Genomic DNA, 71,541 nt, shown 5'->3' on the forward strand with positions numbered 1-71,541 from the left:
CCCTTTCGCCCCCGAAATTCCCGAAACTCCGGCGAAATCAAGCGGCAATGTGTAAACTTTCAATAGGTTCGTTAAAATTTTATGATTTTACCGTGTCGGTTCGTCGTGTGTGTGCGTGTGTGTGAGTGTGTGATAAAAAAGACCACACACACACACATACTCATACATGGACAGCAACCGACAAACGTGTTGAAAATTGTTGAGCTACTTCCGCTTTACGGTTCCGATTCCTTCGTGTTGCCTTTGAAGTTGTCGACCATGCCTAAAATGTTCTTAGCTTCTTGTTTATTTATTGACACGATAAAAATGTACCACTTGTTTTTCAGTAGCTTCAGCAGCTATCAGGCAAACTTTTTAATGCGCTTTCATTTCGATTTATGGAATATTTATGAGTTTGCTTTATTAGTTATTTGGCTTAAATGAATCTTGAACCAGAAATCAGCGGAAGTGTTGAAGGTAACCGTAATATTCGGGAAGGTGTTACATATTTAGTTTTTAATTTGTAGAAAAAACATTTAATACAGAAATCACTTAAGAAGCTAATTAATTATTAGTATTATTTTAGATTTTTTAACAGAGTTCTCGTCACACATTCCATTTGTTTCACTTCATCGTTTAGCTGAGTTTTTTTCATAATTTAAAATGACAATTTTGAAAGTCCAAATCTGATATAATTTGAAATATATTTAATTAGGTTTGAGAATGGTAAATAATTCCCAAATCTACCACAATAATTGCTAAAAATATGTTAAAAAATAAATAATCTACAATAGCTCAAAAAAAGAATTCAAAGGAATTATCCATAAAATACAAAATAATATTCAAAATTAATTAATGAAATATAATTTAGATATTTATAAAATGTTTCTAACGGACCATGAAGGTGCTCGAAATGTTATGTAAATGAAATTTGAATCATACGAATGCCTTAAACACTTACTACTTAGTTGCTTTAGCTTTCTTAAAAATCTATTTGCATTTCCTGTTCATTTTTGCACATTCAACTCTTTATCTACCTTTATTCCTTCTCTCCACATCACTCTCTTTCGTTTACTCTTCGTCTCTAGTCCCTTAGTTCATATTTCTGTAATTTTGCAACTTTTTAAACTGCAGTGCAACTTGGCGACTGAGCTTTGACAGCTGCATCTTCATCCCGATCCAAGTTCTTTATCTTAGTGGAACATTCCCTGCCTCCGCACACTTTCACTCATGAGGAAGGGAAATGTGTTTAGCTGAAATCAAGTCAGCAGCTGATGTCATCCTCATGCACCTTGCAACAGGCAGGACTTTGGTTGTTTCCTCTTTTAAATGCAGTCAGTCAAGTTGGCAGCGAAAAAACTTGAGGCCAAGCAAAAGGTGTAACATGTCTGTGCTTGCAACATGCAACAGCAGCAAGTGTAGCAGAAGCAGCAGCTGTCAAAATGACAGTTGAAAAAACAAAGAGGCGTCAGCAGCTGAAAAGCCTTTAACTCAATGGGAGAGGGGCAAGAACGGGGAGCGGGTGTTGCAGCGGTCGGTACGCAACATTTGATAAACTTTTCACACACACACACACACACACACATGCATACATATACATAAGTCTTGCAACACTTGTCCGTGGCGCCTCCTTGCATGCAACTTTGTACATTTTTTTTTATTTTGAATTTTGCAACTGCCGGCGGCAAGAACAAGATGCAAGCACAGCCGGCTGCAAGTTTTACCAACTCCCAAAATAAACTCACCTCCTTCTCTACCACATTTGCCACCTTTTGCCACACTTGCCACAAGTCAACTTTTGACTAAACTAATTATATGCGCAAAGAAATCAAAGCTTGTGCTCTGCTCCTGAAAACACTTGAGAATTCATGCACATACACGCACACAAGTGGACCGTGGACCGTGGACCGTGGACCACGCCCACCCTTCGCCCATATTGTGGCACAGACGTTTGATGTGCGGCAACAAAAAGTCGATCGACAACAACAACAACAATTGAGCCTTGAACAATACAAACGTTTGCAAAATCAAAGGCGAATACGAAATTTCCCTTACGCTCCCCTTTGACCCCATCCCGTTCTACGCCTCTGCACAGTCCAGTTCACAGTCCTTGGGTCGCCACTTCACATTGGCGGCGGCTGTGAAAATTCTCAAGTGCTTTTCGCACGCATTTTCAATAAAATCTCTTTTATATTATATTTTTTTTTTTTTTGGCTCAAGTTCTTCAGTCTGTGTTCGTGATTGGTAAAGAATTGCTGCTGTTGTTGTTGTTGTTGTGTGTTGTTCGGTGGTTCACTTGGGTGGTTGCTTAGTCAGATGAAGCAGAAGCCATCTGTTATTCTAATGAGCTCAAATATCGCAAGTTCAGCTGAGATTAAAGCAACAATTGTAAAGCTTTCAATTGCTTCAATTGCGTCAATTGCTTCAATTGTGCCAAATGTTATTATAATCCATGAAAGCACAGACCTCCAGTTTTACTGATTATACAAATGGAACATTTTATTGTTAACACATATAATAAACTTTGGTGATATATGTGATATATGTGAACTAAGTTGCATACAAACGTATAATCATAATATATAATCGTACCTTAGGATTAATAAAGCCAACTGCAATAAGCAGTATAAATTGTGATCATCAAGAAAAAGCAATGTTTTTTTTTCCCCAAAGTGGAGTCTTATAGCCTATTTCCACGACAGCACATTCGGCACATTCGACTCAATATTCATCATTCGGGCCGAATGTGGACTTCATTTCAGCACAAAATCCGAATGTTCACTTTGGCTCATTCATAATGAATGTTAAGACTTTTTGCCATTCACCCCGGCGAATTTCAGTATTTTTTTTATCGAACACGCGATGTATATCGATAAAATCGTAAAAGAAAGCAATTAACACTTTAACCAGCTGTTTTGTTCAATAAATATAGGTTAGCATAAAATTTGCGCGAATTATAATTGCAAATAAAAATAAAAAGGTTCTTATTTTCAGCTTTTTATCATTTTTGCACAGAAATCGAACTGTTGATTTATTTCGCGTGAAAGAAAAATGTTTTAACAGTTTCACATTTGGTCGTGGAAAGCCAAAAATTTGACACATTCAAATGTGAGCAAATGTGTCAAATGTGAGTGGTCGTGGAAATACCCTATTACATAGTGTAAACTTAAAGTTATCGAATTTGATATTGGAAATCATAAATAATTTAAATTTCTTATCTGTAACAGACATCTACAACAATCGAATGATTTGTTTTCTATTCGCTTTAGGAGCACAAGATTTGCACGCATGAAATCTGCACTGCTTACAAAAGTATAAACTGTCATAGCAAGCAGTGCGTAGAATGTAAGCGATCGTTCAGCAGATTGTGGACTCTAAAAAAACATACAAACGTTACTTTTGAAAACTTGTTCGATTAACAGATGTAAACACTTTTGATGATTAACCCTGCAGCAATGCGAATTTATTTTGCCACCTGTTGTTGTTTGCCTCATTTTACTCGGTTCACACACCTCAAATTCAACGCACCTTCCTCTTTGTCTCCGAACTTAACACCAAATCAAGCATACAAATTTCCTAAGCTTACCACAAGACGAAAAGAGGCAAACGGAGGCAGCTTGCCAGCTTGCCACCGCACACAAAGTTGAAGCGAGCGACTTCCCGCGAGGCACACGCAACAACAACAAGAACAACAACAACAGTGCAAAGGACGATAAACAGGAGCTGGAACAGGAGCTGGAAGCCGTTACAAAGTAAAATAGCGAGCCAGTCAGCCAGGCAGCAAATGCGTCAACTTAATTAGCAGCGTCACGTTTATAGAACTGGAGGGAGGCAAAGCAACAAGGAAGAATAGGGGGGAGTTTTGCTGACTGCCTGGCATATTGTTGAATATTGTTTTTTTTTTTCCATTGTTGTTGTTGTTGTTGTCCATCCTCCTCCTCTGCTGTAAACGTGGCTCGCTTCGGTTTCGTGTTAATTGTTGCGCCTCACACAAAATTAATGAACTCAAGTTGTTTGTGTTGTTTTTATTTTGTGTGAAGCTTAGGGCTTTCTATTTCTATTTTTTTTTTTTTTTGTATTTTGCCGACAAATTCCTTAACGGAAATTGATACGCTTTATGTGGCAAGGTCTGGTGGGTGTGGCTGAACGCCGCTTGTCATTGCCTTGAATGACATAATCTAATTGAAAAGCCATTTAAGCGTGCTGCATGATAATTTTTTTTTTTTCCTTTTTCCCAGCCTCTTGCCGCTTGCCCCAGTTGGTGGCAAGAATGAAATGTGAGGCTGGCAGGCTCTTAACGTGATTTGAATTGATAATTTGCAACAATTAGGCAATCGCTATGAAATTTGTCAGTTTTGCCTCCAAAAATTTGGAGCATGTTTAATTGAATCGAATGAAGTTTGACAGTTGCCTCTGAGGAGGGTGGGGTAGATAGAGGTAGGCGGGGCTGTGGGGCAGCTTAAATTGACAGCCACTTGAAGTGACAGCCAAATGAGTTGAGTTAAGTTAGCCTTGCTCTGCTTCTTGCAAGCCAAGTCAACAAAATTACATACAAAATTCTCTTGTCTGTGAAGAACTTTTCGCTTTTACGTTCGCTACGTGAGCTGCAAAAGCGCCACCTGCCGGCCAATGGCTGCGTGACATACGATATTTGAGTTTTGGAGTTTCAAGCAGCTTTTAACTAGATTTTAGTTGCGCTCTTGCCCTTTGTACACCGTTGGATTGCATTGAAGACTACTTTCCACTGTCTCCCTTCTCTTCTCTCTCTACCACAATTCACAGCCACGGCAACTGTATGTATTTCATCTTGTATGAGGTGTTAATGCTTTGTAAAGTTTACACAATAACAACAACGACAATAAGAAGGACAACAACGAAAAAAGTTGAAGCATATCGTATGAGTGCGACTTGAGGAAAACAGTGAGGGAAAAGGAGAAAGATAACGGGGGGCCAGAGGGAGCAGAGCCTGATGACGAGGTTAGCACAAAAAAGCTCGTCGAGCTGCACAATAAAAAATGCCAACCACAAAGCATTTTTATGAGTTTCGTGTATGTGTCTGTTGCTCTTTTCCTTCTTGTCTTACCTTTCCCCTTCTTCTGCTTTCCACACCATTCTTGCGACTCTTTTTTTTTTTTACTCTCTTTTTGTTGTTGTTTAAGTGGCTTTTACTTAGTATGCCAAAAGTTTTTTCGGTGACTGTTGTTGTTGTCCATTTGCTTATATACGAGTCGAGTTGTTCTTTTGATAAGCTTTGGATTTTGGTTTTCGCTTCGTGCTGCATTTGTGGCAACTGCTTAAGAAGAAGAAGAAGAAGAAGAAGATGGCCACATTACTGCATAAAAGCTGAATCAATGATCGAAAGCTCTTGATTCGATACAAATAGAGCCTTAAGTTAATGATCATGTAAGTGTAAAAGCTGTTTAAGTCCGAAAAAAATAGCATAGCATTTAAAAAGCTCCTGAGGCAACGAGCCTGAGATTAAACTTTTTCAATAAATATTTTATTTAAAAAATTTGTTATGATAAAAAAGCTTTGTCATTAATTGAAAGCTCCTACATTGATTATAGGCCATTTCATTTGCTTGTTTCCAGGAATAAAAGCTATTCAATTAGTTAGGTGCAGGTAAAAATAGCTTGCAAGCTGATTATTTTTGGAAAAATCTGCTCGATTCAGAGGCAAATAATTTGTGTAGTAGCTTTCCAATTAATTGCGAAGCTTTTACCAGTTGGCAGCTTAAATTTGGGAATTACCGAAAGCTGCTTACGATAAAAGGTGATCAGAGCTGTTCAAAAAAGTAGTTATGCGATCGTATAAAGTTTTATCTGGAAGCTGCTGAAAGTTTCAGAGGCAGCTCAGTGAATAAAATCTTGGAAAAGCTTTAGCTGGGTAGTAGACTAAAGAAAATCTGTCAAAACTAAGGGTTTATTAAATATTACAGCTTTCATTGTTAATTCAGAGTTACTTAAGCACTTGCCAGGGATTTGCTTGGACATGTGAATGGCTCATTGAAAATGCAACATACATAAATAATGAAACATGACCAAAAAGCTTCTCACAAAAAAAAACACTTCTGGGAGAAATACTTTGTAAATAAGTTTATAAGAGAAAAAGCCACAATTTATTTAATATATATGTGTTTCGCATGAATCTAAAATGGACTCGGAAATGGAATTGGAGTTGGAAACCGTTTTGGAGCAGGAGTTGAAGAGGGAGAGTTGAAGCACACACACACACACACACACTTAAAATAGTTTTATTTCAATTAACAACAGAAATTCGATGAGTTTATTTGGTGTTGTTGCGTTTTATGCGAGACAAGATAAGAGCTATGGCGGCAGCAAGCATTTTATGCCTCGGTTTCGGTCTATGGTCCATTCAATGGACGCCCCTCTTCCCTCTTTCCGCTGCCCGCTCTCTCAAAGGATTGGGGTTTGCGTGTTTAACTGCTGCAGAGTTGCTCGAAATGGTTCTCTCTGTGTGTGAGTGTGTGTGTGTGTGTGTGTGATAATGTTGACAGATAATAAACTCGGAAAATTACAAAATTACAATCAACACACACACACAGAGAAAGAGAGAGAGGCACACACACACACTTGGCTAGAGGGACATTTGCAAAAATGTCACATGCATGGAACGCTTGCTAATGGCGGGCCATTGTCGTGCCCGTTTGCTCTGCCCCTTGCCCCAGTCACCCTTCCGCCGCTGGTCTCTCCCTCATTTTATAGCCACGGCTATGACTGCCCGGCTGACTGCGGGGCTTTTTGGCGTCATGGCGTACGTAAATTTGCCACCACAAAACTATTCAATTGAAAGTTATTTACGTTTATTGTTTCATTTCATTGCCAGTTGGCAAACATTTCAAACGCACCACTCCACACACACACACACACACACACACACACACGCACACATTGCAGACACAAATTGTGTTAGTATGTGTGAGCTTTTGAATTGTAACGCTGATCAGCATCTGTAAGTCGCAAGTCTTGAGAATGCGTGAGCTGCGTCCGTGTGAAAGCTCTGGCAAATCTCGTTGAAGAGAGCTTTAAGAGAGTGAGAGCGACTGAGACAATTGAGAGACGCCTTTGATTTATGGCCAAATGCCATTAGGCCCGGCCATTGCCCATCGATTAGCCACAGTTGGCAAAGCAATGCTCGAAATCTATACTTCCGTTGTTAATCATTGGCATCACTTAATGGCCCCTTCCGTTTTCCGACAGCAACCAAAAATGCAATGAACTAGACAAGGCACATCCAAGTGGGGCTGTGGTGGGGGGCAAAACAGCGAACACGCCCTTCAATTACAAATCTATGCGAGTCGAATCCTCATCGCGCTCCTCTGCTCTTCTGTTCGGCTGATAATCTGCTAAAGGACTTCCGCCCGGTGCGTGTGCTGCGTGCAAAAGAAGAATGTCGAGGAGAGAAAAGCAAAGCAAAAGAAAAAGAAAAGGAAAAACCTTTTGGCAGCAGGAAAAGCTGAATGGGCAAAGGGAAAGGGAAAGGGGCAAGGCTGTAACTGAAAACGCAATGATATACGGCCGTGAAATCGAATCGCGGTATGAGACGAGGTCCTTCACACACAGAGACACACACATGCACAGAGACACACACAGAGAGAGAGAGAGAGAGAGAGAGAGAGACAAAAGGCTTTAAGTGCTTGCTCCTGTCTTAGTCTCGAGTCTAGCTCTTTGCCTTTTGGCAACTTACTTCGACAAATTCAACAGACTTTCGTTGTTGTCCTTTGTGTGTTTGGATTTTGCATTCGCGTGGATTTTCTTGGCGCTGCAGTCCACAATTTATTGCGACGTTGTGCCGTGTTGCGTGTCCACAACCAGAACCCAGAACCCAAAACCCAGAACCCAGAACCATTGAAGACTTAAGGGGCACAGCGGGTTGCATGTCCTGCCGACTGACTGGTAAGGCTGCGTCGCCATTCTGGCCGTGTCCTGGCCATATCCTGGCCCTTCTTTGAGCCTGCATTTTTCGGGTAGGCGTTGGCATTGCGTTTTCGCCGGCCGTGTTGAAATTGACAGCAAAATAATTGGTTGATTATTTATGAGACAAACGAGCGAGACGACTCGACCAGTCTACTACCAGTCTACCAGCCATTTCAGCCATCCATTTAGCCCGGCCAAAGTTTGTTTAGGCCGCATTTAAATCAATGCCAAAGAAATGTTTATTATACAAGCGGTACAGCGCAACAGGAAGGCTCGCTGACTTTGGCAGAACCACAAAGTGCAAATGGCAGACGACGCCAACGATTATTACAGTTAATGCCAGGCAATAATGTGAGCATGGAGGACACAAGTCAAGCATCTGTTCTTTGAAAAGTTGTCGAATGGTAATTGTATTTCGAATTTGATATAAAAACGTTTTAAGCTCTTTGAAGTTGCTAATCTTGTTTGCCCAACATGTGAACATGGAAGACAAGGATATGCAAGTTAATGCAAGTTAAGTAAAATATTAAAAGTTGGCAATAAATTATTGACAGTTAATAATGTAAACATGAAGAAAGAAACTTTAGAAACACACTAGGTATGTATAAGGACATTTATTGGAAATTAATGTAACTATGGAGGAGTTGAAGCGGAGCAAGTTTTACTAATATAAATACAAAATTTCAAGAAATAGTCTAAAAATAGCTTTAAATATAAGATTTGATAAACTTATTGGAAGTCTCCCTTTGAGAAGAATAATTAAAACAATGCAAAAAAAAAAAAAAAAAAAAAAAAAAAAAAAAATTGTAAATATGGAGGAGTTGAAGGAGCAAGTTTTACTAATATAAATACAAAATTTCAAGAAGTACTCCTAGAAATTGCTTTAAATAAACGATTTGATAAAGTTATTGTTAGTCCCTTGAGAAGAATAATTAAAAGCAATGTAAAAAAAAAAAAAAAAAAAATGTAAATATGGAGGAGTTGAAGCGGAGCAAGTTTTACTAATATAAATACAAAATTTCAAGAAGTACTCCTAGAAATTGCTTTAAATAAACGATTTGATAAAGTTATTGTTAGTCTCCCTTGGAGAAGAATAATTAAAAGCAATGTAAAAAAAAAAAAAAAAAAAAATAGTAAATATGGAGGAGTTGAAGCGGAGCAAGTTTTACTAATATAAATACAAAATTTCAAGAAATAGTCCTAGAAATAGCTTTAAATAATAGCTTGGAGAAGAATAATTAAAAGCAATGTAAAAAAAAAAAAAAAAAAACAATAGTCTTCGATATAAAAAAGTTGTGATTAATACAATTATCAGTGTTGTCAATACCACTAAAAATTGTGTGAACATTATACTTGAAAGACTAACTTAAATAATTATAGGGACGAAACTAGTGATGAGGTCAATTGTTGGAGAGAGAGTCTATATAGGATTGCAGTAATGGCATATTCCAGTGGCATGTTCATTAGTTAAATAGAAACTATGCGTATGTGCAAAAGTCTTGGTATTGTTTAATCCCGGTAGAAGGGCTTCGGCTTTGTGGCCCTGTCAGGGGTGCAACGTGTGGCACCACCTGGCAGGCAGTTTTGTCTTTGATGTTGCACGATGCTTACAACTGATTGTTATCCAAATAGTTATTTAAGCAATTCAAATTGTGGTAATTAAAAATGGCCAGCAGGCCATGGACCGAACAGGGCAAAGAGAAGAGGTGTGGGGGGTAGTTATACCTAGACAATGGCTAAGGCAGGCACTTGACATATGGAGCTGGGGTCCTGGACATGAGTAAGCGTCAGTGCTTGGGCCCATGTCCTGCGGCTGGCTGTTATTATTTTTGTCACTGACAAAGCAAATCACCGAAAACCAACAAAAGCAAAACCCAACCCACTAAACCCCTAACCACACCTCTCCCTGCTCACAGCAGGGTAAGTACGAGAGAGGCGTAACAAACGACGTTGACACAATACGCCGTGCCGAGCCTAGAGGGCGCCTTTTGGAGGCCTACGGAGGCCAACTCCATAGCCATCTCCTGACCAGAACCAGAACCAGAAGCAGAAGCAGAACCAGCATCAGTGGCCTGGGCAATTTTCCTGTTGAATTATGAGGATATTTGTTTCGTCATGAAAGATTGGCCCCGTCCTGGCTCTGACTCCAACTCCGTCTCCAGCTCTGACTCCGACTCCAACTCCGACTCGACCCGAGTTCTGCCTGCATTCAACTCTTTCATTGTAATCCTTACTCAACGACCAACTGTGTGGTATTTGTTTTCCCTTTTTTTTTTTTTGTTGTTTTCTTCTTTGCTCTGTTCCTGTTTTTCGGATTTGTAGTGCGCCTTGTCAGGGAGTCCGAGGGGTAGGCTCGGCTGGGGTTTTCAATTTTGTGCCGCTGGCCGCAACAGAATCGTCAACTTTGCCTTCGTCTAGAGCTTACCAAATGCAGTGGACCTGGAACTGGAACTGGACCTGGGATGCAACTGAAATGCACTCGAAAACGTGGTGAGACTCCTCTCGGTTTAGGAGTTGCTAAAAGGGCAAAAGGGCAACAGGGACAGGCGGACTTGGGAAGAGAGATGAGAGAGTATCTGTAACTGTAACACATGAGTCTTAGCCGGTTCACGGACTGGACCGATTGCATCTACAATTCATAGAAATTTCAAACGATGCGTAAACGAAAACGGAAAATGCACAGCAACAACAGCAGTGGGAAACTAAGGGAAAGCAGAGACAAAAGAAGCAGAACAAGGATAAGGAGGAGAAGGACGCCGGTCATCTCTCTCTCTCTCTCTCTCTGAAATGTTGGGGTCAAAGTAAACGAAATTGTTCAACGCATTGCAATGGAAAGTTCTGAGCAAGGAGCAGTTGTGGCAAACCAAAAATTGCGTTTTTGAAATGCATGCGATAGACAGAGACAGCAGAAGAGATAGAGATAGCCATAGAGAGGAATAGAGGGAAGGTGGTAGAGCAAGAGATGAAGATGGAATGGTTAAAGGAGTTGGAAAATCCGACTTTGGTTGATGATGAGTGTCGTTATCGCTTTTGTGGAGTTTCGTTTTGTCACAGCATGCCTCTCTTGTTCCCACTCCCTCTTTCTCTCTCTCTCACTCACACTCACTCGTTTTCATTCTATCAGTAGAGTCTGCCAAGCATACGGCTAGTATTCTAACAACAAACTTGAATTTACATTTCGATATATGGCTTACTCTCTCGACACTCGTACACCCGAAGAGAAAACAATCAAGAAAAGCAATTGGTGCCTGGGATTTGTGGCAACCCTGGCCTGACTGTGCCCCGGAACAAAGTCGTTGGACATTCGTAGTCGCAGTCGTAGTCGGACGATGATGTAGCTGCACGGATTGATTTACGTTCGAAAAGATTTCTCAAGTGCGACAGTGTGTACATAGCACAGTTATACAAACTGCTGACAGTGCTGCCACCTCCCTCAAACCCAAACCCAAACCCAATCTCAGTCCTAATCCCAGCCATACTATTTCTATTCCATTTTTCTATATGTTTTGCATTTTGCTAGCAAACCAACGACGACTGAGATTTATCAAAAGGTAATTTATATATGTGGGTGCGTTATTTATATATAGATATGCATCCCTTAAAGGAGGACGGTGCAGTTTTCTGCCTTTCCTTCCCCATTTTCCCTTTGTTTACATTGCAACTCTCTGTTGCAGTTGCAGTTGTAACTTACGCAACATTTTTAAGAGTATTTCGTATTTCGAAAATAAATCGCCTGCCCAAGCATGACATACGACCTAATGCCGTAGTTGGACTCGGAGTCGGAGTCGGAATAGTCCTGCATAGCAAATACTCGTAGTTAGCTCCTGAGTTCAGACTCCTGTGTCCTCTGCTCCTTTCAGCCGCGCCACAAACATGATGTTGCTGCCACTCCAACACATTGGATTACACATTTGGGCAAACTCTTTGACAATAGACCCTGGATGCTGCGTGTATTGCTAAGCTCATAAGGCGACTTAAGAGGTCAAAGCTCAGCTAAGGTTATTCAATTGCAAATTATATAGAGATTCTATGAAATTTATTAGAGCATCTGAAAAAATTTGACAAAAAAGTTGCCGCATATCTTGGAATTTTCTCAAGCAGTCACCGTACTGTCTTCTTCTTCTTATGAGCTTAAGGGACAAGAGAAGGTGAGATTAATCGAGAGAAGAAGAGAGAGAAAGAAACACAGAATGAGATGAACCTTGATTTTCTGTCTATTCAGTTATTCCTTCCCCAAAAAAAAATATGTTTTTTGAGGGCAAATATTTTATTTTGAAGAGATTCAAAGAGCTTGAAAATATCATTTATTAATAATAGCCATATCGATATCTAAGTGCTATCTATGACACAACCAGGCAATGTAAAGCATGTCAACTGCAGGTCCTGGCCACCGCACCCAGGACTACTTGATGAACCCACTCCAGGAGTCAGTTGGAATATCAGAAATATTTCAAGCAGGAGCGCAAATGCATAAATTCAATTTTCACATTGCAAAAGAAAAAGTTGCATAATTTAACGCTGTCTATAGACGACAACGGGGTTCAGTTAACGATGGATGGGCCATTGCATGTGAATGTCAAGGGAACGGGAGGATATGATGTAAAAAATTGCAAATCGAATCGAGCAGCCAAACGAATGTCGCGCCCAATGAATAAAGGTGAGGAAGATGGATTCCGTTGGACAGGACAGGGGTAAATGGGGGAGGTAGGGTCAGGCGAACCCCCAGTTGGGTCTGCATACCGAAACGTCAAGAGCACTCGCTCGACAGTTACACGCCTAAGCCCCTGGCTACCGAATACTCCCCTCCTGTTTACTGCCTCCTCGCTGCTCCACTTGGTCGGATGAGTAACCAGAACCCGCAGGCGAGGGCCACGCAATGGCCACGGTATAAACATTGTTGACATTTGCCAAACCTACTTTAATCACTTTTTAACCCCATTTGATACAGTGTCAACATGCATGGGGCGGCGGCTCATAAAATGGACAGTCGACAGTTGGTAGTCGGTAGTCTGTCCTACCCGGTCTGTTAGTCCGAGCGGCCTCCGAATGCAACGCCAAATATAACGGCAAAAACTCCGTCGAGTGACAAAAAATGCCAATGACAAACGTCGAAAAAGAACAACAGCAAACGCCAAAAAAAAAAAATGTATGTAGAAAGAGTGAAAAAAAAAGCCAAAAATGGGAGCGAAAACAGCAGAGCACATTGAACGGGCCAGAAACCCAACACCGTAACCTCGTCACCCTTCACCTCTTACCCCTCAATGCCCTCAATGCCCTCAATGCCCTCAGTGTCTGCAGCAGGGCATGGTCAACGGGCCGAGCTGCCAAAGCAATTGATTTACTGCACTTTGTTTGCCAAAAATTAATTGAGTTGATGACAAGTGCAATTGATTTATGCGGGACTCAAATGAGTGCGGACAAACGCATGGCTGGATGAACGGACAGACGGACGACTGAAAGGCCAAATAGATGGACAGCTAGATAGAAGAATGAGCACATGAATGGATAGAAGAAGCGCCTGGTAACTAAAAAGTAGTATATAAATATGAGGGCACCATTTCACATCTGTCTTTGCAAAGACAATATCCAAAATGCTCTCAAAGCAAGAGTTTTGGGGTTGGACGTGCTTTGGGTGTTCCTTTCTCCGAGAAAAAGAACGGGTTTTTTGGTCGAAAGAATATGCGTCTTTAAGAGAGTTCTTAAGTGTTTCTTTAGGGTAAAGAAGATGCTTCTTTACAGAGAAAAATCAGTTTTTTTTTAAGTTGGATTAATAATTTCCAGATAGAAGAGGTGGTTATAATTTTTCTGGGATATATGCCTATAAATGATAAATGCTTACTGAAAGATAAGGTGCTACCTCTGCAGCTCTGCTTTCCAGGTTCTTATTCAGCTTCCTCCGCATGCAAGTACACTGCTAAAAAAAATGTTCTAAAATCAAGATTTTGGTCTCAGAACTAAGATTTTTGGTCTAAAAAATGCGTCGAGAACATCAAATTCTTGTATTAAGAGAACACATCTTGATTTCAAGAACATTTTAAATAAGACCAAGTTCTTATTTTAAGAATAAATGTTTTTAAAATTAAAATCTAAAAATAAAATAAGTAAAAATTATTTTTTTTTTTTTTTAATTTTGATTCATTTACATTTTATTCTGCTTTAGTAATTTTATAAATGTTATTTTAATTTATTACAAGGGGGATTCGAAGATTTTTATTCTTATATTAAGATTTTATGATTTTTTAGATTAATAATCTTAGTTTCAGTAATTTGGTCTTAAAATAATCTTATTTTAAGAGCAAAATATTTAAGATGAATGTTCTTGATTTTAGAACTTGGTCTTTTTTTTCAGTGTATATAGTAATTTTACATATCTGCAAAGCTTATCCATTGCTTTAAATTTTCAGTAGCATTTTCCGACTATTGTCGCATTCATCACATTGCCGACATTTGTTGCAAAGTGTATTCAGAGCCTGTTGGAGCATTTAACACAACGGCAGGTGTCAAAGGCGTAGCTGTAAAAATGACACCTGGACCTCGTCCCTCGTCCCTCGTCCCACGTCCCTCATGCCCAATCTTGACTGCATGTTCCGTCACGGAAGCGTGCCGCGCACACATGTCAGGTTGGGCTCTCGGCCAGTTGGTCGTTTGGTTGGCTGGTCGCTTCGTTCGCCGGGTGGTCGGATCTGGTTTAGGCCAAAAACCGAGCGACGCAGCGGAAATAAGCGCCAAACGGATGCCGACAAACGAAGCAAATGATTCATTTCCGATGATGCGACAGTGTTCTGCGTTCTGTGTGCCTTTCCCCTTGCCTATCCCTGTCCGCATCCACAGTCAGATGGCGAACTGCGTCCTTCTTGTCATCGTCGACGTCTGCCACCAAAAATTTGCATGAAATGCAAAATCAAACGGGTCGCGCAGTCCGCAGACCGTCGAGCACACCTAATCGAATGGGGCAAGGACCAAGGGGGATGAAGGGTGGGTAGGTAGGTAGGTGGTTAGGTGGTGTGGCAAGGCATCACGCGTCACGTTTTCAGGTTGACGGGCAAATGTTGCCACTGCCACTGCCACTGCCGTTGCCATATTTTATGAGTCCGGTCTGCGGCGCAGCGTGTGTTATTGATATGCTAACGGTAAATGTCATTGGTGGCACAACGGACACTGGGGAAGGAATGTGCGGAGCGTGGAGATGACACCGTTCATGCCGTGCTCTGCATTTGACGGCTGTGCCCTGTGCGGAAGTGGTTAAACCGAGCCATAGGCCAGTCCTCCCCTTCTTCCTCGCCTTCTGCAGCCCTGGCCCTGGTCCGACTGGTCGCCCAGCCCTGCACACTGCGACATATGTCGCGGGCAAACGTGTGAAATTTTGTAGCCAAAATTTTGTACACGACTCGCCCACACTTAGAAAACGTACGCTTTAGGGAGTTCGTGGATTCATGTGCCCGGACAACATATTGGAAATCAAAATGTTGACATGCAGCAGGCAACATTTTTCAATTAAGCTGACAACAACAGTAACAAGAACAACAACAACGACCTGGTAGCGTCTAGTTGTGGAATGTTATTTGACGGAAAGTCGGGGAAAAATGTTGAACCAGCCAATTGAAGCTGCTTGCAAAAGAGATAAAAGCATTGCTGTAGTGTTAGAGAATACTGAGATATCACTGAAATATTCTTGTTTTTCAAACTGTTTTTCAAACTGTTTTCCAAACTATTATGGAACAATGATTCCAAAAAAATATCTGATTTCAGCAAATTTGGCTCATTCGACGCCATTTTCATCATTTGGCCGAAATGTGGACTTCATTTCAGTACAAAATCCGAGTGATCATTTTGGCTCATTCATAATGAATAAGCCGATTTTTTGTCATTCGACCCTGTGAATTTCAGTATTTTTTTATCGATAAACTCGTAAAAAAAAGCAATTATCACCTTAACCAGCTGTTTTCATCAATAAAATCGGTAGGCATAAAATTTGGGCCAATTATAATATCATAATAAATAATAAAATGTTGTTATTGTCTGCTTTTTATAATTTGTGCACAGAAGCCGAGCAGCTGATTTGCTTTGGGTGTCTTAACAGTTTCACATTTGGTCGTGGAAAGCCAAATATGAGGCACATTCAAATGTGAGCAAATGTGGCAAATGTGAGTGGTCGTGGAAATAGCCTATAAGGAAAGTGTGTCAAGGCATTGGACTACAGTGGGTTTTTATGGGTTTATTGCTACATTATTAGCTTATACTGAGGTCATTGTGCTTTAATTTTTAGGATCAGTCTAAATGGTCCTACAGATTTTTTCACTGCCTCTTTACGGCCACAGCTTAAAGCTATGTATGGACATAAGATAAAAGCTGTGCGCTAAATGTCAAATTTATATTAAATTATTATATTAAAAAAACAGTTGCTAAATTAGCTAGATAGAAATGTAGCCAGCGTTTTAGCTGGTTTGTTCGGAGAACGGATAACACAGAGCTGCCAGATCAAGAAATTGTCGTTTTTCAACACTGCTAGCTTTTAGCTCGGGTGCCTGCGAAAATATGGAATTGTTCAAAACATTTTACGCCTGACAAGCTTAAAATGGCCGTTATTCATTTGAAAACAAAACAAAGACGACTTGTGTTTTTCAACCACGGCAAAATTTCAAGAATATTAGCTAAAACTGATATAATCTGTCAGCCCAAATTATATTAATTATTAATTTTTTTAATAAAATAGAAAAATAGACACCTAACTTTTATGTGACTTTGCATATTCGTGCAACTTGAATTAAATATCTAAATATCCTAAATTTTCGTAATTTTCCATTCCCTATGGCTCCTCAATGTAACAAAGCACAACTGACGCAACAGAGTTACCATCATAATTTAGGATAAGATAATTTAGCTTTAAGATTGTTTTATAATTTCGATAGGTTATTTCTTCTCCAAATCCTTGGCGTTAAGCTGCAGAGATTGCCGAGTTAAAGATAGAGCTCGAAGTTCTCTAAAAAAGTAAAGACAATCATATGGTCTCGATATAGTCTAAAAACTATATTTCAGAAACTTTTAAAACACGCCGTCACTCTGCCAGAAGTACCACTGGATATAAAGACCGGATTGAAAAGTCCCTACTACTGTTAACCACATAATTTCGATAGTTTCCGATTGTCGTTAAAGTGATGTCTTACACGGTAGTAGTGGGTCTGGGAAAAGATAGTAATTGTAAAGGCAATATCTTTCTGTACAGATATATCTATAAAAAATATACATCTACATATGTAAATATAAGTTCTGATATGATATTGTCTACTGGGATGTTTAGATATTTTCCTCGGTTCAAAGGTCTACTTGAATTTTCTGATTCTGCTCGACAGGTCATTGCGGTCGATGATAGGTCGGGGATCTGGTAACATTCACTGGCAATTGCCCACAACTGAACTGATCGCTATGCCCAGCTGCCAGTGATTGCTCAGGGTGGACAATCGTTAGATGTGTACGTATGAGGATCAGAGTGTTAGGGAGAAGTTTGATCGATTTAAACCACGCTTGCCAATATGACTGTAATGTCATCTGGTTTCCCGCCAGGTGCATCGATATTGTGACGTCTCGCATTCCGACTAAATGGCGAATCGTGGCTGGGATTGAAGCTGAGGGATCTGGCCATCAAGGCCACCGAGTTGGCATACGTTTGCAGCTTGACAGGATCCGATATTCCAGCGGCATGACTAAGTACCCGGACGAGCATCTCCTCGGAGACATTATCATAGACACCGTCGGTGGCCAGAACCAAGATATCGCCACATTGTATATCAAACTGCAACAATGCGGCACATTCAGGTCCATCCGTCAACACATTGAGCTCATGTCCTGGCGGTGGTACGGCCAATTGAAAGGGCGTATTGAAGTGATGTTGTTGCTCCATCGATCGGCAGACGATCGATCCATCTCTTATGACCAAAAGCCCGCTGTCTCCGATGTTTGCTGCATACAGGGTGTTACTTCCACGCAACAGGGTGAGCACACAGGCGGTACAGCTACCAAGAATGGGTTTCTTTTGCTCCAAGAGATTACAATAGGCGCGGGCAAGCAACTGTTCGGGTCGTGTTGCCTCAAAGTCATGGGTGTGCGTCAAACGCTCGCAGGAGCGCATCAGGAAGCGGCTAAACTGACCAGGATCAATGCCATACACTCGCCAGCCCCCAACGCCATCGGCCACGCCCAGCGCCTCCGCCTTGGACGTTGATGTCCTGAACCAGGCATCCTCACCAAATTGACCCTTATTGTAGTTTGGATACATTTCGATGTCCTTGGGAAAGCCACAGACAACACTTACAAGTCGTGGCTGGCAGGAAGCTAGAGACGCCGACGCTGAAGTCGACTGCGACGTCGACGTCGACTGCGCCGTCGACTGAAAGTGCGTAGAGTCGATTGCGTATTCATTTGATGATGTTGCCGATCTACTTGATGATCTTATTGAACTGTTGGATTCAATTGATCCCCTTAAACCGGCAGATTCCATTGCCTCCTGCAATACCAGCGCCTTTAGGTTCATTAGGGTGCTGTACAGTTGACTTCCGGTACTTGAAGCCAATGTTCGCGCCATGTTGGCCACTTCGGTGAGGGAGTTGTAGCTCTGGTTCATCGCCCGCTGAATGTTTCGTCTGGCATTATCTAAATATTCATTCATGTTGCTCACTAATCGGCAATTACAAAGTGTTTGCCGGAAATGCATATACATATATATATATATACATTTATATATACATATTCTTTGTTTGAATATTTACCTAGAATAAGAGACACATAAACACGAAAAACCAGACACACGAAAAAAAAAAATTAAAAAGGATTTCGAATATATTTGTTGTGTGTGTGTTTAACAAAAGCCGAAGTGAAACTAAATTAGTAACATTTACTACATTGACAGTTGACGTCGGAAATGCTCAGGCCTACTTAACATTAGCCTCTAAATAATACTACTTTCCACATACTGACTGACGACTAATAGGCTATTTCCCCGACCACTCACATTTGCCACATTTGCTCACATTTGAATGTGCCTCATATTTGGCTTTCCACGACCAAATGTGAAACTGTTAAGACACTTAAAGCAAAGCAGCTGTTCGGCTTCTGTGCACAAATTATAAAAAGCACACAATAACAAAATTTTATTATTTATTATGATATTATAATTGGCGCAAATTTAATGCCTACCGATTTTATTGATGAAAACAGCTGGTTAAGGTGATAATTGCTTTTTTTTTTACGAGTTTATCGATAAACATCGCGTGTTCGATAAAAAAATACTGAAATTCACAGGGTCGAATGACAAAAAAATCGGCTCATTCATTATGAATGAGCCAAAATGATCATTCGGATTTTGTACTGAAATGAAGTCCACATTTGGGCCAAATGATGAAATTGGCGTCGAATGAGCCAAATGTGCTGTAGTGGAGATAGGCTATAAATTAATATTAATTATCTAAGAAGTATAAAGTTTAAAGTAGGACATATATTTTGCCGCTGTAAGTCGAAATATTCTCGGTTTTATATTACGCCACAATTCCCTACAGATTAAAAACGTATCTATCAAACAAATCTAGTTTCAAGCCAAACAAAAAATGCTAACTAAAATAAAAGATATAAAAATTTGAAGCTTCGCTAAGATTTTTTAGTATTTTTTAGATCATTAGACTGGTATCCAACTGTTATGTTTAAATTTCTGGCATGTAACTTTGAGATACAAATTCACACATCCGTTAATATTAATATTTGAGAAAAATTAATTAATGACATATACTAAAAAATGTGCACACAGTGTGTTGTTGCTTTTGGTATTTTTTGAATGCAATTTCAAATGCACACAAAATGCACTTTGATAGAAATTTTGGCGAACAAAAAGACGTTGCCTACTTACAGGCGCACACTGAAAACACATTCAGACATACTATAAAGGAGACTTCAGTGAGGCATGTGGTAGTCAATCAGTCAGTCACTCAATGGCTTCAATACCAGCTCCATCTTCATCTTCCATTGCTTAACTGAATGCTCGTCTGTCTCTGAGTCTCTCAGTCTCTAAGTCTGTCTGTTTGTCGCTCTATTTGCTTCAACACCCACTGCAAATTAAATTCATTAGTCAACTTCCGGTTTCACAAACACACATACTCACACATGAGAGAATGTGGCAGGCTTTGGCGTTGCCATGTGCTGCCTTTGCCTCAGCTGCCACACTTGCCTCAGTTGCCTCAGTTGGTTGACTGCCTGTCAATTCAGACAGATTTGAAGTCAACTCAATTTGAAATCAATAGTGTGTGAATAATCCTTTCACACCAATGCACCTTAATACACACACACGCACACACCAACACACACCCACACACAAGCGTACTCACATATGTACATTACAGCTATCTCTAGTTGAGCTGGCGTTGCATGCAACTGCTGCAGGCTGTTTTGGCAGCACTTGAAACACATACACACAGATTTTTGCATTGATTGCACTTCATATCGTTCATTCATTCATTCATTTAGTCAGTCGTTCAGTCGGGCCGTTTATTCATGCGCTGCCATTGGCATATGTTGCATCAGTTTTCGGGGGTTGCCACATGGCAACCAAAAAACGTGGCAGCCAGCCATTACGGCGACGACAACGACAACGACAACGACGATGATTCTGCCACAGATCCAAAGTATTTAAGCAATTCAATGGCATTTTGACAGCAGTCGCCACTCCCTATCCCCCCCTTCCCCCACCATTCTTGGGGGCAGACTCGCTGGCTGCACTTCAGCCACGTCGAGTGGCAAGCAATGAGCTATGCATGCAATTTAAACGCCCCATGCCACATGCCCCACGCACCACACATGCCCAGCTGCAACTGCAACTGCACTTGCTGTTGAGGCACCCAAAAAAAAAAAAAAACGAAGCAGCAAAAATACCCAAAAAAAAAAAGCAAATGGAATTGAATCTACTGCAGGAGGCGCCACCAGCTGCTGCAACTGCAACTGCAACTGCAACTCTGGTGTCATTGCGATGCGCAGTTAAGTTGCCTGCTGCCTCCTATTAAGGTCGTTGGCTATTAAATAGGCGCTGGAACTGCAGGCAGAGGCAGCTGCATGTATGCCTCATGCCACATGCCTCATACCTCTAGACTTGCCACTTGGTCTGTTTGCGTCTGTAATTGTGCATAATTGAGTTGAGTTTGGCTGCCACTTGGCTGCCATGCCACATCCTATTCGTGGAGTGGCTGGTGGCATTGTGGATAGGCAACCACCGCAGGCAGTTGCCACACAAAATGCTCCTCTCATTCGCCAGAGACTTCAATAAGCACATTTCTGGTATTGTTCGATAAACGATGGCAGATTGACCATTAAATTTGAAGCTGCAAATGATATTACAGAGAGAAAGAGAGAGTAGAGGAGAGAGAGAGAGAGAGAGAAAGAGACAGAAAGAGTATGAGGAAGGTGAGTCAAAGAGATGTGGACTGAAGAAGAGAGGAGAACGGCATTGAAAAGTTAAGGAGTTGAGAAATTATTTGGCAATGGAAGATTTTAGACAGAAAATGCTGAAATTAACCAAGATTCCAATTGACATTGTATAATATCATATAATCATTTGATATATATTATGTATAATTATCACGCTAGTGACGAAAGCATCCCGAAGGATGCGAATGGCGACTAGCAATATTTACAGGAAGATCAGATCGAGGCATATAAGGACTGAATGGTATAGTCTAAGCTAACAAAATCGCATTCTAAGACTTTTGGTTACCCACCTGTTTCATATGATGGGGGAACTTAATTTGCTAAATAAAGTTTAGTCGATTAATTTTTGATGAAAGAACTTAATAAATGACCTTAAAAATGCAAAAGTTCAGACAGGCATAAAAGCTATAAGATTTGTAATAAAACTACGTGTGTATTTCTATTGAGATTTCTATTGCGTTTAAAAAAAAATTTTTTATTTTTTTGAGCAAATTTGAATTTTGCACTTTGATGTATTTATTATCGATATACAAGAACAGCTCGATTTATTTGGTCGATTTGCATTTCGGTATAAGACTCGATTTAAAGTTTGGATAACACGCAACAAATGAAGGCAATAGTAAATGCCATTTTATTTAAATGGAAGACGTGAATCATTGTATCAATATTTGTGTGCCTTTAAAGACTGTACGATACGGTCAAAGGAGTAAAATGAAAAGGAAGTGAAGGAGAAGGAGAAGGAGAAAGAGAAGGAGCAGAAAAAAATGGCAGCCATTTTCAGTTGCTGTCTTTGGATTTGCCACAGTGATTGACATTTGTTGTGGCAAATGCCACAAATAGCTGCAACACCAGATGAGCAAGCAAACAAAATGCAAGTGCAAATGCTGCAAACATTTGGAAGGTAACATACATTCATATCGACATTCACAACGATATTCACATTCACTATGTTACATTCAGCCAAGCATTTCAATTAATTTCATTAGAATCGTACAATTAATGCACAAAAGTGACCAGTCGGACGTGGCAGCTCCCTTGGGCTGCCACTCAACGGCCAGACAAAGGATATACAGGCGAATAAGGAGAGGCAAGTGGCAAGTGGCAAGTTGAATGAGGCATGTAGCATGTGTCCGTCCGCCCGTCCTTCCGTATGCTCACTTGTGTGCGTTTTTGGCCACAATTGTTGCTGACCAATGATCAATTTAATAGGAAAACAATATTGATAGCCCCAGTCGAGGCACAGGACGAGGCAGCACGACGAAGGACGTCACCAGGGACCGGACAGGACACTTGAAAATTGAAGTTGAAGTGAAGTTGAAGCGGACAGCGGATGTGTTGCGGTTTCGGATTCGGGTTTAAGGGTCTGAGTTTGGGTTTGGGTTTCTGCTTCTCTGCTTTGTTTGTTTGAAAACTTGCTAAACTTTCGGTGTTGTGTTGTAACTAAATTTTAAAACACACACACACACACACACACACACACATACATACATACATACAGAGTTACTCGGCAAGAGTGCAGCTAGTTGGCAACACTTTCACTTGTGCGTTGTCTTTGGCCATCGCTTTGGCTCTGTTTGGTTTCTTGTGGTTTATTATTCACGCCTGAATTGATTGTAAATTAAAGTTTGCCTGGACCCAGGTCGAGGGTCAGGGCGACCAGGGGTCTCCAGGGTCCTTAGGCATTCTGAGCGTCGTCCTGTCGTTGTGCATTTTGAGGTCAGCCTATGGCAAAGTTTTCTTTTGTGTGTGCGAATTGGTTACTTGCCTTGGCTCTGTCAATTGGCAAGGGTCTGAGTCTTGGCTCTGGGTGCTGCCTTTGTCCTGTGTCCTTACTGCTGCGCCCTGCGTCCATGTCGATACTTGCAGGTCCTTGTCGCCAGTGTTGTCTGTCGCCTCGCTGGCCATATTAGAAGCCAAAAGGCATTCAAGTGCACATAAGACGATTACACATCATTTAACCGACGCACTGCAAAACTATGAGGCACAACCGCTCCTTCGTCTCCTTCTCCTCCTTCTTCTCTCTCTCCAACCTCTCCTCAAAGCTGTGCTGCCACTGTGTGGGCTGTTGTAATTGTTGCTTCTTGGCAAAAGGACTATTCAGTCCTTTATTGACTGCTGCATATTGATTATTGTTACAATGCCTTAAGTCCTTTCGTCCCGTTGCCCGCCTGTTCATGGAGTTCATTTTGCTGCTCTTTTAACATGACTTCACTTGATTGCTGGCATTTGTCCTTCTTGTTTAAAATTCAAACGCTCTGTGCTTACAAAACACACACATGTCTTCCCACTCTCTCTCTCTCTTTTCACTGTATTTTTCTCTCCTTTAAGTTGTCTGTGTGCTCTGAGACAAAATTAATTTGGTGTTAATATAGTGAAAGTGTTGCAAAGGGGCAACTTTTCTAGCAATAGTTTTTCAAACTTAATGATGGGATCTTAAAGGTTTTACATCTTGATGTTAAGCACACGCACGATTTATGCTTAAACTTTTGTTATAAAGATATCAATTACATGAATATTTTTAATATTTAAATATACTAAAATTCGATGGAGCTTTATTCTATCAAGTGAAAGTTATCCAAAAAAAAGTTTTAGAAAAACCTTTAGATTAATTGATTTTCCCACACCATTTATAATTTAAGTAGTACAAAAATCTTTGAATTAAAATAAGGTTAATGAGCCTAAGGAAATCCTTAGCAATGCTGTATCCACAACTCAGTTGCAAGTTGATTTGGATGCTTCATACCAATGATGACAGACTTACAAAGTGAGTTTTGAACAGGCAGTGAATGGATGGATGACAGACGAGCTGACAGAATATAACACGATGACTATGCCATACTTCTAGAGTACTTACCTTTTAAGCTCATGCATGTGTGTGTTGAGGAGGGAAGATGGGGGCGAAAGGAAAGGTCTCAGGTCAACTGCTTAGGCAAGAAACTTTTGCCACTTGGCCACATTACTCAAGTGGCTGAGGAGGGCAGTCGAAACAGGTAACAGGTAACAGGTAACTGGCAACTGGCAACTGGCCTCTGTCCAGGCATGCACTTGGCGGTAGGTACTCATCATCCAACTGTTTCTCTCACTGACGCATGCCAAAAACCTTGTTGCATACTTTGTGGAGTGCAGCAGTCGAAAGAGGATGCTGCCAAATGGGCAACAGAGGAGCGGTGAGTAGGAAAAGTAGGCAAGAGGGAAAGAGGGAAAGAAACGGTAGCTGGAAGCAGCTTGGACATCAAAGTTGCCAACTTTCAGCTTGAGGAATTTTCGACAAGGCGACTTGGAACTTTTGTTACTTTGCCGGTTCTAAAGATACCTGAACAACAACAAAATGCAAACAAAATAAAAAGGATATACAAAAAAGGACACCACGAAAAGTGCTGTGGGTTTAATTGTTGTGCTCTGCTGTGCAGTGCTGTGCTGTGCTGTGTTGTGTAGTGTGGTGGCTGCCATATAAATTTGACAGGCCTGACTTGGCTAGGCCTGGACAACAGGGACAGGACGCTCAGGTGTCCTTAGTGGTGTTCTAATTACTAACAAACTTAATTTGCTACAAGTTATTTTCGCTTACTCCAAAACTCTTCCTCCTTCTCTCCGACTCTCTCTCTCTCTCTCTCTCTCTCTCTCTCTCCGTCCTCTCTCTACCTCTCTCAGTTGACTGCACCACCAACTACAAGTGGTGCTCATTCTTTGAGGCACTTAAGCTGCGGAAGCATTAGCAGCTCTGAGGAGCTTAACATCTCTAGGAAGATAGGTTAGGCTCGGTTTTCAGATCTTTTATTTTCAAGGCGGCAAACTTCTAAATTTTTCGGAAATGGTACACTCAGAAAAATATGCCATCCTAAAATTAGGTACGATCGTACTTGAATTTATACCGTTTCGATCTTAAAATTTTAAGATTGCTGTGTACTAAAAATTTGGAATTAAGTATGAACCGATCTTAAATTTTGATTTCTGACTTCACATTCCTATGGCAGCTATCCGAAATAGTAATCAGATTTTATCCAAACTTAGTCAGAATATATACGACCATGGAAAATATATAATCCGTGAGGCTCGTTTAAGATTTTTTCGTACTTAAAATAACTTATTTCAAGATTGAAAGGAAATTAAAAATGAGATCGTTAGTACTAAAAACAAGTACGTTTTGGGATATTTCTTTTTCATTGTCGCACCTTAGAATCCTCAACTGGTTCTAGCGACGAAAATATGACGTTAAGGTTGTATCGCTGGTAAAATCAGCACCTATTCCGAAAGGTCGCTAACCAAAAAAATACATCATTATTAAATGGTATTATATTTTTGAATTTTGCTTAATTTTAGTACACATACTAGTGTATGTATTAAGAATAAAATTAATTAATTTTGACAATGTTTTGTACTAGAAACAAGTACATTTCGGGATAAGTTCAAGATTGATGTGTACTTAAAGTAGTATGTTTTCAATTTTTTCAGACTTGAATTAAGCCCAAAGCGTACTTAAAATATCCCCGATAAATCTCATTTTAAGATTTCCGTGCTTGCGAAAACCGAACTTGAAATAAGATTTTTGTTCTCATCTTTAGAAATCGCGAACTTAGACAGCTTTTAAGATCGTTTGTACTTGGAAATGGACTGTTTAAGTACGGAAATTTTGATTTTTTTTCTGAGTGTAGATTTAATGGTTCGAGTCTTGGAGCAAGTACCTCTTAATCCAAGGTTTTGATTCGAGCTTTGGTTCATTAGTTTTTACTTTGTCTGGTTTTTTAAGTCCATAACATTTTTAAATAATAAAATTGCAATTGTAATTGTAATTGTAATCGATTATTTCCGAAATTGAACTTAATATTAAATGGAATTTTCTTTCTCAATATTCAGCTGGACACCTCCTTTGTATTTTGTTATTAAGTTATCGATAAGATAAAACTTTGAGTTCCGTTCCCTACAGAAATCATAGCAGTCTTAGTGCTTAGCTAGACAAATCCGCCCGCTAGAATCTGAAGACTGCTTTCTAAACGCTTCTCAAACTTCACTCTTGATCTATGTATTTTTTACTGTACAGAGATTCAGTTGCAAGCTACACCATATCAATGTCCTGGCTGGCATTTTATGGCCTCAAGACGCAGCTCAAACTGAAAACCATAACCCAGACCAAGACCAAGAACAAGACCAAGACCAAGTCCAAGTCGAAGTCCAAGTCCAAGATGAAGTGAAGACCAAGTCTGTGCCGTGGTCAGCTTTAAGCACCGTTAGAGCAACCGAAATGTTCATTGTAAATTATGCGCTTTGGTTTACAAATTGCATGTGCCGGGATGCTGCACGAAGGATGTGGCAAGTCAGCGACAAGGACTTGATTGTGCCTGCACTTGACTTGACTTCACTTGGACTTGAGTTGCCTCTCCCCCTCCCTTCACCCTGCTCTGTAGCAACTCTCGTGTTGTTGTGTAACTAATGCGTGGTCAAAGTTGTTGCCATGTATTCAAATGAGCAGCGTCGCTGGACTGCGGCTGTGGCTGCGGCTGCAACTTGTTTGGCAACTTCTTAGACATACTTTCTTATGGTCCCCCCCTCCAAGTGGACATTGGCATTAGGTTGTGGAAATATGAGAAAGGCGGTGGGGGTGGGGAGTGTCACTACTAGCAAATATTTTATTCTTTACGTGGTTAGGCAACGGCAGTTTGAGAAATTACGTGGTGCTCCGCATGCAAGCAACACCACCCGCACCACACACATACACGTGCACCACACACACACACACCTTCTACGATGCCCATTGTCCTTTGTCTTCGCCTTGCATTTAGTATTTTAGTATTTAACATGCGCTGCCTAAAAGTATGCAAAGTTATTTCTTGCAAACCTTTTTGCTTACTATTGTAAATGCTGCTTGTTTAGACCCTGTACTGAAAACGTACAAGGCGTCTACTACGATGGAAACAAAATATCGCTTTCGAAAATTGAAAATATTCATCTAAAAATGTTTGGTTTTACTTTTCTTTTAGAAATTGTTGGTTATGACACAACAATTTTAGTTTTACCTTCTATACACTCGTAGAATATAAAATTATATGAACAATTTTAAATCAACAACTTTTAATTTTGATGCATTAAATTATTATAAAACAATTTAGTCACATGCTGATGATAAAATCAAAAGTTATTTAAGAAACAGTTTTACAAAACTCCTGACTTTTCTATTGTGTGTATGTATGTGTTTTTAGCAGATCAAGTACAGGGTCTCTTACAGTTGGTCACAGTCTCTCGACTGTAGCCTCTTCTAATAGTTGTTGTTACTGCGTCCCTTACTCACCCCTTGACTTGACTTTTTATCTGTACTTTGCCACCACCACAGTCTGTTTTACTCCCCATTCCCCAGTTAAATACCCTAAACTCCAGCTCTACTGCCCTCTCGCTCCCACTGATACGCTGTGTATGTTGTCCGGCAAAAGCTTTTGTCTACTTAGCTAAACGCGCCGAAAAAAGTTGTAAAAATCGTGTAAAAAATTTGCGGAGGGAAAACGTGCAAAATGCGTTTAGTTGTTACGTAGTTGGACTACGCCGGACTCTAATAATTTATTTTAATGATAATGCATAGCAGCTATACGACGAGTCAGTCCCATAATGACCCAACATCGTTGTTCACGGGGGGTTAACTAAGTGGACACATTCGCTCTGTGAGTTGGAGGTGGAGGTGGAGATGTGGGTAAGGGTGGGGGTGATGAGGTATTTAGGATTCGCTGCCTAAAACTTTTGTCTAACCCGCAAAGTAGACCAATAACTAGCCGCTACTTTTTGATATGCGCCTCAGATATTAAGTGCCTAAGCGATACTACAGCGAGGGAGTAGGAGAAGGGGTGCTCTGAGGAAGGTGGTGGCGAGAGGGGGAGGGAGGGGAAGACAACTGCTGCTGCTTGAAGCGCATCATTGTAAAACCCTTTCGGCGGCTACAAGACAAGTGCAAAGTTTCTGCCACAAAAAGTTTTATAGAAGCATAAAACTTGTGCATTTTTCTACAAAACAAAGAAGAAACAGCCCCAAAAAAAAAAACCAAAACAACTAATAAGAGAAGACAGAAAAAAGAGCGAAGAAACAGGAATGAGCATAAACACCATTGGTCTCACTTTTTCCAACTGTGCTTGTTTTTTTTTTTTTTCTGTTCTGTTCTGTTCTTTCTGCTTAAAACAAAATGCAAATAAAAAAGTTTTAGCTGTGTTAAGACGTCTTTTTTATGCTTCTCGAAAGAACTACTTGGGTGGAGGGTCACGTTGGAGGGTTGCACAAGTAGTGACCCATACGTCTTTAGGGCGACCCCCTCCCTCCCTCCCTCCCTTCAGCAGCCACATTCTTCAACTGACCAATCTGTGTGGCACTTGCCAGTTGTTGTTGTTGTCAGTTTTTCCCTATGATGTGGCAACTTCTTATACCACGCAATCAGACGGCAACAGCGGACAGCCATAACTGGCCCATAAACTTGGCTAAGCGAATTTTAAGAGGTATTGTGAAGCCAGCTGTTTGCTGTTCTAACTTAATTCACAACCATTTTACCATCATTAGATTTAGCAATTGACTGGGAATTAGAACTTGTTGATGAATTGTTAAATGTAAATTTAGTTCGCTTTATTAAATCATTTTCTTATAAGTTCATAACTTTAATTTAAAATAAAACGTTATTACATTAAAACAATAAATTGATTTTTGAGAATAATAGTAAGCTGAATAATAGGGTCATGAATGGACTCCGAAATGTTACTTTAAGCTTTCTAATACTAAACCATCTGAAAATGTCACTTAAATTACAAAAACAAAGTTCCTAATAAGGTTTTCCTGTGCCTGTCCATATAAAGGGGATTCAGGAGGCTAGGCGCACGATCTCCGAAAATATAAGGAAGGAAAATATAGTTAAAATTGCTTATAGTCTAATAAAAAAACTTATGAAAAATACTGGTTGATCGGACTTAAAATACATTAATTACAACAGTTGTTTGTATTTCATTCCGCATACGTTAGTTCGTTTGGATTACTTTATTTAAGAATCTGAAGTTGAACATGAAATGGATTTAAAAAGGTTATAAGCATGGTTCATATAGATATTGCTATATACAGAATTTCAATTATCTTTTTTTATATATATTGCTATATACAGAATTTTAATTATCTTTTTTTGAGTCCTACATTTGGCATGCTTAACATGACTTTGACATATTTTTGGGTGTCTTGCGAATTCCAAAAAATTTAACATAATAAATTTTTTGAAGTTGCTTAATTTACTTAAAATATATGTTGTACATATAATTAAGAGTTACAATATATTAAAAAAAAAAAAGAATTCCGAAATTTGATCAGCAACTGCAGTGTTGTTATAAGTATAAACATTGATTGCTGCTAAGTTTTGAATATAGTAGTTTTCAAATAGATTTCTAAGCTTAAAGTCAATATAGAAGTAAGTGAAATGTATATTTATTGTGTTTCTTTCTACCATTATCCACAGCTTAACTCGTCAGATCATTTAAATACCAATTAATGTTATATAGACATAACGAGGTTAAGATATATTATCGAATAATATCATAGGGTAATTTAAACATACAATTTTAATTGTTAATTGGTCGTCAACAATCTTGAGACAGATTTGTTCCACATAGAACTCCATTTTCATATGACATAGTTAAAGCTATGATTATACAAAGATGAATTATCTACGTTTGATAACCTCCTGTTTTTGCAGTGGAACTCGCTCCCAGAGCGTACGGAAATGTGCATCTTGTTTGTGTGGATTGAAATTGGCGATGGTATCTCTCGAATAGCTGTGAAAGGACGGGGGCAATTCGGCGGAATCTCCCACATTATCATGATCCGTCGCTGACTCATCCGCATCCATGAATTCCAGAGCATGTGACTATACGAGAATAAATGGATATTAATCAATGTGATGCACGATTTTGGCCACAGCTTTCCAGCTGGCTTACCTGATGGCTGGCTAACAGTAGCCATAGGAGTGGGATTAGTAGGGGTAAGAGGCACTTTGGGAGCTGCGGGCGCAGCTGTCTGCATGGGGATGCCATAAACACAACAATCACAATCACAATAACAACAAAAAAAAAGTGAAAAACTCAGCTTAAAACCGCTTACAACATTTTACGTTGGCCAACGAAATGCGACTGGCCGCAACTCGTCGCATTCTCTAATTGACGGCCCCCAATTGTCGCCTCCGGCGCTACCTTCCAACCTCTCTACGTCCCTCTCCCTCTACCTCTCTCTCTCTCTTTCATACAGTTCGGCTACACGTGTGCCGCATACCGAATAGCTTGAGTGACCCTAACTTTTGGTCTATTTTTAGCGCACCGCGTCATTTGCGACCCTCTCGCCAGTTCCCCCCGCCACCCCTCAGTCACCCTGTTCCCATGACGAGCTAAGCTTTTTTGCCAATGCGGGCAATTTTAATAGGCTGTAGCCACCTTCCCTCCCCCCTTTCGTCACATACACCTCTTTGCTGTGTTGACTCAACTTTGCACATTTTAATGATGGAAATTACCTTTTGTTGTCGAACCGAACCGAACCGAACCGAACCATACCGAACCCAATCCGATACTTTGTATAATTTAATTTGCAACATTTCGCTTAAGTTTTTGTCCAAAACAATTGCAAATTATTAACCAGAACGTTAACAATTATATTGCTGTGTTTGCTCATGCTCGATCAAAAATTCTGTCTCTATAATGAACAACACTGAATCGCAATCAACTGCACAAACTGAAAGGCAATTAAAATGTCAAATTATTTCAATTGTTTCCAGATGATTCGTAAAAATAATGTTAAAGTAAATGCCATTATTATTTTTTCAGATTAGTTGGCAAATTTCCCAAAAGGTTGTAAATAACAGCAATTCATTATCAAAGATACTATGGATATGCTAAACTTAAAGACTAAAATAGCTATATTGAACTACTTTATAGAGTATCCGTTAAACTTGTAGTTATATGAATCATATAAAGTCCGCTTTGAAAGGTATATACATGTGTGTATCTACTGACAAAAGCGAATATTCAATTACCAATACGTATTCTTCTATTTAGGAATTCTCGCAGAAACCTTTTAAAAGCTTATTTTTTGTCTAAACGAGACACATAGTCGTAAATGTGTTTAATCCTTAGTCCTTCATTATTTAAGTTGTTTCATCAAGGCACGCAAATCAGGCGCATTAATTCCACACACCTTCAAATTCAATTAATTTGAAGCTTATCAAAAAATGCAATCATCGCGGGTCGCGGGTATAAACTCATAAGTTGAGTAGAGTGTATATAAAAGAGTCGGTTTATCTGTTTGCCTATTTACCTGATGGCTGTGATGTATTTTTCATGTATTTAGTAAACATAGTTAAAGATCGTTATCCAATTAGTCAAAAGCTCATGTAATAAATTGCCTGAATTAAGGTGCGGAATTTTAATTACATAATTTACGCGTGCGCCCTCTAACAGAATTCAGGAGCGGATTCTCGGCCAATGAGGAAGTTGTGTGTATTAGAGTCAAGAAAATATGGCAAATGCTAAACACAAAAAGAAGACAAAATTGATATAGTATTAACAGCAAGCCGCCGAGTAAATACACTTCTATTCAGCATAGAAAAATTTATAGTTGGTTTGATATCAAAAATGATCCTGTGAAATATAGTCTGTAAGTAAAACAGTGTTGTAAAGACATCATTTAGTGGTTTTAGCACAAGAAAAATGTATATATTCTATATGCATCGATGTATCGATTAACAAGTTGTTTAACATCACTTTTTTAAAGTAAGTACATACAAGGTTTAACGGATTTTTCTATAGAAATCTAATTGTCAATATATAGTAGTTGAGTAAAGATATACCAATTTCATATAAACTTTTAGTTCAGGTTGAATCTTTACTAAATACGTATATAATACAGGAAATTGATCTGCAGGAAGACTAAAGGAAAAGCCAGAATCAAATGCAACTCGATCTCAAAGACTTTTTAAACTAACATATAAGAAACTTTTCTGTCAAGCGTTCTAGAATACTTGATGTATTTATAGCACCCCATGGTTAGGGTATGTGAAAAAACAAACAACATAACGAAGTGTAGTTGAAAAATGACGACAAAAAGTGAGAAAAGTGAAAAGAATCAACGGTTAGAATTATTCGCAGTCAAAGTGCGTTTGATAGCTCATCTTAATAGAAAAGTACACGCAATTTGTGTGCTGCGGGTCATTAGAAGAAATGACAGTAATAACGATAATTATGAATTTTATCCGATTAACAAAGACCTATGTACGCTAGGTGCGTGGGTCAAATGACGGGGCATAAGTCAAAATGTTGTAACGCTTCGTTTCGCTCGCATTTGACTCCTTGGCGAGGTACATGGGCATATATTCAAATATTAAGTGCAATGCGTGCCATTTAACAATTAATTCTTATCTATTTAGCCGAGCTGCAGGGGAAAGTCTAAAGTTGTGGATTGAGAGGGGTACAACTACTGATGCAACAGTCCCACTAACTGTCACTGTCCATTTCCATTTCCATTTCCATTGTCAGTTGTATTTTCCTTTTCCTTTCCCTTTCCATTGTCATTTCCATTTTGCGTTCGAGTTCGAGTTCAAACACAAGTTTTGACGGACTTGCAAGTAAACTCGGAACTAGGAACTTTCCGTAATTCTCCCGTAACTCTGATGGCATTTCTCACATGTCATCGTGTGCTCCAATTGCGTGTCAAATGCGCTCAATTCTGTTATGACAATGCGACGTAATTAGAGGCCACGCATAGGCTCGCCTCATCATAATGATCATGCTAATGCTAATGATGATGATGGTGATGATGATGATGAATACAAGGATGGCGCTAAAGCCGCTAATAGATGACGCTACTCCTAGCTGGGTGTGTACTTGATAAATATTATTGTAAATGGGCCTGAGATGAGTGTACACAGTGCGCCTCAAAAGTCAACTGACAATGACTACCAACAACAACCAGCCCATGCTATCTTCTGTGGATACCTATACATATGACAACGGCCATACAGTTTGTTCGCATAAGGGATATACATTAACTTCGATAACTAAATGACAAGGCGGCCATATTTTCATTAAGTATATATATATATTTATTTAACGACAAAAGAAAAAACTAATAATCAGTTAAAGTAAAATAAAAAGAGAATTAATACAAAAAATTAAACCATGCAAAGTGTTAAATGAAAAGTTTTTATAACAAAATTATGTGTATTTATTTTTTTAGCTGAATATAAAATAAAAAGCATAAAAATAGGTTTAAAGCCTTTTAATAAAAGACAATTTATCTCTTGGCAAGCAGGAATTAAGTTCTGGAAAACTTTCTATTTAAGGTTTACGATAGTTTATTATATATTGAAATATTGAAGTGGTATGAAATTTTATTTGATAACTGTAAAAGCTAATTAACAAACGATTGAGATCGGGTTTCTTCTTGAAATCGGCTTAGAATGCCGATCATAAGAACATTTAATATTGAAAAGATTTCAAATTATCATAATTATTATATGGACAATTTTAATAAAGCTCATTTCGAAATCCCTCGAAATAAACTTTAATCTGTTTTCTATTAAGTGTGTCGAATATCTACAAATATTATTAAGTTATGACTGACGCTCACGATGCAACTCAAGTCAATATTCTTGCTATCGTAGAACGTGATAACTTTAATTAGGCTGTAGCACGATCTCATTAACGGATCAGTATGCAAGTTACTTTGGAGAGTATATAATATTCTGAATCTAATTTGAATATTCAGTTCGGAAATAACATTCTCAGCTACTACCAAGAACACAATGCAGTTTCATACATTGACTATTTTTGGCTTTGTTTTGGCTTTGGCCTGCCTAATGAATATGAAACCAGTAGAAGCCAAAGTAAGCTTACGTCAAGTTTAAGAAATTTGGTTTTTTTTAAATAATTAATTTTTTCTATTTGCAGTCCTACACTGCCAGTGAGCTCAAAAAGCTTCAGGATGATATCTGCGGTGGGAAATATTTTGGAGGTCTCATGCCCTGGATGAAACCCTTTGAGCCTTGCAAGTTCATTGTTCAAGTAAGCATTTTTCTAGCAATTGATTATCCTTGAGAAGAATATTTCGAAATACAATTTCAATTTGATTTGCAGAAGGTTTTGGGTGCAATTTTATGCGATTGCTCCGAAAATGATGGGGACAAAGTCGGCGAGCAAGAGAGCGACAAAGCAACCGAAACAGAGAGCGATAAAGCGGGCGACAAAGAGAGCGGCAAAACGACAACAGTAAAAGCTTTATAAAAATATACTGATGGCGAACACTGTAACCGAATGTGGAATCTAACCAGTTTTTAATCCCTCTTAATCTATCCCGTGCATGCATTCTAATAAACTTAACCTTTCCTTCAGCATTTACAAAAAAAAAAAATGTTAAGTTCTTAAACGGAAATAGGGCTGAGGGAATCGGGAACTGTACCGGGAATCATTTGTAGACGCGCATCCAGAACCGCGGCAAACCAGACCGAAAACAGTTGGGGCAACTAATTAAAACCACTTTAGAAATGCTTTCTCAACTGTAAAGTTAGCTATAAACAACGACCCACACACACACACACACACCAGCATACCCCCTGTCTGCATGTGTGTGTGTGTGTGTTTGTGTAGACTGAGAGACATATGCAACTTGAAACAAAATTAAAAAGCAAATAATATTCATGGCATTCCAACGGCGGCGGCGCAACGCTAAAAAAAAATTCCAACATAATTCCAAATAATATTACAACACCTGCAGAAACGTTTCAAGTGCACAAACACATCCCAGCACACACTCGCTCACACACACACACACACCCACACGCACACATGCCGTACTGTGTGTTAAATGTGTAAAAAGGGCTTTTTCTTGAAAAATCGCTGCACTGGAATTAATTAATGCGCCGCTGATGCTGCTGCCGTTTTGGTACCTGTAAAAATAATATGCAAGCAAAAACGAATAAAATCAACCCGAGAAATCAAAAAGATATACAAATTGAGTTGGTTCGGTGCCTAGACGACACCTAGAGGGCGCTATAGCAGTGCAAAATCTTTTTAAGATTATTTGGTTTGTTGGATACTGATGATGGAAATTGAATTTTTAGCGTATTGAATTGACACAATTTCGAATTAAGAATGTCTAAAATTGAGGAGAGCATTTTTTGTTAAAAGTTAAGCGATTGAAAAATCTATTTTAATAAATTAAGAAAATTCAGAGCAAAAAGAAATCGTTTGATATTAAGGCTAAAAAACAATTGTATTGTAGTTATTCCAAAAATATATACTTGAATGTATAATATATAGGCTGTAATTTCTGAACAGCCAACACTTGTGATATGATAACTCATGTACGCAGCGTTGTCTGTTAATGTAGCGCCGAATGAGTACTCTGAGTACTTATTTGTAGTATTCGTTTGCAGGATTCTTGTTCAACGTGCGTCGTATAGAATTTTTGATTCTGATACAAGACTGCACAACACTCAACTTGGTGTGTGCGTGTGTGTGTGTGTGTGTTATGTTGCACCTGTGCATTACACTGCACTCATTTGCAACGTGTTTATGCTCGTTTGTATATTTAGATGTGGATGTAGTGGCACTTGCTGCTCATTTTATGCTTCGATTGACAGCAAAGTGCAGACGCTTTTTGCAGGCAAGGAAAATAAATATGTATGCATACATATATACATGCATTCATACACATATGCATTTATATATGTTCATGCATTGCACCGTTAAACATACTGTGAAAAGAAACAGACAGTGCTGTAAAATGCTAAAACAATTTCAAAAGTATCCCCACCCAATAGCACAAAGTGAGGTGCAACACAACAGCACACAAATGATTGTAGCATACTTTCAGGCTGGTCACTCAAATGTGTGTTTAGAGTGACCATATATGTTATTTTATAATCAGGTGTGTTCTTCAAACCTATAACAGCGCTAAAGCAACACAAAAGCAATGCAGAATGTATTAAGAGGCCAAATCCTCATCAAAATGACATTCCGCTTGAAAATCGGTTCAGTTTTGATCAAGTTATGACAGTTTGAAGTTGGTCAGACTGCGGATCTAGCCACTTTACAAGTCCAAATTTTTGTTCAATTTCACATGATTTTTTACAAAAAAATGAAAGGTCTCAGAATCAAGTCTAAAGTATTGTTTTATACTAATTACGATATAAGGAGTTGATTAAAAGTAAAAACTTGAGATTTAAAATTTTGAATTTTCGAAATTTCCAAGGGGGGACCCTTAGCATCGATATTGAATCTTGGTCAAAAATAATAAAATTTCCTAAATTAAAAAAATTTAAATGCAGAATAAATAAAGAGGCCAAATCCTCATAAAAATGACATTCCGCTTGAAAATCGGTTCAGTTTTGATCAAGTTATGACAGTTTGAAGTTGGTCAGACTGCGGATCTAGCCACTTTACAAGTCCAAATTTTTGTTCAATTTCACATGATTTTTTACAAAAAAATGAAAGGTCTCAGAATCAAGTCTAAAGTGTTGTTTTATACTAATTACGATATAAGGAGTTGATTAAAAGTAAAAACTTGAGATTTAAAATTTTGAATTTTCGAAATTTCCAAGGGGGGACCCTTAGCATCGATATTGAATCTTGGTCAAAAATAATTAAATTTTCTAAATTAAAAAAATTTAAATGCAGAATAAATAAAGAGGCCAAATCATGCTCAAAATGACATTCCGCTTGAAAATCGGTTCAGTTTTGATCAAGTTATGACAGTTTGAAGTTGGTCAGACTGCGGACTTAGCCACTTTACAAGTCCAAACTTTGTTCAATTTCACATGATTTTTTACATAAAAAATGAAAGGTTTTAGAATCAAGTTTAAAGTGTTGTTTTATACTAATTACGATATAAGGAGTTGATTAAAAGTGAAAACTTGAGATTTAAAATTTTGAAATTTCGAAATTTCAAAGGGGGGACCCTTAGCATTGAAATTGAATTTTGGTCAAAAATAATTAAATTTTCTAAATGAAAAAAATTTAAATGCAGAATGAATAAAGAGGCCAAATCGTGCTCAAAATGACATTCCGCTTGAAAATCGGATCAGTTTTGACTGTTATGACAGTTTGAAGTTGGTCAGACTGCGGATCTAGCCACTTTACAAGTCCAAATTTTTGTTCAATTTCACATGATTTTTTACATAAAAATGAAAGGTTTTAGAATCAAGTTTAAAGTGTTGTTTTATACAAATTACGATATAAGGAGTTGATTAAAAGTGAAAACTTGAGATTTAAAATTTTGAAATTTCGAAATTTCAAAGGGGGGACCCTTAGCATTGAAATTGAATTTTGGTCAAAAATAATTAAATTTTCTAAATGAAAAAAATTTAAATGCAGAATGAATAAAGAGGCCAAATCATGCTCAAAATGACATTCCGCTTGAAAATCGGTTCAGTTTTGATCAAGTTATGACAGTTTGAAGTTGGTCAGACTGCGGATTTAACCATTTTACAAGTCTAAATTTTTGTTCAATTTCACATGATTTTTTACAAAAAAATGAAAGGTCTCAGAATCAAGTCTAAAGTGTTGTTTTATACTAATTACGATATAAGGAGTTGATTAAAAGTAAAAACTTGAGATTTAAAATTTTGAATTTTCGAAATTTCCAAGGGGGGACCCTTAGCATCGATATTGAATCTTGGTCAAAAATAATTAAATTTTCTAAATTAAAAAAATTTAAATGCAGAATAAATAAAGAGGCCAAATCATGCTCAAAATGACATTCCGCTTGAAAATCGGTTCAGTTTTGATCAAGTTATGACAGTTTGAAGTTGGTCAGACTGCGGACTTAGCCACTTTACAAGTCCAAACTTTTGTTCAATTTCACATGATTTTTTACATAAAAATGAAAGGTTTTAGAATCAAGTTTAAAGTGTTGTTTTATACTAATTACGATATAAGGAGTTGATTAAAAGTGAAAACTTGAGATTTAAAATTTTGAAATTTCGAAATTTCAAAGGGGGGACCCTAGCATTGAAATTGAATTTGGTCAAAAATAATTAAATTTTCTAAATGAAAAAAATTTAAATGCAGAATGAATAAAGAGGCCAAATCGTGCTCAAAATGACATTCCGCTTGAAAATCGGATCAGTTTTGATCAAGTTATGACAGTTTGAAGTTGGTCAGACTGCGGATCTAGCCACTTTACAAGTCCAAATTTTTGTTCAATTTCACATGATTTTTTACATAAAAATGAAAGGTTTTAGAATCAAGTTTAAAGTGTTGTTTTATACTAATTACGATATAAGGAGTTGATTAAAAGTGAAAACTTGAGATTTAAAATTTTGAAATTTCGAAATTTCAAAGGGGGGACCCTTAGCATTGAAATTGAATTTTGGTCAAAAATAATTAAATTTTCTAAATGAAAAAAATTTAAATGCAGAATGAATAAAGAGGCCAAATCATGCTCAAAATGACATTCCGCTTGAAAATCGGTTCAGTTTTGATCAAGTTATGACAGTTTGAAGTTGGTCAGACTGCGGATTTAACCATTTTACAAGTCTAAATTTTGTTCAATTTCACATGATTTTTACAAAAAAAATGAAAGGTCTCAGAATCAAGTCTAAAGTGTTGTTTTATACTAATTACGATATAAGGAGTTGATTAAAAGTAAAAACTTGAGATTTAAAATTTTGAATTTTCGAAATTTCCAAGGGGGGACCCTTAGCATTGAAATTGAATTTTGGTCAAAAATAATTAAGTTTCCATAATGAAATAAGAACAGGTTAAAGATTTGCACGTTCGATAAATCTGGCCGAAAGTGAAAACTGGAACAGGCCCGTATATATATAAATATTGAATGAATATTTTTAGAGTTCTTTTTACAGCCCATTTGCTGCTTATTGAAGCGATGTGGCAACATTTAAAGGCTTTAATTGTGCAGAACATGCGCTACGGCTATTGGCCATTCGATCTATAAAAAAACCTGGCCAACACGATCAACATACATTCATAAAAATCTGATCAGATGGCTCTCAATTGGATTTGTGTAACGCTGGCACTGTTCCTCTGTCTGTCCTCCTGCATCCAGGCAGCTCCTTCGGGAGAGAACTGGAGCCAGTTTGGAGTACTGGAGCGAACTCTCAAGGAACTGGCCACCACTGTACTAGCCATGAGTGGTGCTGGAGTCAGAGCTGGTGGTGATGCAGGTATTTCTTTTCATTCCTTAATCTAAAAGCATTTTTAATACGTTTACTTAACAGCAGATAGCTTTGATGAAGTGGATATGGATGTCCTGGGGAGCGAGGCTGCAGCTGCTTTAGAAGATCTAAATGAGTTTCACATATGAGGAAACCATGTTTAGCAGCCTTGCAGTGCATTGAACTTGTATTAGCAATAAATTTTTTTTTTAATTAAAGCGTCATAACTGTATATCAAATGTAATATAATCTTTGCAGATCAAGCTCGCTAGACTGTAGCTTTTCCTATTAGACTTTAGAAACTGTGCTTAAAGTTAATTTCAATCCAAATCTTTCTCTGCAATTGATTAGTTCCAAGTCTGGCGAAACAAAGAGATTTAGAATTGGCACATTCTTTTTATAACTCGCAGTCAACACACAGACAACCGTGTTGAAATTTCAGCGAATTAACTTAATCCTATCTGATAACTAACAAATTACGCATGCTAAATCTGACACGATCGCTGTGAGTGTTGCCTTCTCTGTCGCACAACCTCTGGATATTTCAGTCACACATCGCCCTACATTTAACGAATTCGAGCCAGTTACTGAGTTCAAATTGCGCACTAAATCTAATCAAGTTAATTTACGCAACCAAATCCTATTCTATGTCACCCCAAAAATAAAGAGAAACCCCAATAGAGTGCTGATTAGAGTGCTCAGAACATTTAAAGACAAAGACGAACCCAAGTTGACACTACGTTGATCTATAGGACGCTCAATTTGCGCTAAGTTCTTCAATTGTCGCGTTCAAAGCCGAAATCATTTGAGATCTTTTGGTGGCAGGTAATGATCTCTAATGCACTATGGAAAAACGTCAGATTTTTTTTGGCATAAGCTAGTTCATGAAATTTTGCATAAATATTAGTTATATTTATTTGGGTTTCCCGCACGTTTTAAATTTACAATGCCACTTGGAATAAGCTGACTTTGATCGAGGTTTAAGGTACTATGGCTAGTAAGTAAAAATTAAATGAAAAACAATGCTCCTAATATTATCTCGAGTATTTCGATCTAGGAAATGTTAAAATGGCTATCATATTCTAAGAAGTACAAAATTTCAAACATTTTCCCCATAGTAATACTATATATTGTTTCATATCCAGCAGCGCGAACTTGGAGCTGTCAGCTGTTGTCGCCTCTGATTGTCAGACAGCAAAATGAAAAAAAAGAATCAAGATAGAAAACTCTTAACGAGAGTAATCGACTAGCAGACACCCTTTATTCAGTAATTTAAACATACGCTTCCCCAAATATTTATATATCAGAAATTCTGAGTATTATTTTAAAATATACAATTGAAATGGCTTAAAATTAGCAAGCGTATAAAGTATTATTTTCAAATGTACAGGCTATTTACATTTAAAATAAAGTAGCAGAAAAAGAAACTTCAGCTAGTTTGACATCTGACAGATACTTATGTCTACCCCTTTATAGGGTAAATAAAAGTCAAGTGCCATATAATATAATTAATAATAATAGAGCACACAGTTCACAGTTCGAGTGTGGGCATGTTAAAACAAATCTAAATCTAGATCAGAATGAAAAAAATGTAACTGACTGACAGTTAGTTCGTTCATGGAGAGTCATAGAGAGGCTGAGCCGAAGCTAAAGACAGTAAAGTGTGTAGTCAGTAGATGCCACATGTGGCACATGTGTCTGTCAGTCACATCTGATGCGTGCAGCTGTGCGGTGCCTCTTTGGTGGCAGCAACGGAACGTGAATCGTGTTTGAATACATCGTGAATTCCTTGATCGATCACTTTCCCCCTTTTTTTTCCTGTGTTGTGTTTCTTTAAAGTTGTGATCAAGCTTCTTCAAACATGCATGTCGATGAGCTGCGTACCAGCCTGCAAAGCTTTGGCTGGCCCGACTATGTTGTCTTCTGCCTTATGCTCGCCATTTGCGCCGTTATCGGTATTTATTTTTGCCTCCAGCTTCGCCGCGAGTCCAAACAGCTCAAGTCCGGAGATGCCGAGCAGGCGGCCAATAGTGCTGCCTCCTATTTGGTTGGTGGCAGAAAAATGAAGATCTTTCCCATTACAATGTCACTCATAGCGAGGTAAGTCTGTAGAAGATACGACTACTTATTTAATTTGTAGTTACTGATTTGCATTCATTCTCAATTCACATTTACTCTTTCTTTAGATTTATAAGTCGAATAGTTCGAGCTTGAATGGCTTGGAAATTGTAAGGATTAAGCGATTAGAGAACAGTGGATTTGGAATTTAATCAAATCTTAATTTCTATAGATTCCTAAAATCCATCTCTCTCTCCGTAACCAAACGCATTTAACAAATTTTAAATTAATTTAAAGTATACTTTCTTAAAGTTTATTTCAGTATTATTATGAATTAAAAAAAAAATACTATACATTTCTACAAGAGAGGTTTATTTAAAGCTTACAAAGATGTAAAAATCTTATTAAAATATCAAGAGTTAGAGACTATCAGTTTCTCAGTTTTCTGGAGAGATGGAGGCATTCCCTACCCTATGAAGTACATATATTCGTGATCAATACAACAGCCGAGTCAATATAGCCTTAGCTGTCTGTCTGTATGTCTGTCTGTCTGTCTGTCTGTCTGTCCGTCTGTGTGAGCGCCAATAAAATCTCCTATAAGCATGCAGCGTTTCCAAATAGTTTTCTGTTAAGAATATTATATAAATTAATATAATTCTGTGCTTTCAATGGACGAGTGTTCAAGTATTATTAGATGACCTTCCACTATATTTTCTGTTATAATATTAACTCTACAATGTACAAGTGATATACGTTATTTAGTAGTGTCCACCGTGTCTGGGAACTGAGAGGTTGTTGCTTCACTTAAATCCAGTTATGGCTGGTCGTCAAGTGTTATTTTTAGTCGCCAGCCTGTGAGGCTGGGCTTATCAACGCAAAAATCAAATATTCTCATGATTTCTAATTGAATCGTAAGAGAAATGCTTAAAGTGCCGAGCTTACCCGCATACGCGAAAGATATTTCAGTGTCGAGCATATGAGAACGGGCAATTTTAACGCCTCCAAATGACAGACTAATTGAATTGCCTAAAACGCTCTTTGATCCCCAAAGAATTCTGAGCTGACAGACACGATGATAGTTCCGATTGAAGGTCAAGTCGCTGGGTCAACGAGACACTCTAAAACTTACAATTTTAATCTCAAATAATCTCTTAAGTATGTGTTTCCTAATTTGTTGCATTAATCAATTTCCATACTCGACAGTTTTATATCGGGCATCACATTGTTGGGCACACCTACTGAGGTTTACCTGTACGGTTCGCAGTATATGTATATTATGGGCTCCCTAATACTGATGGGCGTCTGCATGTTTTACATCTTTCTGCCCGTATTCCACGAACTCAACCTGATCTCCACATACAAGGTATGTTATAGAGTTGAATCAAGTCAACTACTTATTATCCACTTTTTTTGTTACTTAGTATCTGGAACAGCGCTACAATCGCAGTCTTCGTCTCTTTGGTTCCGTCATGTTTATAATGGCATCGGTAAGTCTTCATAAAACCAATCTAGAACTCACTCTTTTACAGACTAAAGATTTGTCAGATAAGATTAATACTCAGGTAAAAAAAGAATATTTTTTAAATAAATCAAGGCTGCAACCCGGTTCTGAGCCTAACCTCGCTGAACCGGTTCGGTGCGGGTTTTTAAGCAATCAGAACCGGATCATGAGCCGAACATTTGATGTTGTATACTCCGTGAACCCGAACCCGAACCGAACCCATTTCTCAAATAAAGGGTTCGGTTAAAAAAAAAAATAATTACATTCTTTTTATTAATGATGTAAAAATACATGAAAATTTCGACAACTCGATTTTAGCGAAAGCGACGATCTATCGAGTTGATTGTATCGATTTACATGAAAACATCGACAACTCACTGGAGTTTGTTCATCGTAGTTTGAAACTTTTCTTAAAATTTAGTGCTTATCAAAAACCGAAGTAAATTTAATCGCGCGGAAACAAAACAAGTTCACTTAAATTATATTATAACATAAAAATCTTAAAATAATAGGTCATCTTAATACTAAATTAGACTATTAAGAAACTATTTTTTTTTTAAATTTACTTCGATATAAAAATCAAGAACATTAAATATACAAAAAAAAATATTTTTTTTCGCACATAATTGAACCAAGGTATGAAGCCTTTGGTTTAGCAGGTATATAAACCGCTTTGCGAACCGAACCTAACTCTTGATCTATAGTTCGAACCATCGAACCGAACCTTTGCAAAAATTTTGGTGGTTTGCAGTCTTGATATAAATATAATGAGTAATAAATAAATATTATTAATTCATGAAGCTCAAACTTATATTTCAAAAGCATATGATATGATACAAAATAATATAAAATGTAATTATATATGATATGATAGAATGTGATATGTATACCATCGTATATATAGACAAAAGTCATATTCTCACTAATTTTCCCGTCCATCCTCATTAGCTGTTGTGGCTGCCCATCGTGATCTATGTGCCGGCGATAGCTTTTAACCAAGCAACTGGCGTAAACATCCACATTGTGACGCCATGTGTGTGCGTGGTCTGCATCTTCTACACGTGCATTGGCGGACTGAAGGCCGTGGTCTGGACAGATGTCATCCAGACACTGATCATGTTTGGGGCAATGGCTTTGGTGCTGATCAAGGGCACTATGGACATTGGAGGACCGAGTGTCGTTTGGCAGCGGGCGAGGGATACAAGGCGCATAGAGGCGCCCAGCTTTAATCCAGATCTCAGCGAGCGATACACCTTTTATTCCCTGGTGTTGGGAGGCGTGGCACATTGGCTGAAGTCGAATGCTATTAGCCAGAACATGATACAGCGATATCTGTCTTTGCCGACGTTGCGAGATGCGAGGATTGCCATCTGGACATTCATAGCCGGAGTCTTGACCTTCATCATTATCTGCGGCTATGCAGGACTCCTCATTTATGCAACGTACGCAGACTGCGATCCTCTGGAGACAAAGCTGGCTCAACGCAACGACCAACTGTTGCCGCTCTTGGTGATGGAAACTCTCGGCGCATATCCTGGCTTGCCAGGAGTCTTTGTAGCCGGAGTATTCAGTGCAGCTCTCTCCTCACTCTCCACGGGCCTCAACTCCCTCTCGGCCGTTGTGCTGGAGGACTTTGTCAAGACCTTCCGCCGTCAACCTCTCAGTGAGACACAAACCGCCTTCGTCATGCGAAGCGTCGTCGTTCTCTTCGGCATCATCTTTGTCGCTTTGGTTTTCCTCGTGGAGAAGCTGGGCGCTGTGCTCCAGCTGAGCATAATAGTCAGCTCGGTGGCGAATGGTCCGCTGCTGGGCATCTTCACAGCCGGCGTCATGCTGCCCTGGGTCAATTCAAAGGGTGCTCTGCTTGGCGGCTTCAGTGCGCTTCTTGCCATGGCCTGGATGTGCATAAGTGCTCAGCTTGATCTTGTGAATGGGGATCTGGTTTATCTAAGAAAGCCCTACTCCACACTGGGTTGTAATTATACGTTTGATGGCGTGCGTGGTGAATTCAGCAGCCTACCTCTAGATGGCGCCACCAGGTGAGTCACTGAAAATGTAGTCGCATTTAACTACCTATTAAAATTAACCTGTGCTTAAGTAGAGCCGTTTCGATTCGAAATTTGTATAAAATGCTGTCACGAAGCATGTAACGCATTAAAGTAGTCATAGCAGACCCCAAAATGTATATATATTCTTGATCAGGATGATGAACTTAGTCAATTTTGATAGTTTCGTCTGTTTATGTGTGAACTAGTCCATCAGTTTTAAAGCTTTCTCGATGAAACCCATGTTGTAACCACTATATACTATTTCTGCCATGGGAACGATCGGTCAAACAACAATTATTAGTAAAAAAAAACCTTTTTCCATAATATGCATTTAGTGTAGTCTTATAGGCTATTTCCACGACCACTCACATTGGCCACATTTGCTCACATTTGAATGTGCCTCATATTTCCCTGACCAAATGTGAAACTGTTAAGACACTTAAAGCAAAGCAGCTGTTCGACTTCTGTGCACAAATTATAAAAAGCAGACAATAACAACATTTTATTATTTATTATGATATTATAATTGGCGCAAATTTAATGCCTACCGATTTTATTGATGAAAACAACTGGTTAAGGTGATAATTGCTTTTTTTATAATAGTTTATCGATAAACATCGCGTGTTCGATAAAAAAATACTGAAATTCACAGGGTCGAATGACAAAAAAATCGGCTCATTCATTATGAATGTACTAAAATGAAGTCCACATTTCAGCCAAATGGTGAAAATGGTGGAAATAGGCTATTACATCCTGACACAATTTTATATTACTCTGTTTCCCATATTATGAATCTGTTATAGATAAGTCGAAATATAATAAATATAAATAAATATGTTATATTTAACTTTTCAGTCCAGCATCTGCGGCGCCTTTCAAGCTCTATCGCATCTCGTATCTGTACTTCACATTGTTTGGAGCACTGGTGACTATTGTGGTTGCATCGGTGACCAGTCTGTTGCTGCGTGAATCCGATGTGGATGCGGTCGACACACGTCTACTAACTCCATTTGTTCGACGTTGGCTGGAGCGACGTCGCAGTCGACGCACTCAGGTGCCGGCGGGAAAGCAGGGAAAACAGAAGCAGAAGATCCTGCATGAGACGGCAACGTGAATGGAGACAAGTGGGTGGAGAGAGGATGATGATTATTATGATGGTTGCATCTTCTGTCGGCCAAAATGTTCCTTTGGTAGCTTAGCAAATATTTAAAATTAAATAAAATACAATTCCAAAATGATCTAGTTTGGGTTCAAAGCCAGCTGCTTTTTCTGTTTAATTAGAAAAATGCCCGCAGTGATGGGACCCTGCACCCAGAACCCTTGCTAAATCAAAGCAAACTACTCACTAAATTATAAATAAAAAAAACAAATAAAAAACTAAAACTAAAATTGCTCCTGAAACGATGGTATGGAGGGAAGGGCGGGAGCACAAAAAGGGTTCAGCATTAGTTCAACTTGTGCTGTTAATTGAATATTTACTGTTTTTCATGTGTGGTTAGTCCAACTCAACCAACTACTCATTTTGGTACGAGTACTCATCTTGTGAATCACACCCCTTTTATATCTCCAACTTTGCCTCAGTGTCATCCTCATCCTCATCCTCAGTGTCCGTCTTTATGTGTCTCTCTTTTACTCTTTCTCTTTCCATGTGTATATGTTTATTTGTATGTTTAGGTCGTTTATGCAGCAAATTGAATTGTTAATGAGCTGACAAATGTTTGCAAAATTAGTTTTCAACTTGACCAAGAAGCAGACTCAAACAAACTACACTCAAATTCTATAAAGACATACTAAATATTCCCATTTGTAGTTGTCTTGACTATCAATATTGTTAAACTTATATCTAAATATGTCGATAGTAAACAGCGATCAGAAGCAAACATCATTCTATTTGTACGATAAATTGGAGATCAAAATTGGATGTTCCTCGTTGGATGTTCCATATAATTATTATGGAATATAATAGGGCATACATATTTAAAAATCTTTTCTTAATATTAGAGTAGGTAAACTTTTGTTCAGTAAGCTGGGAAACAAGGGAAAAAAACTGAATAGCTTAAAACAAAAAAAAAACAAGTGTAGTCATTCCATCCCACTCTTATTTTTCCACAATCCCCTCACACCTGTATACTAATGTGCTGTATAGAATTTCCATAGATAGTTGGCTGCCTCTTAATTAGCCGCTACAAAAATAAGCTCGCACAAAAGACAGCGGCGAAATGTCATCAGAATGCATAATGACAACGGTTCGTTATGGACAGACGGTGGGGAGGTGACACACAGGGGTTGACAGTGGGTACTGGGTAAAAGGTAAAAGGTACATGGTATGTTACATACATGGTACTGGGCCTGCGGCAAAAGGAGCACGAAACTCAGGTGCAAATCTCAAAAACAGATGGCACATGTGCGCCACCTTGCGGCGCATTCTAAACTAGTCGTATGCATGGCCAGAGCCAGAAACATAGTCAGAAACAGAATCAGAGTCAGAGCCTGGGACAGATCCCAGATCCAGATCCAGTGACAGCGACAGCGACAGCAGCGACAGTTGTCATATGGGTGGATTGTTTTTCGGCCACGGACGGAAACGGAAGCTGCCCGCTAACGTGCATACAATGCCAGCCCCAATAACAACAACAGCAAAAGCAGCAACAACAACATAAAGAGAGACAACAACAGGTAGAACAAGCGCTGCTCAGTTAACTTGTTTATGTCGCTGTTTGCTTTTGTGTTACTTTTTATGTCGGCATATAATTTGGTTTTGCATCGTTCTCATCTGTTTTGGTTGGGTATTTTAGCTTTATGAGGCGTTATGCAACACTCACTGATTGCCCTAAGTAAACCTATATAAAAACTAGGAAAAATAGAAGCACTCTTTGCGTTTTTCTCGTTAAAAAGTAGTAGTAGCTTTCCTACACAGAAAAAAAAAATCATGGATTCCAGGCTAAAATTAATCCAATGCGGTGTCAGAAGTACGGTAATCCCGGATTCTCATTTACTAAGTATAAAATACTTAAATCACGCCCGATTTTTCTCAACAATATTTTTTTATTTGGTGTTAAGTAGTATTTGTTTTCAGTTAGATCAAATAAGTTAAGCTTCTTTGACTTTTTAAATGTCGATTTTTAAATATCGTTGCCTTTTTATCTACATATCTTTATTTAAGAATTATATCCTGAATACTTACTTATCAAATTCAAGCTTTAGAACGGAGCTTTTTCTGTGTACTCGTTACTTTTACACGCTATCTTGCATTCGTTGCTAATTCGCAAACGAATAATACCCGTATGTAGATGCTTTTGATTAGACGTATTCAGTGTGATATCTCGTTACTTTGCAAATCATTTATAGTTGCAAATAGTTTCTTATAGAGAACGTTATTAAATACTCGTTACTTTTAACTCATTACTCGGTCATCTAGCGACTCAATAGGGAAACTACGAATTAGAACTTCAAACGAAACTCTCGCATACATATGCAACTGTTGACTGCCCAGTGCCAGTGAAAATTTCCAGCGGGTCTACAACTAACTGCTCCTACTCCCGATCCTGAACGTACCCAAACCGAAACCCAAACCCAAACCCAAACTCAAGCCCATTGCCATGAAAGGGGGCTGGTTGAGTTGGCGGCGTTTGAGGCTGTTGCTGTTGTTGCTGCGGCACAAAAGTCATTTTTGATTGTTTTCATGAAAATGAACATAGAAAAATTATAATTAAAATTCATATGGAAATTGTCGAAAAAAGAACAGCAGAATGTCCGAACAATGGAAGGTTGGTCTCGTTGTTGCTGCTGTTGCTGCTGTTGTTGTTGGCGCTACTGCAGGCCAACAAAGATTTCATCTGAAAAACCTAAAGACCAAAGAAATGCAACTGGGGGCAATGGCAATGGATGGGTCGGGTCAGGTGGGTTGCGAGTCGGTTGAGCTGCGGGCGTATTGTTTGTGGAACATGTGCTAAACACACACACACACGCACACACACACACACACGCACGCACAAAGAGCACATACACACATACGAGAAACGACAACAATGTCAGGTCTAACAGCATTAGGAGAACGGCCTTTACCTGAACCAACCACACGCCCAACCTCTTAAGTCACTCGTACCAACCCCCACAACCCCTAAGGACCATGCAAAATGGTTAGGCAAACGCATGCCGGCTGCTCATTTTCTTGTTGTCGTTTCATTTTGGCACTTTTCCTACACTTTTATGCGATAAAATATTTAATTATATTTGGCAGCTTGTTTGTGCATTGTGCGGTTCGCCTTTGCTTTTGCCATTGCCCAATTTACAATGCTTTCCAGTGTGATGGACGCAGGGACGTGAAAGTGGCAGCTGCAATCTGGGCATAGGACTGTCCTGATAATTGCATTTTGAGTGCCAGCCCAAAAGTATGCTTTGATCTTCTTAGAAAAGTCATCGCGAAACAGATTTAAGCAGCTCGCCGTAAAGTATGCTGCAATTTTTTTAAGCGCTCCAGCGCGATCGACGATGTCGGACATTAGTTACTAACCTATCTTGTTACTAGTCATGGTTTTGAGTGCATTTTATTCTACAATTGTTGGGATATTTCAAAGCGTTTGTTGCGTTTGCAACACTTATAAATTCATTATTTAGCGTTCCTTTTTATTTCGTACTAGTCACAAAGAAATAATTAACTTTTCTTGTGAATTTAACCAGGCGCCACAGTGGCATTAGTTACAGGTGGTCTAGCTGTGGTTGTTGTGGTTGTGGTTGTTGTTGTTGTTGGTCCCTTGATGATCGTTACACGAACGCAACCAGCATGATCCACATGCTGGCCAATTGATGCGGCATTCAACATTCCCAACTTGAGGAACAGCGACAGACAGCAGAGCAGGAGCAGTCCACAGATTTGAATATAGCAACGCATTGTAGAAAATGGTAGGAGTTAGCTGAACCAGTGAACGAACCAGAACCAATGAACCACTGAACCACTCAGTTTACTAGCTAACCGCGACTGATGGCAACAGCTTCTGTCGCTGTCCGATTTATAGTTTTCTTCTGTGATCCGTTGACATTGAGTCAAATAATTATTGCAATTATAAATTGCTTACTTTGTCAGCATACTCGTATTTTGTTGTTGTACCATTTGTACTTATATTTCTGTTTCTGCTTTTTTTTTTGTTTTTTGAATCGCATATGCAGTTCAATTCAGTATCATTCGCTTTAGTTTTGTTTGACTCACGTGATTTTGTTAAAACCTTAATGCCTTTTAATTGTTTCTGATCACAATTGTGTTGTGGACGTCACGGTTTTGGGATTTACAAATCCATCAGTTGCATCAAAGACAAATCCATTCATAAGTTACCACATTCAATGAACGAAATGAGTAATACAGGTCAGAAATACTCGAACCGTGAACCGAGATCATTATTTGCAATGAAATTTGAATTTCAATCGTACAAAATTATCTAAGAAAATCATTTCACAAAAAAGTGCAATTATAATTCACAGATTTTCATTATATTATCAAGTCATTTGTAGAAATTTCCCCCTGTTTGATCTCTAGCTTCAACAATTATTTTTACTAATGACTCATTCGGAGAGCCTTCAATTAGAATTACACATTACTCTCGTGTCGCTTAAAATTGTGTAAAATTGTGATCTCATTGCAGAAATACACATTTTATTCTAAATTATTGTATTGTGGTTTGTGCTCATCAAGCGTTTCTAATTTCAAAACACAACATAAAAAAAATCTTTATACAAGTTATTTGGCACAGATTTTATCTACAGCGAGAATTTAATTACATATTTCTCACTTGAAAATTGTTTGGAATTTGTTGCAATTTTCAAGTTTTGGAATTTCATTGAATATTTTCTAAAGTACGAAAAGCGTATATATTCTATGATATTTGAAAGATTATTTTTAGGTAAAAGTTAATCAATTAATTGAGATGGTTTATTTTGGGTTAAATTGGATCTATACTATGCATTCCATGTTCTATACACTGAAAAAAAGACCAATTTCTAAAATCAAGAACATTCATATTTAATATTTTGTTCTTGAAATAAGATTATTTTAAGATGAAATTTACTAAAACTAAGATTATTAATCTAAAAAATCTTAAAATCTTAATATAAGAATAAAAATCTTGAATTGTTAGGAAGGTATAAATAGACACTATTTCGAATCAAACAAAAGGTGGCACCGTGGCGCTCTGATTAGAGAGGTTAGGCAGCGGCGGTTCGAGTCCCACTCGTAACAAATTAAAATAACATTTATAAATAAATAAAACTAAACAGTAAATAAATAAAAATTTAAAAATAAGAAAAATTATATATATAAAAAAAATTTTATTTATTTTATTTTTTGATTTTAATTTTATGAATCAAACATTTCCTAAATAAGAACTTGGTCCAATTTAAAATGCTTTTAAAATCAAGATGTGTTCTCTTTATTTAAGAATTTTAAGTTCTCGACGCATTTTTTAGACCAAAAATCTTAGTTCTGAGACCAAAATCTTGATTTAGAACTATTTTTTTTATCAGTGTACTCTTTGTTTGATTTTAGACTTTCTGTGTTCAATATTTTACATTCTATGTTTTTGTTTTTTTATGTTTTAAGTTCCTTGTTCTATATTCTATTTTCTATTTTTTAAAACACACAATTTTTTTTTTTTTTGATACGGGTTATTAATATTATGAGTACGCAATGCAGAATAGCTAAGTTACAGATTTTTAGCATGGCAGGGTTCGAACCCAGTTATTTTTCAAGCTGTAATCAAAGAACTTTGTTTTGTTCTTTCAAGTTGTCCATGTTTAAACCCATTTTCATTGCATAGAGCGAGAGCTTGTTCCTATAGTATTTCAATTACTCTTTTCAAAGTTTTTAAGTTCTAGAATTTAGAGTTTAGTTAATACAAATCTAATCTGTTGACTACATTTGCTTTATTCTGTTGCTCAATAATTATACAGTGCGTTGTGTTGATTAGTTAATCAGAGAGAGTCCATGGTCTTATCAGTTTTCCGAGTCATACAAATTTCAGCCACTTATCAGCCAGAGGATGCAGCTGCAGTGGTGCGAGCCGGTGGTGGTCCACGGGGTGGTTGACCCGAAGGAGGACCTCCGGCTACGGCCACACTGTCCGAGATGTCCTGTTTTCCGATCGCATGAAGTGGTTGGGATCCTTGGAGAGGAACTCCATTGCCTGCGATCAGTTGCTGTCGATTATAAGACTTGGATTAGCTCTCCTTGATTCGGGATATTAATTCGGATTAGGTTGAACTTACCATTAACACGGTTAGTGCGAGAGCGAGAATCAGGCTAAAACGCATTTTGATATTGTTCGTTGCTTTAGTTTGTTGCAATCTGTGTCGAGGCTTACATTTATATGGATGCCACACTCGGCTCAGTGTTAGACTCTGCCCCAAGAGCTGTAATTGCATAAAAGTGTGCAATTATTATGCCACATTTAAATCTAATTGTGTTATTAAAAAAACTGTTGATGTTCATTTGAAACTATTTCTGTTACGACTTTATTTACTTACGCTTTTTTTGTTGCTCGTTGTGCAGTCTCAATTATCATGTGCAGTGAAGCCATTGTTTGTATTCATATGAATTGTTTGCTCTCGTCTGTGTAAAGTTCATGGTCAAGGGCAGGATCAAAGTCTGGAGTTCAGTAAAGGGATCCTCTAATATTTAAATAGAACAAATTATCAAGAAATTAAAATTATATTTTTTATAAGGTCGAAGATGCGATCTTCTCCTTATTACATACAATACAACGAACACAATATACCCTTTTTGTTTGTTTTTAAGTAACGGCTTTAAATATATAAGTACTCTATATTTTTTGATGACTTTTGCTCATGTGTTTATTTTTCTTTCTAATAATCGCTTTATAAATATGAGTATTATAGTACAAATCTTACTTACAGTGCCTCTAAAATAGTTTCAAAAGGGCTCAACATTTACGATTGAATCGTTGGTGGGGGTGTAATTTGTTTTGGGGTCATCAAAAGATTGACCTTAGGCAAAGCATCCAAAGCATCTAACTGCCTCTAAGTATGCCGTGTGCTGTTGGCTATAAAAAGTTTTCTGTGACTTTATTGCAATGTGTGCTCATCAATAATGATATAATAATGCCAAACTAATGAAATGTATCCACCGACTGAGCTACTACAGAGACCTCAAACAGCTCATCCTTGTCAGCTATTTGATCTACTGCGACTGCTGATGATGATGGTCGGCGTGAGAGATAAACATAAACGTGTCAGGCAACTTTTATTGCGATTTCTCTATGGTGTGTGTGTGCGTGTGTGTGTGTGGGTAGACAAAAAGGTATGAAATGCACTGGCAAAAATTATTTCAAACATTTCACTCTCGAGAAATGGATAAAGAAATAACAAAAGTAAACAAAGAAATTAAAAAAAAAATAAATTAAATAAATATTTACAAATATATTTATTAAGAGTATATAATACAATTTTTAAATGCAAATTTGATTACTTTATTAATGTAAAAAATTATACATTTTTGCATAAAAAATATGCTTAAAAAAAGTTTTCAAAGGGATTTAAAAAATACAGCACCAATATTTTTATTTGAAGTGTACGATTTTTGATTTTGGGGCGTTTTCGAGCGGTTGGGCTAGTGTCATGTAACTGAACTTTGACAGATTTACCAGAGTATAAGACACACACACTCACACATGGACACACACACACACACACACACAGAGCGAGAGACATCGAATGGAATGTCGTAAACTATATGAGAAGACGATGATGGAGGGTGAAGTCGAAAACCGAATCGTAAAAGGCAAAAGTTGCAGCCTCCATTGAAATATATGTATGTGTGTATGTGTGTGTGTGTGTGTGTGTGTTTGGGTAGTAGCATTTATTGGACTTTTATGATAAGACACGACAGGTCGACGACAGTCACTCAAACTGTGCGTTCAGCTTCCTCATCTTCCTCTTCCTCTTCCTCTTCCTCCTGCTGTTTTTGTTGTTGTTTATTTTTTTTTGCAGATTTTGATTTTTATTCGTGTTGAGGAAATTTCAATTCTTGATTTCCTTTGGTTTTCTTTGCTGTCCTTTACATTTTCGTTCATCTTGCTCTTGGCGTTGTTGTTGTTGTGGTTGTTGTTGTTGTTTTCAAGCACTTAGAGGGCAAATTGTTGCTCTTATCGCTGATAAGATGACAAAAAGGCCCCCGCACAGGAAGTGTGTGCGAAAAGTGGCTTAAAGTGTCCTTAGGCTGTGGAGTTACCGAAACATCCTGCCATACTGCCATACTGCCATCCTGTCGTATTACCAGCTGTCCTGGCACAATGCAAATCAAACAAACAATAAATTCAGCGACGGAGACATTGTTGCATGTTACAGATACAGTTATTTCCCCGCTCTATCTACCCCTTTCCCCTTTCCACCCCTCGAAGGCAACGTGTAGACAATGCCCGGCACACCGGCAGTAAAACGCATGCATATCCTATAAACATTAAGGATATCCTTGAGTAGATGCAATTTTCTAACCAATATAATTCATAAATTTATTTTCAATCCTTTCCGCACATAAATTTTCATATTATGCACACACACACACACACACACACACATGCACACACACACACATGCACATATATCTATTGCAGCGGCTGCCTTTTGTCTCGCTCTGACCAAAGTCTTTTTTCCTATAGGCCTATTGTGCTGCATATCCGGTTTGCATGTGTAATGGTGCCTCTGTGTGTGTGTGCGTGTGTGTGTGTGTGCATTATTATTTGCCGTCGTGCTTGTCATTATTTATATGGCCAGGCAAGAGATAAGTTGCTGCAACATTTTGCTGCCAAGGCGCAAGGATGTGTTGCAGCTACAGCTACAGCTCCTGGCAATTACACACACACACACGCACACACACACACACACATCGATAGCACAGTACAGTAGGCATGTCCTTTTGCCTGCCAAGGTTTGTTGGCCCAACATTTTGATTTATAAATGCCAACGCCGACTCATAGACCGACTCCAAATCCAATTCCAATTCCGACTCCGACTGCAACTCCAACTCCATCTCAGAGCCTGAGTCCTCAGTAGTCCTAGTTGCAGTCCTGAGTCGTTCCAGGAAACTGCAGCTACTTTTGCTGACTGGCCAACTGCCCCGCTTGCCACCCACTTTTAGTGCTCCTTTAGGCAATCCAAGTGGCCATTAATATATCAGTTCAATTCATATTTGAAATTTTGCATATCCTAACACGCCAGTGCAGTGTGTCCTTGTCTCTCGTCTCTCGTCCTGCCCAGTTCCCATTGCACACGCATACGATTATGATTTGTGTCTTACTTAATGCACAGACAGCTGGGGTCAAGAGGTTGTTGTTGTTGTTGTTGTTGGTCAACTGGTCGACTGGTGCTTTGGCCAGCAGACAGATGGACAAAGAACAAGAGAATGAGTGAGAGAGAGAGAGAGAATACAGTTGCTACCCAGTCATCGTCTCAATCTGATTGATTTAGAATTCCAATTGAGACTGCATGAAATATGTTTGTCTCGTGTCTCCAACTGCCTTGTGAGGCATTTACCCATACCCTCTAATACCTACCCTCCCTCTGCAGTCTCTTGCCTGCTGTCGTCTGTCGTGTCCAGGCGGCTGCTTCTCCTGCTAATACCTTCTTCACCTCCTGCTGCACTTGCTGCACCCAAAATGCCATTTATGCATGGTCATATCCTTTTGCGAAATTTGCATTTTCCAACAATTGCAACACGGCAGTGACAACAACAACAGCAACAACAACGACTTATTGGTATTTCATTGATTTATGACACTTGTGAAACAATTTGGAAAATCACAGATTAGCTGGACGGTCTGGATGGGGATGGCAGCTCAGCTCGTGACTCTACTAATTACACCCAACGCTTCATTGGCTTGGCCAGCACACACACACACACACACAAACAAAAGCACACCTGTATACTGACACAAAATGAACTTTGTCATGTAAATCGCAAATAGGCCAGACCTTAAGAGAGGTACAAAAAAGACCATAAGAGAGGGGAGATCAGGGAGGTTGTTGGGCGGCAGTCAATTTAATTACAAATCAGTTTTGGGCGTTACAAGTAAAAATTTGACTAAATAGAGGGCACAACTCAATTACGTAATTCACCAAATGGCTTTTATCAATGCTTCAATTCACTTCATGTGAGAAAATTGGCCTGGGACTTTCTTGAAATTGCTTTTGAATAGTTTTTCAAATGGTCAGATAACTTTTTAAAGATCAACTATTCAATGGACAATTAATTTTTACTGCTATGCAATTAATTAATGAAATTTTATGTCATGTTTTGTTTGCTTTGAAATAATGCAATTAATCAATTAGATTAAATTGTAGCTACTTTCAATGCAAGAATTACATTTTTAACCGACTTACTGAACTTTCATTCAATGATCTAACTATCGATCCTTTTATTCATTAATTAAATAATATGTTTAAGTTTTAAATTTTTCTAAATGTGTTTCAGCCCTTAAATCAGTTGATCAATCAAAGGAATTGCCCTTAATAGTTTGAAGGGCATATTGAGCAGTTGGCTTAGCTGAGAAATGAACTAAAATTAGTTGAGCAATTCCGATTCTCGATTCCCGATTCCCCTGCTCTCCCCGCTCGACAGTTGCTCTGTTGTCGGAGAGATTTATATGTCAACCCTCAATGCTCAATTCTCAACATATTCCAAACGCATTCACATTCGCATTCACATTCGCATTCACATCCTTTTGCCGGGCTTCCGCTGGCTGTTGAACTAACGTGCAGTGATTAGGCTGCCAGGCAACAAACGATTTGTTGCATGTTGTTGCAATTGATTGTTGCAATTTCAATTTTGAATTATGAGCCCGACGAGGCAGGCAGGCAGGCCAAGGCGAACCTTGCAACAGCAACAGCAACTGCATCCTTTGGCATTGCATCCGGCCGCTGCCCGCTTCCGCCAGAGTATGACTCCTCTCTCCTCTCTCCCACTCCCTCTGTCTGTCTGTGTTTGTGTCGCTTGCATGTTAAGCCCCAGTCTCAGTCGCAGTCTCAGTGAATGTCCCTGCCCCCATTCTCTGTGCGAGTGTGTGCAATGTGTTGCAAGTTGCATTGGCAGCGTCATTCAAGTGTTTAGTGATTTATTGAATGCCGTTAGAGCTGTTGCCCCTACTCCAACTCCTACTTATTCTCCTTCTCTTTCTGCTTCTGCTTGTGCTTCTCCTTGTGCTTCTCGTCGAGATTAGCACAATGGCTTTGAGCACTTTTGACAGCTAAGATTTGTTTATGCGCCGCCGGATGCTGGGTCTTATCTTGGGGTCAGTCCACTCAGAGTTGCAACTGATTCATGTCTTTGCATATTGGTAACAAATTTGTGGTAATTGATTCGAAATTGATTAATTAAGTTTGCCACACAGACGTTGCACTGTTTGCTTTTGGCTTTAACCAATTGCCACACAACACACACACTCTCCCTCTCTCCCCTCTCTCTCTCTCTCTCTCTCTCTTTCTGCTTGGTGTTGCAGCTGCAGCTGATTCCAGTGTTGAATACCAAGGTGTTGGAGCCTTAACCACAAATGACGGCAATCCTTCAATCCTTTCTCTCAACTCGACTCGACTCGTCTGGTTTGATTTTGGTTTTTGGTTGGGCTTGTTTGAACGTTATCGACACGATTTTGACATATTGAATAACAGTAAAACGTTGCCAAGCGGCAGACGACATGTCTGCCTGTCTGCCCCCCAATCCAATTGCAATTCCAACTTCAAATCCAACTCCAACTCCAATTCGAATTCCAACAGCCAAGTTGTATCCTTGTTGGCAGCCTGATGCGCGCCTGTTTGTGGCTGCCTTTTGGCATTTGGCTGCCAAATGGTGCATATGGCTAGATACACATGCAAAAATATGGCAAATCGGTTTAACAAGGCAGCTAACAGGCGGCGGCACTCCAGACGACATCGACATCGACATCGACATTGACGTCATCAACAAGGATGTTTGTTGACACGCCAGGGATTGGCAGGCTCTGGCTTCCAGGTCGCTTGCCCTCGCTGCATATGTGTCTGTGTGTGTGTGTGTGTGTTTGTGTGTGTGTAGGCGATGGGTGTTAACATACATCAAATATTGACAGTTTACTTAACACACCCGCAGACTGGAGAAAGCCACGATGATGGCAGAAGACAACTAACGACTAACACTTGCAATCGACACTTGCCTGATCCATTTTGCCTTGCCACTTAAAGTCAGCCCAAACCCAAACCCAGACTCAGATTCAAGTCTGTTGCCAAAATTCTATATGTGGTCGATGTTGGTCACAAGTATTGCCAGGCAGTGCGTGCAGTTAAAGCCAACTGAATTGACCTTATAAAGTGGTCAAATAGACGATATAAATAATTATTTTTATTGGCTCAGCTCAAAAACGCTTTTAGAAACTTGTGTGTGTGTATCAAGTTTCTTTGATTCTTGGGCTTACTTATACTTATTTTGTGCTTATTTTCAAAGTACATAATTAATACTTTTTTAACGGTGGTATACAAATGTGTTCCGAAAATCTCTAGGGATTTTAAAGAGAAATTTTTTTGAAAACAACCGCTCGAAATGTTTGTGCTCCTAAAATTTTCGAACATATTTTTTTAAGCATTTTTATGCAATTTAAAGACATATTAATTCAATTTATTAAATATTTAATTCTGTTAAATCTCTTAAGAATCTTTTAGACATTTGAAAACAATGGTTTTTTATTTTTAGGAACACCAACAATTGGTTTTGGTTTGCTTTAGCGCTGTTAGAGATTTGTAGAACACACCTGATAATATCAATTAAGTAGACACGGCCGTCTTTGTAAGTGTCAAAATTGTAGCATACTTTTGTGCGGCTTTATTAATTGCAGCTCAAGTGCAAATTGATGATCCGAAAAATGTGTTGCATACTTTTGTGCGGTACGCAAATTGTGTTCAAATGGTAAATTAATTTCATTGCAAATAAAAGTGGAAAAAATAATAAACCCCAAAGCCGAATTAAATCGAAATCCAAAAGCAATTTCAAATAAGTATTGGCACATAAGTATGTTATTCACTACATTTCGCTGTACATGTGTATGTACTCGTTACTTCCAGACATAGCTACTATTTAATTAACAGGGCTCCATTTCAGTATCTCTTATAGTTGCTGAACTCTTCATTTCAATTTTCCAATCAATTCAAATGCAAATCAAGAAGAGCCCATTTGCTGGACCCTTTTGCTGCTTCACTGAGGCACAGTGGTGAGCGGTGGTGCGGTGGTGTGGTGGTGTGGTGGTGTTGGGGCTTGAGCTGTTTGTTATACGAGTATTTATTTTGCTCGCCCTACAATAAATCTGTGCCGGGCATTGTGGTTATGATTTATCAATGCTTTTAACTGCAGCCAATACGTGTCAGATTGTGGAGGGGTTGCTCGGTTCGGTTCGGTTCGGTTCGCGGTCTTGGTCGTGGTCGTGGGGCGGACTCGGAAAATTTGCATAAGACGCTGGAAGCTGGCAAATGGAAAATGTCAATTGAAGCTGCAGGAGAAACTGAAGCGCTATGATTAATGGCTGTGATTTTATATTTCCTTTGGCATTTCGTTTTTATATTGTTTTTCATATTATCTGCACAGTTGAAATTGTAATTTAATTTAGAACGTTTCTCTCGAGTGGCCGTTGCCATTTTTGATTCCTTGGCTCTACTTTTGGCCCTATGCAAATGAGCGGCTTTGTGATTTAAGCCCACCCAAGGCACAGGGAATACAGGGCAGGAGGCGAGACAATTGTCAATTGCATATCCTTTTCGCATTAATATTTCATTAACAACATTTGCGGAAGTTTGATCTTCTGCATCAATGGTTTGTAAAATTGACTTGGGCCCAAAAGAAGCGACAGCAACAACAACAACAACAACAACAATATGATATCTAACAAAGTAAAAAACTCTATGTCCCACTTGCCACACAGGACGAAAGGACGACGACAATGTTGCCTTATTAGATTAATTTCATTTTGGTTTTTTGTTGCCTCTGTCTTTTTCGCTCTCTCTCTCTTTCTCTCTGCATATTCCTATCTCCCCCTCACTCTGATTCTCTTTCTCGCGGTGTAATCATCCTGTTGATTCAAAACAACACCCCACCCCTCATCAAAATCACTCGAACCACCCAATGTTATGCAAATTTTTTTTACTTACATATTTTTTTTTTTTTTTTTTTCCCAACCCTCCGCGCTCTACTTTCAATTTTTGCTGGCTTTTGGGGTCCGTCTCCTACTCCAGATGCCCTTGTGCCACTTCCTATTCCAAGCGTAATTTTCATTATTTATATTTTTTCCATTTTACTGATTATGATTTAAAGCCCCGCATCTTTGGCTGGGGATCCGGGGATTCGGAGGATTGTCGCACTGATTGCGGCGTATCAATTTCCAGCCGCCAGTTTTTGCCAATTTCTCAAAATGCGGCGCTGCCACAATTTTAAATAAGCCATTAACCGCAGTCGACGGCCCGCCAGTCGCCAGTGTTCAATATATCAAAAGATGTTTGCATTTAAAGCGTGGGTGGCTTGAAGAGTTAGCTAAAGACTCGATAACTTAATATATAGTAAAGGTTATACTAAAAGAAATGAATTAAAGAAAGTTCAAAAAATTTAATAAAAACTCGAGAGCTTAACATATAGTATAGGTTTTACTAAAAGAAATGAATTATAGAAAATTCAAGATATTTAAAAAAACTCGAGAACTTAATATATAGTATAGGTTATACTAAAAGAAATCAATTATAGAAAATTCAAGATGTTTAAAAAAACTCGAGAACTTAATATATGGTATAGGTTATACTAAAAGAAATGAATTATAGAATATTAAAGAAATTTAATAAAAGCTCGATAACTTAATATATAGTATAGGTTATACTAAAAGAAATCAATTATAGAAAATTCAAGATGTTTAAAAAAACTCGAGAACTTAATATATGGTATAGGTTATACTAAAAGAAATGAATTATAGAATATTAAAGAAATTTAATAAAAACTCGATAACTTAATATATAGTATAGGTTATACTAAATGAAATCAATTGTAGAAAAATTCAAGAAATTTAATAAAATTGATTGATTTTAAGGCCAATTAATCCAAAGTTGTTTAAGTTTTTTCCGTTTAATCAAATTAATTACTTAGTTGAGAACAATTTGAAAAGTAACATCCGTAAATTAGGGAAAATTCAGAGGATTACAAGATTTTATATATTTTTCAAACACTTTCTTCTTTATTTTTAATAAATTGTTAGAGCTTAGATCATTATTCAGAATCATTGCGATGTTAAGAACACTTGGCAATAACTTGTAAAGTTATCAGTAGAAACCAGTGAAATTAGAAAAGCTAGCTGGCAAACAGCTTGAGCAACCCTCGCATCGAAGTTGGCAACATGACTGATATTTGCATGATGCTGATGCCCGCTAACTACGCCTGTCAAGTGGGATTTTGTGCGATTTTTCTTGCAGCTGAAGCGCGACCTTCCCCCGTCACTATTGAACAGTCGCCTCGACCCCTGACCTCTGTACGCTGATGGCCTTGCTGGTGGGAGGGATGAGCAGGACGAGGGGCAGGGTCGGTTCGGCGTGGTGCTTCCACTGGCGGCATGCATGCCGAAAATTGCGTTGTTTTGCGTGTAACCGCGCGTGGTAATCAAACACGCGGCAAGGTTCGCGAGTGGGTGGTAGTTCGAGGGGCAAGGGGCAAGGGGCAAGGGGCGGCGCAGAGTTTCACATGCCAACGTTGTCCTCTTGCTTGCCATTTCTCTTCATTTTTTTATTTGCGATATTTGCCGCGCGCATATGCCGCAGCCTGGCGCCTGTGTGGCAGCATTGGAGGGGTGCTGGGGTGCTGGGGAGGTTGCTTGGTTGGGTGGTTGGGATTTGCGCGTTCGCAAATATGTTGCCAATTCGACGGCGCATTGACGTTTGCCTTTTGTTTGACGTCGTCGTCGTCATCGTCGTCAACAGCTCAACTTAAGTTGCTAACGAGCTGCGCGGCTTTTGCCCCACGGCGTTGCGTATGCCGCAACATTAATAAAAAATTTTCGCAATTTTTTCTTTGCACTCTATACATTTATGTTGTGGCAAGGCGGGGGGAGGAGTGGTGCTGCTGCTTTCAATATATATTTTTTTGTGTAATTTTTCAAATATTGTTCAATTTGCAAACGCGCGTTTAACGATGTGTGCGTAATTTAAGTGCCCGTTGATGCCGCCAGCGGTGGCATGGTCGGAGCGGGGGTTGGGTATAGCATGCGGGGGGTGGGGGTTGGTCTTTGAATTTTCACTTTGATGCTTCAACGTCGTCGCATTTGTGCAATCGCTTGTGCCATCAATTGAAAATATGAATTAATTATTTTTATTAAAATTTTTTAATTGTATTGATAAAAGCGCATCATAAGAGAGATTCCCAAAAGAGCGATGGGTGAGCAAAAGGGTGGATGCATTCTGATATAAAAAAAAAACAGAATGAAAATAAATTGAAGTTAGAGAAATGTTAAGTTGGCAATTGAAATTAAATTTATGAGAAACTTTTAATTGATGTAAGGGAAAGATAGATTTGAAATTGAAAAATGTTACTCCTATATTGAATAATAATATCAATAAATTATAAATATTATTCCAAAAAATTAAAATATGCTAACAAGCCAATTTGAACCAGCTTCGATCTGGATATTTTGTCATATTTTGTCAGATTCGTTGACATATCTCAAAAAACAATAAAGTCTTTTATACAATTACATGATTTTCGATCTATCGCTCCTATGGCAGCTATATGATATAATAGTTTATATTTTTTGTACAAGTAATTTTATGTGTTATTTCATTTATTAATTATGCAATTATTCTCTCATAACTTAATAAAAAACTAACCGATTTTCAAGCGGAATGTCAATTTCTTCATGATTTAGCCTTTAAATTGATTCTGCATTTAAATTTTTATCATCTAGAAAATTTGATATTTTTTCGATTCTAAGCCAATTTTCATCCAACTTTCCATACTTACCCCTTGACATTTTTTCAAAAACTTTGATCTCTCATAACTTCATCAAAAATTAGCCGATTTTCAAGCGGAATGCCATTTTGATTATGATTTGCCCTCTTAATTGATTCTGCATTCAAATTTTTATCATCTAGAAAATTTGATATTTTTTCGATTCTAAGCCATCGATCATCCAATTTTCAATACCTACCCCTTGACACTTCATCAAAAACTTGGATCTCTCATTACTTTATCAAAAATTAACCGATTTTCAAGCAGAATGTCATTTTTTTCATGATTTAGCCTCTTAATTGATTCTGTATTTAAATTTTTATCATCTACAAAAATTTATATTTTTTCGATTCTAAGCCAATTTTCATCCAACTTTCCATACTTACCCCTTGACACTTCATCAAAAACTTTGATCTCTCATAACTTCATCAAAAATTAGCCGATTTTCAAGCGGAATTCCATTTTGATTATGATTTGCCCTCTAAATTGATTCTGCATTCAAATTTTTATCATCTAGAAAATTTGATATTTTTTTCGATTCTAAGCCATCCATCATCCAATTTTCCATACCTACCCCTTGATACTTCATCAAAAACTTTGATCTCTCATAGCTTGATCAAAAATTAACCGATTTTCAAGCGGAATGTCAATTTCTTCATGATTTAGCCTCTTAATTGTTTCTGTATTTAAATTTTTATTATCTACAAAAATTGATATTTTTTCGATTCTAAGCCAATTTTCATCCAACTTTCCATACCTACCCCTTGATACTTCATCAAAAACTTTGATCTCTCATAGCTTGATCAAAAATTAACCGATTTTCAAGCGGAATGTCAATTTCTTCATGATTTAGCCTCTAAATTGATTCTGTATTTAAATTTTTATCATCTACAAAAATTGATATTTTTTCGATTCTAAGCCAATTTTCATCCAACTTTCCATACTTACCCCTTGACATTTTTTCAAAAACTTTGATCTCTCATAACTTGATCAAAAATTAACCGATTTTCAAGCGGAATGTCAATTTCTTCATGATTTAGCCTCTAAATTGATTCTGTATTTAAATTTTATCATCTACAAAATTGATATTTTTTCGATTCTAAGCCAATTTTCATCCAACTTTCCATACTTACCCCTTGACATTTTTTCAAAAACTTTGATCTCTCATAACTTCATTAAAAATAAGCCGATTTTCAAGCGGAATGTCATTTTGATTATGATTTTCCCTCTAAATTGATTCTGTATTTAAATTTTTATCATCTAGAAAATTTGATATTTTTTTCGATTCTAAGCCATCCATCATCCAATTTTCCATACCTACCCCTTGATACTTCATCAAAAACTTTGATCTCTCATAGCTTGATCAAAAATTAACCGATTTTCAAGCGGAATGTCAATTTCTTCATGATTTAGCCTCTTAATTGATTCTGTATTTAAATTTTTATCATCTACAAAAATTTATATTTTTTCGATTCTAAGCCAATTTTCATCCAACTTTCCATACTTACCCCTTGACACTTCATCAAAAACTTTGATCTCTCATAACTTCATCAAAAATTAGCCGATTTTCAAGCGGAATTCCATTTTGATTATGATTTGCCCTCTAAATTGATTCTGCATTCAAATTTTTATCATCTAGAAAATTTGATATTTTTTTCGATTCTAAGCCATCCATCATCCAATTTTCCATACCTACCCCTTGATACTTCATCAAAAACTTTGATCTCTCATAGCTTGATCAAAAATTAACCGATTTTCAAGCGGAATGTCAATTTCTTCATGATTTAGCCTCTTAATTGTTTCTGTATTTAAATTTTTATTATCTACAAAAATTGATATTTTTTCGATTCTAAGCCAATTTTCATCCAACTTTCCATACCTACCCCTTGATACTTCATCAAAAACTTTGATCTCTCATAGCTTGATCAAAAATTAACCGATTTTCAAGCGGAATGTCAATTTCTTCATGATTTAGCCTCTAAATTGATTCTGTATTTAAATTTTTATCATCTACAAAAATTGATATTTTTTCGATTCTAAGCCAATTTTCATCCAACTTTCCATACTTACCCCTTGACATTTTTTCAAAAACTTTGATCTCTCATAACTTCATTAAAAATAAGCCGATTTTCAAGCGGAATGTCATTTTGATTATGATTTTCCCTCTAAATTGATTCTGTATTTAAATTTTTATCATCTAGAAAATTTGATATTTTTTCGATTCTAAGCCATCCATCATCCAATTTTCCATACCTACCCCTTGACACTTCATCAAAAACTTTGATCTCTCATAACTTCATTAAAAATTAGCCGATTTTCAAGCGGAATGTCATTTTGATTATGATTTGCCCTCTAAATTGATTCTGTATTTAAATTTTTATCATCTACAAAAATTTATATTTTTTCGATTCTAAGCCAATTTTCATCCAATTTTCCATACCTACCCCTTGACACTTCATCAAAAACTTTGATCTCTCATAACTTTATCAAAAATTAGCCGATTTTCAAGCGGAATGTCATTTCTATTAATTGCGTTTACTATCAAAACTATCTGTTATAAACACAACCATACTTTGCTCTTTCTTTCTATCTCTATCTCTCTCTTTCTCTCTCTTTCTATATTTTTTTGAGCTCAGCTAACCCAAACGCCGCGTCGTCGTTTCCGTTTCCGCTTTCTGCCTGCCGCCTTAAAATTTTGCATCTGAGTCGAGCGCTCGACGTATCTGGCAACCACTTAAATAGTTTTTATCATGTAATTACCGCCGCTGTCGTCTACCAGACGCATCCCTGTATCCTCGCATCCTCGCTTCCTCTGCATCCTTTGGCGCTGAACTTTTTGTGTCGTCGGTGCTGCTGCGGCGGCGGCTTCCGTGATTTGTGCAACCGAGCGCTGTGGCAGCTGCCCCGGATTTGGACCCGCACATGAGTCGCATTTGGGGCATGTTTCGTGACGGGGGAAGGATTCGGGCGATGTGGGCGGTGGGGCGTGGCCAGCTGCCCATTGCGTGTATTACAATAATTTTTAATTACCGGCGTAAACGTAATTATGAATTTTTATTTCGCATTCTCGCATTTCGCTGTAAGTTTTTCATTTTTTGCACTCTTTCGTTGCTGTTTTTTTTTTTTTTTTGTGTATTGCGCCTCGCACCCTTTTCGCCCACTCCTTTTTGACGTTCTTGTTGTTTAGCATCGTTTGGTGGCCGTTTTTGTAGTTGTCGCTGGTGCTGATCCGGCTCGCGATATGCACAAAGGCTTCACAGTTCGTTGGGGCGGAGACAGAGTGGGAGTGGCAGTGGCAGTGGCAGGGGCGGGGGCAGTCTAAGGGCTTCGGGTTCTCTGCCTTTTTGCATGTGTCACTTCTGTGCTGGCGTTGCCAGATTTTGTGTAGAGCTTTTCTTAGAAATGCCTGACAAGGAAGAAGGAGGTCGGAGGAGGTGGCTGCCCAACTAACGGCTGCACGCAATTATCACAAGTGACGTGGAGCGGATATGCTGCCATCGTCATCATCATCGTCATCGTCGTCGTCGACGTCGTTGGCGAATAAAACAATAAGTGCTGCATGCTTTCAGGCGCCCAGGCGATGGCTGCACTGCGCCAAATGCTTGCCGGGCAGTCAAATGGCGCTTGGGATGACTGTGAAGCAGGCTAGGGGTATTACAGGGGGAGGGTGGGGGGTGTGAGAGTAAGGGGTGTGAGTATGAGATTTTTATGGTTGCCCGCAGCGGCGGGCGCGCTCATTACGCCGACTGTGAGTCGACATCAGCATCAGCATCAGCTCATCAGCCTTAACCCTTTTCCGTGCCTTTTGGCCTGGCCCACTGCTTCCTCTGTTGGCCCCCATCTTAGCGTCGCACTCTTTTTTGTAGTTTAAGCTGCCGCTGCCGCTGCCGCTGCCACAGCCTCTGCCACTGCTTCTGCCACAAGCTCTGCTACTGCTGCGTTGCATTTTTAGCTTCTTCATTGCGCTTAAGGACTTTTGACTTTTGTTTTATTAGTTGTGAACCCGCGAACCCTGAACCCACTACCCGTCCCCATCCCCTTCCCCGTTCCTCTGCCCCACCTGCCTATGCCATGCCACACACCTCTCCCACTCTGCCACATTCGCTTGCAGCACAGTTATTTAAGCATTTGCCATGGCTACTCTTAGTGCAACTCTGCATTCAGCTCACTTCTTTGCTCCTACTCCCCTACGCTTCATCTCCATCTCTTTCCTTATGTTTTTTATCGCTGCTTCTCGTTGTGTGTTTTTTTTTGTTTTGTTTTTGTGTTCTCTCTGTACTATTTCTCATATTTTTAATTTCTGCACTTTGTCCCTATTTATCCTGGCGTTGGCAGTTTTTAATTTCTCTGCTTTTCCGGTGCAAAGTTAATGAATAATTGTGCGCACTTTTGCGGCAAACGGCGACAGCGACGCAGACGCAGACGTTGACAGCGACGGCGACGGCGACATTCCCACTGTGTGTTGACGCCATTTTTATAGAGCCTCGCGCTCGCGTATGACAGAGAGACACAGAAGCGAGAGAGTGAGCAAGATAGAGGGAATAGGAGGGGCAGGGGGGACCTGGGGTTAGAGTGGCTCGCTGAATAGCGCAAAGTGTGATTGCATCCGGCGCCTTAATGAGTTCTTGATTTAATTCTTTTTCCCAGCTGCGTTTCGTTTGGCTTCATTCTATTTCTCTTTCTCCTTTCTCCTTTCTCTCTTATATATTTTTTTTTGTTTTCTTCTTTTTGCTACCTCTGCATCTGCTGCTGCTTCTTCTCTTTCTGCTGCTGCTTCTTCTTCTGCTATTACTGTTGCTGCTGCTGAGCTGACGTTGATTTCTTGCCATTTGCAGGGTCCAGCGCCAATGTCGCCTCTCAGTGTCATTGTGACTTGAAATTGGTTGACGTTTCTCCAATCTCCATTCTCCATTCTCCCCTCTCCACTTTCCACACAGCCAACTCGATAGTGGGCGGAGCGGGGAGGGCGAGAGGCAGCAGAGCATTCAGGCAGAGCGAAACGGAAGCGGAAATAAGCCAGCAACCAAATGTCGCGCTGTGTTAATGCAAAGTGTGAGAGAGAAAGAGAGAGAGAGAAAGAGAGAAAGACATAATAGTGATATAGAGGTTTCTAAGTAATGAATATTAAATTGATCACATATTATAAGTTTTGAGAGAACGATTTTTGGCATAACGTTGACAAACATAATTTTTGTGAAATAGAGATAAACGATTGACACATATAAGAAGTTTAAAGAGCAAAATCTGTTGAATGTATAAAAAATCATAGGGAAAGAGTCGAAGTTACAGATAGAGTTATAGCCTATTTCCACGACAGCACATTTGGCTCATTCGACGCCATTTTCATCATTTGGCCGAAATGTGGACTTCATTTCAGTACAAAATCCGAATGATCATTTTGGCTCATTCATAATGAATGTGCCGATTTTTTGTCACTCGACCCTGTGAATTTAAGTATTTTTCTATCGAACACGCGATTTTTATCGATAAGCTCGTAAAAAAAAGCAATTATCACCTTAACCAGCTGTTTTCATCAATAAAATCGGTATATTATATTATCATAATAAATAATAAAATGTTGTTATTGTCTGCTTTTTATAATTTGTGCACAGAAGCCGAACAGCTGCTTTGCTTTAAGTGTCTTAACAGTTTCACATTTGGTCGTGGAAAGCCAAATATGAGGCACATTCAAATGTGAGCAAATGTGGCAAATGTGAGTGGTCGTGGAAATAGCCTAATAGACAGACAGAAAGAATGAGAAAGAGATAAATTCGAAGAGGTTGTCAGAAAGACTGGGAAAAGTGATGAATAATTAAATCTGATGATCAAATCTGTGCACATTTGGAATAAAAAGGTTTTTCAAAATGCATTGACTTTCGCACCGGAAAATGAAAAACATTTTCAGTCTCTTTAAACTCGGAAAAAAAGCTAATTTATTATGAATAATATGTGCAAGTGCATCAAAAATGAATGAAGAAGTTTCCCAACAAGATGCTATCATTAACGAAGATTAGATAGCATATAACAAAATTCCAACTATTATAAACTAATATTGAAAATGCACTCTTTATTGAAAATAACTATTAGCCTTGACATCATTGTACTTTCATTCGTAGTTTTTATATAATATATATATATATATATATATATATAATATAAATATTCATCAAGTCCTAACAAGTCCTTTATTTAGTCCTATTTCTCTATCGTTTTCTACAGTTGTCACTCGTTAAGTGAAACTCTTGGACTTTATCGACACTAATTTGATTTCAATGAAGTACAAAATGACGAGTAGACACAGCTCAAGTATCGCAGTCACAAAAAGCGCCCACTCCGCCCATTAAAAGTGGCAAAAGTGCGTGACCAAAAGAGGACAACAGAACAGAAGCAGGACAACGGGACCAAAGGACAAGAGGCCAACAGGACAATGGCCAAGGGAAGTTGAGGCGCAAAAAGGCAATGGCAACAAACGAAATCAAACTGAAGTGCCAAAACGACAACAAATGAAAATGCCAAACAACGTTGGCAAAAAAGAAGGAAAGAAAGAAAGACGCCAGAGTTGGAGAGGAAGGCTGGAGCGGGACTTAACCAGGAGCAAGGATAGCAATGCGTAATCAAAGTGCTAGCGGACCAGGGAGCAGAGACCCCAAGCCAGACGACGCCAACATCCTCGACATCGTCGTCGTCATCTTAGGTGTGTGGCTCCAACGGATCAGCAATAGTCTCCACTCTCCACCTCCCTTCCCTCTGTCGCCTTTCCCTTGTGTGCTGGCTGATTCCCTTCTGCATTCGTCTGAGCTTCCGTGTCCTGAATCCCGCTTTGGTCCGTCCGCTTACTCGCCGCCAGCCTGTCAGACACAATGAGCATCATTGTGTTTTAAGTGCGTTTGTTGTGTCCTGTTCTTGTCCCATTCCTGTCCCTGTCCCTGTCCCTGTCGCTGTCCTTGTTCCTAGTCCTGCCTCTGTCCAGGCGGGTTGTTTATTTATTCTTTTTCTTGTGCCTCTCCCCGTTTTGAGCTCCAACTTCAACTCCAGCTACACTTTTGGCATTGGTTTGCCATGTATTTCCGTTTGCCGTATTGTCTCACTGTCTCGAATTTCTCTGCAAGAAAGTGGCCAGACAATGGGGTGGGGAAGACCCCGCCCTACTCTCCACACACAACACAGTGCCAATGAAAAGCGTTTTCAAATTAATTGATTAAAGTCCATTACAAGTTGCTCTCTTTGCCGTCGCTGAGGCGACATCCAAATGACAGTGGCAATTGTATGAGAAATGACTGCAAAGGACTCAGCCAGGACTCAAGCAGGACTTGCTCTGTCTACGCGCTAGGTGGTCCACTTCAGCTAGGAACTATCCATACTGAGGGCTAAGCCTGGAGCTACCCACAGGCGGGGGAAAGGGGAAAACGCATATGGCATGGCTCATTGGTTTATGTGATTTCCTTGGACATTGAAGGTTATTAGAGAATGTGAGGGTAAAGTAAAACAAAATATTCTTAATGGGCTCATGAGTTAAGCAGAGAGTCTGATTTTAATTTACATTCGAACTTTTGGTAGTTTATAGATTGTAGTTTCTAAAATAAGTAAAGAACTTTCCTTTATGAATTCCACTCAATTTTCTCAGAAAATGCAGAAATTCGTACTTTGAATTTTCGATTTATGATTTGTCCTCTGCCTAATGAATTCGTTAAGCCAATCTCTTAAGTTCAGCTCGAGTTACCTTCGCAGACAACGTCTTGCATCTTAAAGTAGCTACTGGCACACAACTTCTCGTCGGTCTAGAAAGCCATTAAGTGTGGGGCAAAAGTTTTTGGCCAAAAGCGGATCTACCGACAACACGTTAGTCAGTTTGAGTTTTATTTATGTACGGCTAGCCAAAAGAATGTCCTGGCAATTTCTCAAGCAGCGCCAGAGACGTTGGCCAGGAAGTGAGGCTGGATGCTGGATGCTGAGGCTGGATGCTAAAGATGGCGGAGGGCACAAATCAAACTTGTAAATTAGCAATACTCATTGACAAATATTTCATTCAAGCAGACAGACAGTTGGACAGTCGGTCGGTCAGTCAGTCAGTCAGCTCGTCAGTTTGTCAGTTCTTCTGCTGGAAAGTAGTGCTCACTTCCTGTCGGTTGCCATGCTTGTGGTTCGCTAAGCATTTTTGTTTTGTTTTGTTTTGTTTTGTTTTGTGTTTGGTGTTTTGTGCTATGCAATATTTCAAACACGAACTTTGCGCGCCAAAGATTAATTAACTTATGTCAAAGTAATTTTCAACGTTCGTTAAGGCGACACGAGCCACGAGTCTGCCACAGGACACTCCCCACTGGCCCCCTCCCCGCCTCTCTCGGGATGCAGCCAAGCCAAATTGATTGTCAGTCATTCAAAGACATTTTTTCTTATTTCGCTGCGGCTGC

The 71,541-nt window shown here is 38.7% G+C and overlaps 6 protein-coding genes across 7 annotated transcripts; 3 read left to right on the plus strand and 3 right to left on the minus strand.

Moving 5' to 3' along the window:
* Positions 1 to 16,922: 16,922 nt before the first annotated feature.
* LOC117787926 (protein phosphatase PTC7 homolog) lies at positions 16,923 to 18,725 on the minus strand. Of its 2 annotated transcripts, none has more exons than XM_034626564.1 (2): positions 18,680 to 18,725; positions 16,923 to 18,587 (listed from the first exon to the last, which is right to left on the minus strand). In XM_034626564.1, the coding sequence occupies exon 2, from the start codon at positions 18,577 to 18,579 to the stop codon at positions 17,428 to 17,430; it is 1,152 nt and encodes a 383-aa protein (XP_034482455.1). In that variant the 5' UTR covers positions 18,580 to 18,587; positions 18,680 to 18,725; the 3' UTR covers positions 16,923 to 17,427. The 2 variants fall into 2 exon arrangements, with proteins under 2 accessions (XP_034482455.1, XP_034482463.1); XM_034626572.1 differs by having other exon boundaries at positions 16,923 to 18,563; positions 18,680 to 18,715.
* Positions 18,726 to 29,791: 11,066 nt separating this feature from the next.
* On the minus strand, positions 29,792 to 30,483 carry LOC117789568. Its single transcript, XM_034628604.1, has 2 exons — positions 30,317 to 30,483; positions 29,792 to 30,246 (listed from the first exon to the last, which is right to left on the minus strand). Exons 1-2 carry the CDS (start codon positions 30,410 to 30,412, stop codon positions 30,043 to 30,045), a joined length of 300 nt encoding a protein of 99 aa, XP_034484495.1. The 5' UTR covers positions 30,413 to 30,483; the 3' UTR covers positions 29,792 to 30,042.
* A 3,648-nt stretch (positions 30,484 to 34,131) lies between these two features.
* LOC117786668 lies at positions 34,132 to 34,772 on the plus strand. The gene is made up of 3 exons (XM_034625018.1): positions 34,132 to 34,248; positions 34,313 to 34,426; positions 34,499 to 34,772. The coding sequence occupies exons 1-3, from the start codon at positions 34,168 to 34,170 to the stop codon at positions 34,643 to 34,645; spliced, it is 342 nt and encodes a 113-aa protein (XP_034480909.1). The 5' UTR covers positions 34,132 to 34,167; the 3' UTR covers positions 34,646 to 34,772.
* A 4,593-nt stretch (positions 34,773 to 39,365) lies between these two features.
* Positions 39,366 to 39,750, plus strand: LOC117787335. The gene is made up of 2 exons (XM_034625838.1): positions 39,366 to 39,546; positions 39,601 to 39,750. The coding sequence occupies exons 1-2, from the start codon at positions 39,366 to 39,368 to the stop codon at positions 39,684 to 39,686; spliced, it is 267 nt and encodes an 88-aa protein (XP_034481729.1). The 3' UTR covers positions 39,687 to 39,750.
* A 1,630-nt stretch (positions 39,751 to 41,380) lies between these two features.
* Positions 41,381 to 46,510, plus strand: LOC117789362 (sodium-coupled monocarboxylate transporter 1). Its single transcript, XM_034628414.1, has 5 exons — positions 41,381 to 41,637; positions 42,799 to 42,958; positions 43,017 to 43,082; positions 44,045 to 45,135; positions 46,000 to 46,510. Exons 1-5 carry the CDS (start codon positions 41,399 to 41,401, stop codon positions 46,256 to 46,258), a joined length of 1,815 nt encoding a protein of 604 aa, XP_034484305.1. The 5' UTR covers positions 41,381 to 41,398; the 3' UTR covers positions 46,259 to 46,510.
* A 3,239-nt stretch (positions 46,511 to 49,749) lies between these two features.
* On the minus strand, positions 49,750 to 50,120 carry LOC117793434. Its single transcript, XM_034633747.1, has one exon. It carries the CDS (start codon positions 50,033 to 50,035, stop codon positions 49,817 to 49,819), a length of 219 nt encoding a protein of 72 aa, XP_034489638.1. The 5' UTR covers positions 50,036 to 50,120; the 3' UTR covers positions 49,750 to 49,816.
* Between the last annotated feature and the right edge of the window lie 21,421 nt (positions 50,121 to 71,541).

Source organism: Drosophila innubila, chromosome X (assembly GCF_004354385.1).
Source record: "Drosophila innubila isolate TH190305 chromosome X, UK_Dinn_1.0, whole genome shotgun sequence".
In the NCBI taxonomy this organism is placed as follows: domain Eukaryota; kingdom Metazoa; phylum Arthropoda; class Insecta; order Diptera; family Drosophilidae; genus Drosophila; species Drosophila innubila.

Bases quoted from the DNA above. Each gene is read 5' to 3' on its own strand.
- LOC117787926 (XM_034626564.1), bottom strand. From the start codon at position 18,579: ATGAATGAATATTTAGATAATGCCAGACGAAACATTCAGCGGGCGATG.
- LOC117789568 (XM_034628604.1), bottom strand. From the start codon at position 30,412: ATGGCATCCCCATGCAGACAGCTGCGCCCGCAGCTCCCAAAGTGCCTC. The intron at 30,247-30,316 runs GTAAGCCAGCTG...ATTCTCGTATAG, and splicing joins TACTGTTAGCCAGCCATCAG to TCACATGCTCTGGAATTCAT.
- LOC117793434 (XM_034633747.1), bottom strand. From the start codon at position 50,035: ATGCGTTGCTATATTCAAATCTGTGGACTGCTCCTGCTCTGCTGTCTG.
- LOC117789362 (XM_034628414.1), top strand. From the start codon at position 41,399: ATGCATGTCGATGAGCTGCGTACCAGCCTGCAAAGCTTTGGCTGGCCC. The intron at 42,959-43,016 runs GTATGTTATAGA...TTTGTTACTTAG, and splicing joins ACCTGATCTCCACATACAAG to TATCTGGAACAGCGCTACAA. The intron at 45,136-45,999 runs GTGAGTCACTGA...TTAACTTTTCAG, and splicing joins CCTCTAGATGGCGCCACCAG to TCCAGCATCTGCGGCGCCTT.
- LOC117786668 (XM_034625018.1), top strand. From the start codon at position 34,168: ATGCAGTTTCATACATTGACTATTTTTGGCTTTGTTTTGGCTTTGGCC. The intron at 34,249-34,312 runs GTAAGCTTACGT...TTCTATTTGCAG, and splicing joins TGAAACCAGTAGAAGCCAAA to TCCTACACTGCCAGTGAGCT. The intron at 34,427-34,498 runs GTAAGCATTTTT...TTTGATTTGCAG, and splicing joins CTTGCAAGTTCATTGTTCAA to AAGGTTTTGGGTGCAATTTT.
- LOC117787335 (XM_034625838.1), top strand. From the start codon at position 39,366: ATGGCTCTCAATTGGATTTGTGTAACGCTGGCACTGTTCCTCTGTCTG. The intron at 39,547-39,600 runs GTATTTCTTTTC...TTTACTTAACAG, and splicing joins CAGAGCTGGTGGTGATGCAG to CAGATAGCTTTGATGAAGTG.